This window comes from Corapipo altera, unplaced genomic scaffold (assembly GCF_003945725.1).
Source record: "Corapipo altera isolate COAL_440 unplaced genomic scaffold, ASM394572v1 0, whole genome shotgun sequence".
NCBI classification, from domain to species: Eukaryota; Metazoa; Chordata; class Aves; order Passeriformes; family Pipridae; genus Corapipo; species Corapipo altera.
In genome coordinates this window covers 23,942,291-24,014,379 of record NW_020884872.1, presented here as the reverse complement: position 1 = coordinate 24,014,379, position 72,089 = coordinate 23,942,291, and the positions used below count along the sequence as shown (strand labels likewise).

At 40.3% G+C, this 72,089-nt stretch overlaps 1 protein-coding gene across 3 annotated transcripts; it reads left to right on the top strand.

Moving 5' to 3' along the window:
* The first annotated feature begins 37,573 nt into the window (after positions 1-37,573).
* On the top strand, positions 37,574-65,028 carry IRS2 (insulin receptor substrate 2). 3 transcript variants are annotated; one of them, XM_027639752.1, is made up of 2 exons: positions 37,574-41,459; positions 43,486-45,432. In XM_027639752.1, exons 1-2 carry the CDS (start codon positions 37,958-37,960, stop codon positions 43,587-43,589), a joined length of 3,606 nt encoding a protein of 1,201 aa, XP_027495553.1. In that variant the 5' UTR covers positions 37,574-37,957; the 3' UTR covers positions 43,590-45,432. The 3 variants fall into 3 exon arrangements, with proteins under 3 accessions (XP_027495553.1, XP_027495572.1, XP_027495562.1); XM_027639771.1 differs by lacking the exon at positions 43,486-45,432 and adding an exon at positions 62,593-65,028 and having other exon boundaries at positions 37,575-41,459; XM_027639761.1 differs by lacking the exon at positions 43,486-45,432 and adding an exon at positions 42,754-43,187 and having other exon boundaries at positions 37,575-41,459.
* The last annotated feature ends 7,061 nt before the right edge of the window (positions 65,029-72,089 follow it).

Here is a 72,089-nt window from a genome sequence, read left to right as displayed (position 1 = left end):
GTAGATTCATTCCTCCCAAATGATACAGGCTATATCTGACTAGAATTTGGCAATTACTTCTGTGAAAAAAATTGCAGTGTGATTCTTGTATTGTAAAATCTGGTTATGTTATTTATCTGTCCTTTGCCTGTGGGTGCAATTGGAATGAGAAAAGTGAAGATTTTTCTTAACAGGATAAAGACATTCATGATCAGAAGCAGGAATTGCATGGTTACATTTCTCTGCCTCTGGTACAGGAGGCAAAGCATTACATACCATGGCATCCTGTACTAGAAGGAAACCTGTTGCCTCTGTAGGTCCCCTTGTAAAATAAAGTCTGATTAAATATTTCTAGAGGGTCATTCACTGTCAAATGGGAGACACAGTCCATAAGGAATTACATAGCACTTTTGGCAAAAGATAATACATGGGGCACTAATAGGCCTGCGACAGTGACAATCACAACCTTGTTTAAAAAAATAACCTTTGCTTAAGTAGGATTAAGTAACAGCATCTGAATGTCTCTGCCTATAAACACTATCCACTATCAGCAGTGTTCACAGGCACAACATTCAGAGAAATCATAAATCTTAACTTCTTTTTCTTCATCAATCATGACTTTGATATGTTAACTTAGATTGTACTTAGCTCTCTCCTAATACAGAACAGGCCAGATTGCAAAACAGAACTACTTGTGGGTCTATGGCTAGTAAAATAACAATTACTATAAAATTAGGAAATATTAATTTGCTGGTGCTGATTTTCTTTGTAAGAGGACATAAGATCTTATCTCTTTCTATTAAAGAGAGTCACTTTGTTTCTAGCCATAATCCCAAGGATGTTTTGATAACAAAAGTCTAACCGTATTCTCACTCTCACAAGTTAGCAAATTTCCTAGGCTTTTTATTTATGTGGATTGATAGGGTATCTGGGATATGATTGTTCTTTAGGAGAAAGCTGACACGACTACATGAAATAATACTTTAAGATATGTCAAAAGCATTATGCAAGATGATAATATATTAACAATTATTTTAGCAGCTCTTTGATCAACTTATGGGAAATAATCTAGTATGTTTAATTACAATTCTGTGTACTCTTGATGCTTGTGCTGTAAATAAGGGAATTACATCTGGGTCACCAGGCTGTTTGGTTATGAAACTGTTTACTTGATATATTGATGCCATTAAATTATTATTCCAGATCACTGGGTAATCATAGTGATTTTTACAAGAAGGAATGATCCTTTCATGAAGTCAGTTTCTAATTCAGCCCCTGAATTCTTTTAGTTCCAGATCTATTTTAAGTGAAATATACATAGGGGCTACAAGTGTATTTGTGTTGCTTAAATCCCTGTGTGAAATTCATAATATGATAGAATGGATTGGTTTGGAAGAGACTTAAAAGATCATCTAGTTCCAATCACCCTCCCATGGGTAGGGATGTCACCCACTAGACAAGGTTGCTCAAAGCCGCATCCAACCTGCACTTGAACACTTCCTGGGATATGGAGTCTGCAATTTCTCTGGGAAACCTGTCCCTGCCCTTACAGTACAGAAGTTATTCTTAATATCAGTAAGGTAAAACATACACAGGTATCCTTCCCAAGAATGTTAAGGCAGTGGAAGGATTAAGAAAAAGGTTTATTTCAGATGCAAGGACCACTTCTTAACGATGCTGCACACACCGGGCCCCAGGTAAAAAAGGCCATGCCCCATCTTCTCCAAGGTTTTTGTATCTTCTCTTTCTCCTACTCCACTCTCTCTGGCCCGGGGAGGCCTTGCACATGTCTGCAAGCATGTTAACTCTGTGCATACCAGGGAGAGAGATAGGTTACTCACAGCTTCTCCCTGCAACTTTCTCTGAAATTCAGAAAGAAGAAAAAAAATGTAACCTGTTTGAGAAGGCATTTTACAGTCTTCCAAGGCAAAATTGAGTTCCAGCTTTCCATCACAAATTCTTCCAAAATTGTACCTATCTCTACATATCTAATCTAAATCTATCCTCCATCAATTTAAAGCCATTGCCCTTTGTCCCATCACTACACGCCCTTGTAAAAAACCTCTCTCCAGTCTTCAGTCTTCAGTATTCATTCAAATATGAACACCTTGTTTTGGCAATCTAGTTTCTGGATTCTGACCTCTTGAAAGCAAAGCAAGGGAGGTCAGGGTCCACGTGTTTCCTCTGACCTGTAGCCACACTGCTTTAGGTTAGTCCTTCCTATATAAGAATTGCTGTGAATAAGCAAGATGTGACAAGCCAGTGCAGAGCAAGGGAGTAAACTTACAAAACACTGTGGCAATGATTAAGACCGGGCTAAAACTCACTCCCTGCTTATTTATCCAGGTGTATCTTCACTGAACTCCCTAAGGTTTGGGTTAGACATTTGCAGTAGTGTTGTTTGCTTCTGATTTCTTTGGTATACTATGACCAGTATATGGGATTAATGTAGTCTTGACTGATGGTTCATAAACTCGTCATGGAATTTGTCCCCTTGTTTGTATTAAAAGTAGTGGGAACATGAATTCAATGTGTCTAATTTGATTAATACTAGATGAAAAGCATGGCTGTGCTAGCTAAAAGGGGAGTATGAATTCAGTTTCACACAAGTCAGCTTCAGCAGTAAGACTAGTTTAATGAGTTCCCATCTTTTCTCCTCCCCTCCATCTCAGCCAGCCCTTTTCTGCCCTCAGTGCTCATTCCCATGCCCTGTCCCCTCCAAAGCAAATGTTATTTTTAATCCAAATCAGTTCAGTGATCCAGTTTAGATTGCAGTTCCACAAACAATTGTGTTGACACAACTGTGGAGGTGGTGCAATTTGGAGTGGCAGGAATGAGTGGTTAGGGATGGCATATTGTGAAATGACAGCTTGCAAGTGATACCTGGAAATGAAAGACTTTTTGCATTAGATCTATAGAACCATTATCATAATTATACATCAACAAATCAGAACATAAATCTCATTAGAGAAAGTCAACAAAATAAATCACCTTGTCTTCATACAAACCCTAAAGCTGAGGTATTCTGGTAATCTGCATTTTTCTGCCTTTAGCTCTGCCAAGCTGAAGCAATAGCTGAAGAATTCAAAACTGTCCTGAATTATAAAATTGCGTATGTTGCTGTTTTCCTCCCTGCCACTCCCAGGTCAGTTTATTTTTCATTTTGAATGTTTATGTCAAACTCTGTCATTCTACCCATCTAATTCCTCATTCAGTTTTGTAGTTAAGCAGTAATTAGAAACTATCATTGCAGAAAAAGTATATTTCAGCTATTCGATGTGATCCCACTTCACATAAAATATGAACTGTCCAAAAGTAGCAGGAAGAGAATTACAGAGGACCCATTCTTACCAAAATTCAGAAAGAAATGTTAAACCCTGTAGCTTAGAACAAGTGCTTCTTTTCATCACTGTCTCTAAACAACACACAGTGGGGTTTATAACGGAGAAAAGCAAGACTGTGTTTTCTCTGCTGAAAGAATTGGAATGAAGGAAACTCCGAAGAAAGCACAATAAAGCCAGCAGTTGTGTAACAGGTATGACAGGTGCTTCCCACATCTCAGTGCTTCTGCTGACCTAGTCCTCTGATTTAGAGGTTTGTAGATGGACACATTTGTTAGGGACAAGGTGACATAACTGTGCGAGTAAATGTCTCCCGTTCCTCAGTCTCAGCAATTGAGTGCCATAGTGACTGAGATGTGGGTGGGACAGGCAGGGAAGCGGCTGTGGGGGATTTGGGCATGCATGTCTGCTCAAATGCCCAGACACTGCCCTTCTGAATCTTGTTGCTCTTCCCTCTGCTGTGAAAGGTGCAGAGTGCTTTTACATCCTTCAGAAAATCTTCCAGTAAAAATATGGAACTATTTTTTCAAGGTAGAAAAAAACCCCAATCTGATTGTCTCTCTACTTACTTAATTTTTTTTTTAAACAGTTCTACCTATTAATCAAATAAGGCAGAAGAGGGCAAAATGTCTATCTTCTCCTTGGGTACTAACATCCCACAGAAACCCATGAGATGAAAGGGAGAGGTAAGCAATTAGAGAGCCACATATCAAACCATCTTTTTAAATCAGGAATTTAGTGGGAGCAGGAAGGAGGCAGGATCAGGCAGGTTTGAATGAAAATATATGTCCAATAACTTTTGTCTAAAATCTTTTTTGTGTTGTTTTTAAACAATAGAGTAGACTCCCCTCCTCTCACAGGAGGCAAGACAAGGCCCTAAAAATTTATTTTATGTTTCTGTTTCCATTGTGATATGCTTATTTTTTGTAGTAATTTTATGATTGCTTTTCAGTGGCTTTGAGGCGTAGAGTATGTTTTATTTCTATATCAATATTATAACAAATTGCATTCAGCAAGTTGTTAAATCTGCTACTGTTTTTTCATTGCAATTTCTCACCTAACCCAGGGCAAATGGATTCTGGCAGATCTAGATTTATCGTATGACATTATCCTCTCTCACCCTATCACTCCTTGACCTGACTCTTGACCTCGCATGGCCCCAAGGGCATGGACAATCTCCCTGCCCTGCCCATACCCAGGGCTCCCCCCACCCTGCCCAAGGTCCAGGAACCCATGTCAGCCCCCCTGGGACTGTCAGCTCCTGCCTTAGTGATGTCACAGTCGAGCTCCTCAGAGCCCTGCCCTGTGTGGCCACGGGCCCCACTGAGCTGGGGGAGGTATGCCCTACATACCTATTGCCCAAGTCTAAAAGTGAGGTGTCTCCAGGGTTTTCATAGCTTGCTGGGATCAAGCCATGGACCATTTCTTTTTGGCTGTTCCTAGGCACTGTGTGTAGAAATAATGTGTGTTTCACAAATGTCACAGGTTATGTGTTCAAGATTTTTTCTGTTCTGTGTCAGTTATCTCACACTCTTAGGCTAAAAAGGAGACAGGCAACAAAATGTTGTGAGTGATGGGGGAGCAATACCCCCTTTGGAATCAGAAAAAATAGCTTTTCAAATGGAAAGTGCAAAGTCAGCTCTTACAGATTTGCAAATTCCAGACCCAGGCAGAGAGCTGAATAGACAATAAAATTAGGGGACAAAGAACAATTTTCTATTCTGAATAAAAATTCCAAAGTGTTTGCTAGATTTTAAGAGCTCTTGGTATCTGTGAATTTCACAGTTATGACTACTTTTTTTTTTTTAAGATTTCTTTGCACTGCAGGGTTTCCATATCACAGAAAACAGGAGTTCTGGTTCTCCAGCATCTAAGGATGGAGGTCTGTGAGCAATTTTCCTTCTGACAATATTTTTCTCTCATACTGCTTGCTTCCATTCCCCTACTGATATTTATCTCCTCAGTTCTGCCAGTGGAGTCATTAATAAGATTTTACTAAAATTTTTTACACAAAAAATCCTCCAGAAAAGAAAATAGAAATGTCTTTTCAACAAAGATTATTTCACCAATCTAATTTAGGCCATGGTACTGAATACACATTTTCCTGCAACATGGGCACAACTAAGGAGGTGATAAATCGTGGTACAAGGGAAGGAATTAATAACTGGGGTGAGAAACAATGCAAATCTACTAAATTGGTTTTGTGACCAGACAAAAAGAAGTCTGGAACTACACTACAGCCCTTGTCTGAGTAAGGCTGGACAATATGAAGATAGCAGCCATGGCCTCATCTATATGAGCATCCCACGGACTATGCTGCATATGCTGTACAACAGCAGGGAATTTATATAAACAAAGTGCTGTTAAAACAAAGCTGCTAGAGTCAGTTTGGTTATAAAATTAAAATAAGTCTATCCTTCAACTGAAAATCATCCTTTTATTTTTCTAGTGGATAACTAGAACAAGTTTTTTTGAAGTGTGTCTTTGTGCACTTAGGTTGATTTTGCAAGAAATTTGTGAGAAAATCACAAAGGAATAAGAATTGAAACCAGTTGTGAGATTTTGAAGCTTTACAGGGGAAGTATTACCCTGGCTTGGAGAAGAAGAGGTTTTTTATATGTTTAGCTGTATGCTCTTAATGCATTAGTTGACTCCTTTAAGTCTATGGTGTTTTCAGTATAGGTGCTGATTAGGACCTTAGACTTTTTTCATTACTTTATAAACAGTCCTGGCAGTTTAAGATGTTTGCCATGTGGTTTGATGGTGCCATCCTTCAGCACAGGTGTTGTGAGGAATCTTGAAAGGGTTTCCTAGTCACACATCTGGGCGGGTTAGTGTCCATGTGGATGCCTGTGTCAGAGTAGGGGAAAATGCACTCCTGGTCTATCCATGATGTCAGGTGAGCTCTGGGGCAAAGACATTCTGCTAAAGATTACTAACACCTCTCAGAGTGCCTAATTATAAGCCCCAGTTAGATCCAGAAATTATCACCTCTAGCACCTTACAAACCAAATTAGCTGATATAGCCTCTGTGCTTACCCTGTTCTCCTTCTTGGATTGCACTGAAGTGAAAAATTACAGGATCTGACTCTCATCAGAATTAAGAAAATTAAGCTTATTTCCAAATGTATTTGCAATGATTCTATGTAAACCAGAAAGAAATTTCTTTGAAATAATAGTAATACTATTATTAGCTTTGCCAATGGTAAAGTACATTCATTTCTCAACATTTACTCTGAGCAACCACAGCTTCTAATAGACCGCAAAATTGTCAACTGCTAACTGAAAAGAAGATTAAAATGCATACTGATTTGCAGTAATTTATTATCCATCGTTCTAGGAAAAAGCAGAGAATTAGCTGAATACTTCTGTCATTAATAAAGTTATACTGAAATGGGATTCCTTGGGATTCTGCTATCGTTCAAATAATATTATACATGCTCTTAATAACCTTGCACTGTTAATAACCTTCTACTGTTAATCTCTATATAATGTGAAACAGCAAATTAAGAAGTCTTTTCATGTACAGGGGCAGAACTTCATTTAAAGACCTCGATGGTGTAAGAAGCAGACAGAAATAAATCCATATTGCAAACAGTCAGCTAATGGATACAGAGATAAAGAAGGACTTGTGAAGACAGAAGCAGTGCAATGTCAAATCTATTTTTTGCACAATTTCCTGGAGAAAATATACCCATTAAAAATAGGAATGTAGCAATACATGAGTGTTCTGTGCAAACTAAGAAATGTAAATGGTAAAAATGATCAATGGGGTTGATAAAATAAAATTTCTTTATATTTGGTCAGACAGAAAATTAAGATTAATGTACTCTAATTAATACCATATTCAACTATGGAAATCTACTAGCTAGGCAATACTGAGTATTCTATTCACTTTTTATTTTTACATCGTTACAAGCCAAGACTTATGCTGATTTTATAAACACTGTTTGTACTTATCTTAATTTACCATTTGTGCTTATCATAGTTTAACTTTAATTAAATTAAAATCAGACCATGGTATTGATGACTTTTATTCCAAATTTTCCTGTGACTTCTTTTGTTTCGCTCTTAAGAGGAACAGTCTGGTTTATTTTGATAGAATAATTGAAATTCACTGAAATAATAAAGCTTACTCAGTTAACATATCAAGTTGGTGTACCCCTGCCGCACAGCCTGGACAGATCGCAGCTCTGGCAAAAACATTTTTCTGGCAGCAATCCTTTCATAAACAAGAAAGGCTTTCTTTTTTTCTTTTTGTCATTTTTTCATTTTTTAGGTGTTGGGGCTGTTTAACACCAAAAAAAAAAAAAGCCTCTTTTTGAAACTCAAGCATTATTTAGTCATGGCTAGGTTTCGTGAATGAAGATTTGGGAAGGCACTATCCACATTTGCTACAGGCACGCTGGTGGCTTATGAGGCCAATACATGACAGACATATCCGATTGCAAAAGGCACAGCAGAAAGACTCCTTAGATGGTGTATTCTACAAGACACGGTTCTTTCTGCATTGCCTTTTTTCCTCGAGAGTGATCCTGCGTGTGTTCTCGAAGGAGGCAGCTGTGTTATAGATGGCGTGTCTCCAGGCCTCCCGATTTGAGGCCAGAGTAGACCAGTTCTGGTGATCAAGCATTATTTAGAGCCAGGTGATTAAAAATTTATTTGTCGTTATTCCATAATTGATAAAAAAATTAATTTCTTCCTGCAAACTCTTCTGCTTCTGTATCTTTAGCCCATCTCAGCTACAACACTACCACTAGCCTTTTCATAACAAGGTAGTGGAAAAGCAGGTACACTTCAATGCATGTATTCCAAGCCTGACACAATGCAGGCAGAGCTGTGGAAAGAAGAGAGTCGCACCCTTCACCAGTTCATTCTGTCTTACAGTGAGGCTGCTTTCACTGCATAGTCCTGGAGGAAACTTTGTACTAAATTAGAGAATCAAGGACCAGCTCCTACTGCTGAAACCAAGTGGCATTGAGAGGTTTATGCTAACCCTGCCCAGGCACAGCTCCTTCATCAGGATGGGTATTGGTGCCATGGTGTAAATTGTCCTGTGATCTCTACGATGACCTGGATGTCCAGGATATAACTACCCCTGTCCATCTGGGAATTTCTTTCAGAGAAAGAAGAGCCAGCAATGTCAATGATCAGGGGTCCAGTGCTTAACTTTGGTTTATGGGCCTCTTTATTTAAGTTTGATTTATGAGCCTTTCTGTACCTGGTACAGCATACACCCTCTGCTCTCTTTAGGAACAGTCTTACAGAGTCTGTTCACATCAGCAGAGGGCCTGAGACATGGCTTTCATTGTGACTGTTTATGTCTGACGGTATATGAAGCATAGAATTATAGAATCATTAAAGTTGGAAAAGACCCCTAACATTACCAAATCCAACCATTTGCAGCCCAAAAATCCATGGATTTCCCAGACAGGAGGGGAAATAAAGGAAGCATATTCAGACAGGGAATGAGTCAAAGCTGAACAGTGAACAGCGAACAGTGAAAAAGGCCTGAATTTGTTTGGTTGCAAATGTTGAAAAGTGTGTCATGAATATGGCAGAGAACTCAAAATTCAGGTCCCCGCTTTCCCTTCATTTTTCTCTGGGTATCCATCTTAAAACACCTAGAGATTACTCAGTTGAATGCTAAGGGCTAATAATTGCAGCAGAAGTAAACAGAACTGTACTTTGACCTTATGAAACCCTAAAATTGCCAAGTTTTCTGAAAAATCCAGCTGGAAAGCATGATACATGGGGGGAAACAATATCACAGGACTGTTTTTCCTTTTTCTCAGCACCTTCAGTAACAACATGCACAAGGAAGATAACAATACCACCAGGGTGTCGTGAAGATAAATTCATTAATATTTGCAGAGAAATAGAGTACTACAATGAGAGCACCATGGAAAAGCCTGTGAGAAAATGAGTGATTCTCTATTCAGTGTAGCATTTGGAAGGTGAGTGGTAAATAATGGATGGAGCATACGTTGAGAGATGAGTCTGAAAAGAAATATTGAACAACTACCTACTCGCTGAACTCTGTTCATCCTTTCCTGACCCTGCTATCTGCACCTCCCATGAAGTGTGTAAAAGGAAAATAAATGCTGTCTGGCTTTGGAGCAGTTGTGTAGCCTTAATCTCACCTAATTTAAGTTTATAGAATAAGATGTGTAGTCTGTGAGTTCCCTGCAGTCCATGAAAAGAGCTAGGTACCTTGGGAAGCAATTCATCACGCTACCTCTGACACCCGCGTTAGAATGGGGTGATCACTGTCTGGTGGTGTCTATCTCTTCTCCAGAACACACACTGACAGAGGGCAGAGAAACAATTCAGCTTAGTCCTCCACTGTTGAAATTACTTCAGTGTTTAGATTAATCCCGCCCTAAATCTCAGTCTGAACTGTACAGTGTGCCATCCCAAAACAGGTTAATAATTTTAACTGCCTTGTTTTTTTCATTCTAGTTTTCTAGAATCATGATCTGGTTTGCACTGTAAAGGTGCTGAAATTTGCATTAGACTGTCACTGACAAGATGTTTCAAAGATGCCATTTGAGGGGCAGCCGGAAAGTGGTGGAGTGATGCCTGATTACATGTAGAATAGTTGTTTTTGTTTTTGCTAGTATTGACTGGAGAAGAATCCCTCCCTTTCTCTATGTCACTGTATGTAAAAGGTTCCTTCATAGTACAAGCAACTGAGAAAATTATGTGATTTAGAAAAAAGTTGTTTTGCATTAGGAAACAAGTATCCTTTCTTATCCTGGGAAAATTATTTTATTCATTCATATCACAAATCTGACCTTTGTATTATGCCAGGATGAGGAATTAGACATATTGCATAAACCTGTTACCAAATAATGCAGAAGAAATTTTATTTTGTGATTGAATACGCATTTAATTTTAAATGCAAGACAAAAGGGAGAAATAAAAGCTCAAAGAAAACAAACTTGGTTGCATTTAAATGGGGGGGGCGGGAGATATTTTTCAGGTATATTTTTTTTAAATTAATTTATTGGTTTTTTATTATTAAAATGAATTTGTGACAGCTTACCTCTATATTACAAAGACCAGGCCCTTACAAGTGTCTGAGGACTGCACTTCTAGTTTTGAAATTATTAGTAACTAGCTTGGATTTAAATAATTTTTGATTTTCATTAAACTCTTTCTGAGCTCAAATCCAGCTGTATTTTATTTGCTATTACTTATTTTCTTTTTCCTGGATTGCTATTACAAGGTATAATTTTTAAATGAAGTCCAGTCCATATCTTTTGATGGTTAAATTTAAAAACATACTTTGAGAGAGCATTCCAGGAAAATACAGAATAAGAGGTTAATTAACAGAATACTCAACAATCAATCATCTTCAATTAAAATTTGGCTATAGTTAATGCAGTCACAAGTCTGTGTCAGCCTCTGCGCTCCAGGGACAAGTCAAATACATAATGCAAATCCACCCTACTTCCCTTCATAACATTAATATTCATTCTATAAAATTTTCATGGTAGATGAAGTTCTGCATTTTATTTTCTGACAGTAACTCAAGACAGCAGTTTTATGCTGGTCTTTTTGTTTGTTTACTTTATTCACTAAACACTCCTGTTACTTGTACCCCTGATCAGGCAAATACTTTGCCACATGCTGACACTAAAGTCTACTGCATCCTATAATCAGTGCTGAAAACAAATAAATAGATCAAACAGCTAACCAAAGGAGACACTATCAAAGATGGCTTCCAAATGCCATCTCAGGTGTCAGGTAAATTCCCTACTTTTAGCTATCTAAAACCATTGCTAGTTTTAGACTTCTGCAGTGACCTACAGGAAGTAATCATTTGTAGACTGGATAACCAGAACAGAATTGCAATGGACTGATTTTAAATCGTTGACACTTTCAGTTGTTAAAAAAATTTTACTGGAGGTTAGTGTTCATCGACGTTAGAACTGACTACATAAAGATACTTATTTGCTTCATTTAAAAAGAAGCTTAAATTGATTTAAGTAACTTTGCACTGCAGTGGATGAAGCATACTCACACAGTTTGCTCCGGAAATGATATCTGATGGAGAGGTGATGCTAAGCAGTTAGAAAGTAAAACATATTTAAGTACATGTGTTCTGCAGTGAACATGTCCCCATGTTCCAGGGGGCCCAACCACACCAGATAATGTGCTGAAGAAACACTTTCTAAACGATGAAATTTGTTTCACATTTTTCTGAAGGTCCATGAAGTGTGTCCTACGTGTTCAATGTCCAAGACATGCAGTGGCACTCTCTATATTCTCCTCTATTCACAAGTTTGCAGAAATGAAGACAAAGGCTTCTGTACACTCCTTCGCTCAGCCGTTATCTACATATATTTATATTACTTCACTAATTTATTAAATTGTTACTGTGATCCCAGATGCACAACTTCAGCCTGTAAACAGACAACTTCTTCTGGGTAGTCTGGACAATGCAAACCCCCAGAGCTACTTCCGTGGGTAGCCATGGGTAAAACTCGCAAAGAATGATCCAAGAAAGGACCAACTCTGGCTAGAACTGCTACTTGAAAAACTGTCTGTGGCTGCAGAGTAGTTTAATGTGGAATGGTTGCAAGAACCTAAAGAGGTCTCAGATGTTGGTGCCTGATGATACTAGTTAGGATTCAAGGCATTTTCAATGTCTCATAGCATCCAGGAAGGCTAATGGTCAGACATCTCACTTGCCATCCATAAATAAGTCACTGAATTGCGACTTGCAAGCATGAGGCAAAACTTAGAGCTATGTAATGTTTTGAATTTTTTCTATATTTGTCTTTTAAAACGTGTTTTGGTCCATTCATTTTTTGTTTCAGCTTTTGAAAGTGTAACAATTAACTCAGGGAGTACATTAGACTAGATTAATTTTAATAACACTTTAGATATTTATCAGTCATATGTTACTTAATACTCTTTTTCTGAAAGGTTGTTTGGAAATCAGATATTTTCATTTACTGTCAAGGTCTGGATTGAAGAGAAATGTGTCTTATGCAGTAACTGAAATTCACGATGCAGCAGCTATAAATCAAAACTACGTAAACAATTTTGTTTAGTGTGTAGACATTTTTCTCCATGCTTCAGGGTCTTAATACTCATTTCTTTATGCTGCCCTTTGCTCTTGTCCATTGACTATTCTGTCACTATCTGCCAGTTTTCCATAACCATTCATGCCACATATGCTGTCCTTTCTGCTATATTATTCAGCTATTCCACAGTGTGCTTCTTTTTCTCCCTCAATTCTCCTTCTCTGAAAGTCTTGAAGAAACATCTCTATAAAGCTCCAAGCAAAGAATAAGTTAATTGCATGAGGTTTTTTGACTCCTGAAAAGGCTTAAAATGTCTATAATGTATTCATTTGACTTGCTTCCTTTGTTTTTTTTTCCCTGTGTTTTTTTCCTATGTTTCAACCTAGCCCATGTTAAGCTGCATTACTTTTTGCTTAATGAGCTAAAATGTTAGGGCAGATATGTTGAAGACTTTAAGAAATCTGCACTGAATTCTGTACATAAATGAATTATGTTTTTGAGTCATAACCAGATAAAAGATAGCAACCTTATTTAATTTGATAAGGATGTCTCTTGAAAGTCAGAAAATGTTCCACTTTTCACCATCCTTCCAAAATGAACTACATTTTATTTTCCAGTTTTAAGCCACAGTATGTTCTGAGTTGCCAAACAGGAGAATCGACATATAACTAATATTATTCCAAAGTAGGTTGCTGAGTGACATTTTGAATTATGTATTCCCACTATTGTGCCTAACCCCCTTCCAGTCTCTAATTGTGGGTCCCTTTTTATGCATTTTAAGTAGTTTTTCATCTTGACTGAATTCTAATTTTATCTGAACCTTTGCAAGTATGTGTGCTAATTATACAAAAAATCATTTTGCATTCATTTGGAAACTAGAACATGTTTTCAACAAAATGTTTCCATTTCATAAATGTGAAATTACAACTACTACCTTTGTCACTCAAAAATATTTTTTTAATGTTATATTTTAGAATATATTTATGAGATACACAAGTAAATTTACACTTGTTTCCTGCAGTTTATTGTAGCATTTCTGTCAATAAGACAAAAATAACCTAAAAAATATATGTATAAATTTCTAATAAGATACAGAATAAAATACAAGGTAAAGTTAAGTTTTTTATTTCAAAGTAATTTTAGAATCCTTTTGCAAAAATTTACAGTGTTCCTTTTACTAATTTATTTTAGCTATGATATAATTTCATTTTAATTTTATATATTTAAAATGATCCCACTCTATTTCTGATTACACATGTAATAATAGGTATTATTTTAAAATGAAAGTACCCACAAAGGAGATAGCTTTCTAATTACTTCTTATCTAGTACTGAAAAGGAAGGACAATGAAACACAAATGATCACTTGAAGATTTAAGTGCTTATTTATTAAATGATTGAAAGTGTAAAGGAAATAACTAATTTTAAAGTCAATTTGAAATGTAATTCCCCATTATGCCATCAGTGATCCAGGTACACTGTGATTTACCAATGAAAAATTCAGCCTCATATTAGGCAAGAGAAGACCTATGTCAATAGCTGCTACACCACATGAGCACTGGTTTTCAACACAGGCAACTTGATGCAAAATGGATGCAGTGCATTGTTTTGACACAATTCAAAAGTTGTTTAGCTTTATTATAGAGTTATGATAATAAAAAAAGCTGTTGATGAACGTGTTATCTTTCAGCCTCAGTTAAAAAAATTAGGTCTTGCTAATGCTGCTGTTCTTTTGTAGCTAAACTTCACCTACAATTCTCTTTTAACTAGAATTCATTGTGTTCATCATAGAAAACATAAATCCTGCAATGTCTCCCCAGTGAAATAGAACAATGTGCTACAATTTGCCATTCAGTAAAATCAAACAGTTACCAGGACCATTGGAAAAATGAGGGTCTGGAACAATATTCTAATAGGGATAAATTGGATTAATAACTGAAACAGTTTTGAAGAAGAATGCCAGTGTAAAACGAGTGACAGATTTCTTTGAACACAAAGTCACTAATCAGTCATTCTGTCAGGGAAGTGATCTAAGACTACACTGTTCAAAAAAGTAGTGATTTTGTCCTGACAGTGCTTTCATATTTCCTTCTCTGATCCAGGTGAAACACAAACTTTTATTTTTGGTAAGATCAGTATTTTGTGATATCAGAAAACTGTTCAATGTAACTTTGTGTGCCAGCATGACTGGGACTGCAGGCAAATGTGGCCATAAGCAAAGGAGAAGAATCACCTCCATCAGTGGCTGTGACTTCTCAAACTGGTTTAAGCTGTTTCTGATACCGAATGCCTTTGGTGTGGTAACAGCACTTTCTCTAGTAGTGTCAGGAAATTCAGACTTGAGTTTTGATACATCACTGAGCCTTTGTCCTGAAGATATAAGGACAAGATATAAAAGACAAGAAGAGTCTTTTATTCATCTTCATAGACTAATGATTGAACTGAATTGAAATGAATTAATAGATTGAAACCTACCTGACAGGTTTGGAGGGTTTCTGATTTCTCTGAAGCAACATCTGGAAGGACCCCTGAGCTAAATAGTCCCCCATTTCCTATCCAGGGAACTGAGGGACAGCACTTGGTCTTCAAAATAAAGGGAGAAACAACCTGAAAGATGTTAAATGCACCAGCTCAGAGATCGCCACTATCTTGGCAAGTGAGTAACTACAGACGGTTTTCAAAAATCTATTTTTCATAGCAGTGGTCATTTTCCTAGTGTTTTCCTGTCGAAACATACTGTGTAATGGACACAGGGTTTGTATTTCTTATTGTGTCAACTGACTCCTTGGGAAGAAGATATTAACATACCTTCTGCTATGTTTCAGATGTGCAACTTCTCATTGCTGTGGTTACACTGAGATCAGAGTACCAGACCAACATTCTGGCTTGGGTATCGTGGCACCAACTGCAACAGCACTAACTATGTTTTCACAATATCACTTGGAAAAAGTATGTGATATCAGCTGAAAATGTAAAATATCAGCAAATAAAAGAAAAAGCAAGCAATGCTTTAAAAAGAGCACAGTTGGGGCAACTTAGAATAGTATATAGCTCCTGCTGGTTGCTCTGCTCTTCTGGAAGAAATTGTTAGCCCTTTGTAAACCTGAAAGAAGCAGCACTGGGTCTGCTCTTCAGCTGCCACCGCCTCAAGCTTGGCAGACTGGCTTAAATGGCCACCTATCCCAGTTAAACCTAATGTGCTGGACTGTGGACTGATGTGGCTGGGAAGCAAACACACTGGTTTTGCTGTGGGCATGGTAACCTCCACAGAGAGGCTGAGGGCAGTATCTGCTGAAGTTGTTCCAGCATGAATCAACACAGGTTTCCTTGTGTCACCCTTCTTTAAGGCACTCTTATGCAGTTGGTTTGCTGTTGTTCATGAGGAAAATAGCCTTTTGTTTAACTCTCTTCTGAGGATTCAGTTAGCATTAAAGAGCTTGAGGCTTGGTCTCCAGCATTTCATGTGGCAAATGGTATGTGTGGTGACCTGGACAGAGGTTACCTTCAGACAGCGATCGCATGTTTTCTTACCTTCTCTGTCTTTCTCCTTCAGGGCCTTACTAGCACAGTAGCTCTAATGAATCCTCTTCCTGTGAAGGTTGATATCTTGTCATAAGAAGACCAGTAGTGTAAAAGGTCTATTTCTTAGTAAATTGCTAAAACACAAGGCACTGAACAAAATTAAAATTGACGTTTTCCAGAGGCTTTCATCTAGTTCATCCTCCCTGGAATTTAACTCATCCTGTCTATATATTACCTTTCCCAATAAGAAGTGTTACCTGAGTTGCTAATTTACTCTTAATTCTAGACTGTACAAATCCATTCTGACTTTTCAAAGGTTACACTTAGAACCAAATTATACACTTACTAAATCTGGTAAAAAAACCTCTCAACTTTTCCATGGGTCTCAGCCCTTAGGCCAAGATAATTCAAACTGGTTTTTATCTTTATAGCATGAGTCTGTCCAACATACAAGCTCCACTATCCATTCAAAGCACAGGGGGGATCTTGCACACTAACCCTGCAGTGTGATTTAGGACCTCTACACAGTCACGTGATGTCCATTTGATCCTGTTCTTGACACTAAAAATTTAGAAAGATGACAAGTAAATCGTAGCATCTAAAAAGTTTGTCACCTGTGGCTATTTGGTCCTCCACTTCTCCTTTTTTTCCCTGACCAAGGTTACAACTGCCTCAGACAAATGGTAATACAGAATATGTGAATGATCCTCAGCCACTTTACAGCAGAGTCTATGAGTTCAGCATAAACTTTCCATACAGAACATAAACTGTTGTGGTTTGGACCAACACGGTAACCCATGGACTTGCATTTGATCCACCTAACTCCTAGCTGGGAGGTGGTTTTCTGGATGAGCACATGTTGCACAGGTCACAATACTGCTCATGAGGGATTTTGTTTTGCAAACAGCAGCATACTCTGATAACGTTTTAATCTCCTAGATTCACAGTATTGTCTCAGGAGAGGCACCCCTCTGCTTTCCCCCATTAGCTCCTTTACACTGGGCAAGACAGAGCATTTCACAGATGCACTTCTCCATCCCCACCTTTACTGAAGGGTGACTAAGTCATGAATGAAGCTGCCAATAGCCATGAATTTAAGAACCACATATCAGTGCTGGTTTATTTTGACAAGCCTAAAACCTTTGAGCTTATGGTTGCTTTCCAAAGAGCCTATCCCATCTTGCAGTGGAGAGAGTAAACTCAAAAAGAGAGGAGAAAGCTAAACCAAAATAGATGACTGTGAGCAGGAAACATTACAGCCATGGCAGCACAAGCCATTCTAGCTCCTGAGTCAGAGTCCTGTGTGAGCATGAGTCAAATCCCTTAATTGTGTCAGCACAACCACAGGAGATTTCTAGCTATGGTACCTTATTGGGTCTCCTAAGCAAAGATTAAAGTAGGGAAAAACCCTATGTTTAAAAATTAAATGGTGATCAGAACTAAACCTTTTAAACAGGAGTAAACCCAGGTTAATGTCTAGAAAAACTGTTACCTTAGAGGTATCCTTTAGTGAGGAAAACTATAAGAAGACATTTGCTTAAAAACAGTCACCTTCTTATATGCAACCTTTTCTACTTTGCCATACTTTGTGCTACTGGAAAATTCCTAAAGTTCCTTAAAGAAAAAGCATCAAAATATGCCTGGATACTGACTTGTCACTCAGTAATAGTAGCCATTTCAGACATACACACACACACACACAGTGAATTGCATATCTAAAATCTACTCAATACTCAAGCTAGTGTGATGAGAAGAAAACCAAAAAAAGAATGGTATGGAAAAAAAGGGAGGGGGAAAATGCAGTAATTTTAGTGGGCATGCATTGACTGTATATTTTCTGTAAAATATGAAGGATAAGGACCCAGGGGGTTTTTTTGTGGCTATGGGTCACCTATACTTGAATGAGTTTTTCATATTCTTGTGATTCTGTTTGCCATACGCAAACCTGACTGTTCTTAAAACATATGTAAATAAGTGTTGTTTACAAAGGCAGTCCGGTCATAGATGTAATGAATCCGAATAGATTTAGCCTTAGCTCAGTTCAGTGTTATTTTCTAAGCTCCTCTCTTCACATGCAAGAGTCTTGCACTTAGAACAGGCTGCCTGAGGTCATAGACAGGATTTAACGAGTGCAAACCTGCTTAAGGAGGCCGATTTGAACTGAGTGGATACAGAGCCTTATTTATGACACAAACATAATCTGAATGAATTGGTTTATGTCTTGTTCACGTTTAAGAGTACTGTGCTACACCTATGCAATATTTGCATTGGAAAATATGAGATTTCCATGGGAATGAATCACTAACATTATTCACAAGTCATTCACGAGGATTTTACAGTGGATGTTTCATAAGGAAATCAGATGGTTACTGTGGCATTGACTTCAAAATAAAATTTGGATGTTACGTGTCAAATTTTTTTCAATTTCTTGTAGTAAAAAAGACTGTCTCACCATCACTTTGAATTTAAAATACAAAATCTTTTACCTTTTAAATAATACCTTTCTCTCCAGAACATTTGCAACCTATCTATCTGCATCACAGTATTAGTGCAGGCATGTTGAACATGGAGAAGCAATTTAGGCAGAATGAGAAAGCACCGTTTGGAGCACATAAGGTCATCTCTTGAATAGGAGGATTTTCTGCTAGCAGCTGCCACTGCTGAATCTGACCAGTGACTGGAAGGCATCATGCCAGAAGCTAGGACATAAAAAGATCTTTGGACTGCAAAGCATAAAATTGAAAGAGAGAGGAATTGATCAGCTATTTTTTCTAGTTTTAAAGGTAGGTCAGTAAGGTGAGTGAGGTGATGATTGACACGGTTAGCACTTGGGGGTTTGTCTAGGGTGGAAAACTACACTAAGGTAAATTTAATTAGCTTTGGAGACAGTATAGTTACTGCAATGCCTGTCCATGTTATGTACCTTCTTGGTATAGGAGGGCACTTTTCATTTTCAACCTGTCATTAACGTATTCAAGACAAATGGAGAAAATCATGCTTACTTTATAATAGAAGTGTACACGTGAACGTTTGCTCTGGTACAAAGTTAGAGCTAAGTCCGTGTCAGGAAAGATTTGTCAGAATAGCCTTCCTGGAAAGCCCTCTTAAGACCAGGAGAGCCCGTATAGGCAACAAAAGTGCTTTATCTATGTAACATGCACCAGTGCAAAAGTGAAAAATAAGCTGTACCACTTTTGTGCAACAATAAGTGGGTTTCCCCTTGGGATTTTACCTGTATAAAAAGGATGCAAAGTAAAACACCTCACTGGCCATTTGTATGGTTATCAAGGTTAGTTGTTGTATCAACCTCTATGTCTGCCTAAATTCACCTCCACCTTATTTCATACTATGTCATTCTCAAGACTTGTCCTGCATAAAACCACCACCAGCCAAACTAATGCAATGTTGTATCTATACCATGGTTGCCAAACATGTTCTAATGCAATAATGAGCACATAGAAGAACATATGTAACACAGAGGTAATACACACACACATTTATTTTGCAGAGATACTCATTGAAGATGACTATTGACTTGGACTTTACTGCTGAAAAGGTTAACTAATTAATTTTTTTTAGCCTTAGAGAAACCAACATGTGTCAGCTCTCCTGTGCTAAAAACACAGTTGAGATAAGGTGCTTTGATTCTGGATTGGGTTGAATTTTCCAAGGTCAGTGACAGCCCAAGAGGACTGGACTGATCTTGCTGAAGTAACCTTGTGGTAAAGTTAAAGTATCCAACAATTGGCTGTGTTACCACTCTGGCATATCTGGCACATACAAGTAATTTTTGTGGGAAAATATAGGGGTTTTTTCATTTGGTTTGGTTTGGGTTGTTTTTTTTTTTAGCAGCAAAGATCCAGTCTTTGTAATCTGCTGTTGTGCTACCTTAGAAGCATTTTTGTAGTCCACTCTCCACACAGGACAAAGCTTATCAGACCTAAATTCTATATGTGGCTAAAACTTTCTGTGGACATCTGTATCTATAAGTCCTTTGAATCAGGGAGCAGTACGTCCAGGGCGTTTCGTTATCCTTGGTGTTGCAATTTGCATTTGGAATAATCATGTCTACACACAGTGCTCTGGAACCACTACGTCTACTCAGCTGTTACAACACTCCTGCTTTGTATTCCTGGAAGATTCCATGTTTTATTGCTTTGCCTCTCTGTTTTTTTCCATGTTGCAAGCTCATCATGTAAGATCCCACCAGAAGGTAGTGGGGTATTTTCCATGATTGCTCTCATTTCATCACAACATTCAAAGTGAGCTCTCTTTTCAAAGGACTACTGATCATCATGCAAGAAGCACTGAAGACCAGAGAGGTTCCTGGTGCTATTTGCATATCCTTAGGAACAAGGACACAGCTGAAGCTGAGCAGATACAACTAAGAATTAATGCATGAAATGGTGAGGCTCAGTAGTGATGCAGAACAGGGAGAGTCAGCCATTTCAACAGGGTTTGGGAATATTAAGTTTCAAGAGCCTTACATGGAGAAACTGCCCTTCAACTGTAAGAATGGAAAATGTCTTTAGAATTTATCTTGGCTTGGTGAAATATACTCATCCATTTTCATCTGAAGGCTCACTGTTCTCATTTGGTAACCATTTCTGAAGAGAGAAACCCACAGGAAAAATGGCCAGGTTTATCGTGAATGGGTTATGTGCAACAACTAATATAAACTGTTTGGCTTATATGAGTTGGCAACAGACGGGCACTTATTGATGAGTTTAAGTATTTGAAGTTAGTTAATTGCATTTAGGTCATTAGGTCATTCTATGATTTTATGAATAATGTGACAGATAAGGTTATTATCACTTCAGATTGTACCTAACAGAAAGCAGAATTTTTCCATGGTGTAGCAGATGATCACTATGGGAGACTTACTAATATTAGAATGACATGATGAGTAGGTCCAAGAAACCTACATTTTTAGAAACACTGGACTATTCACTGCTATTTTTTTTCTTTAAGAGCAAATATAGAAAACAATAGTGCTGTGAATATACTTGTCTTTTCAAAAAATCAAGTATACGCAAACATCCATGGTTCCCCTGTTTTTGAAGACTTTTGAAAGATGCTTTAGAAAAGAAAAGCTCATTTATACCCAGTCAAGTAGGGTAGCTTTAAACTGTGCATTAACAATACTCAAAACCTTGATGCTTGATTGGTGATATCTACCTAATGAAAATTATTTTCTCTGTGTCATGCAGATTCTTTCACAGCAAAGTAAACAGAGAAACACTGATACATATTGAGTCAGAAAAAAAGTGGTGAAGGTGCATTCCTCCATCTGATGAAGGAGACAACAGTCTGGGATGCCCTACATTTCACTTGTGAAGTGAGTGCAGATTTGTGAACAAAATGGATGCTCTCTTAGGACAGGAATAGGGAAGTGCATATACCTGAAGGTTTTTAATATATCATACACAGGGATTTTATTCAATTCTGCAAAGGTTTTAATATAATCAAGCAAGGTTAGGAAAATCACTTCAGAAGGTATAAGTTAGTTAGGGCAAGAGAGCAGAGGAAAATAGTCTGTGGAACTGTAGATATACCCTATCCTTTGGGCAGATGAATAAGCTCATGGGGTCTCACACCATGCCCATACTATTTGTTACTTCTCAATGTGAAATGTGGAAGGACAAAGCTGTACCTGCAAACTGCTGTGAAAAGGTGCTACCTCAGTAGACATGCTGTTAAAGAAAGGTTGACAGACACAAAAAGTAGGGGGTCATCTTTGAAAAAAAAGCATATTTAGAAATATCTGCTTTCTATCTGCTGCAAAAGCTATTTCTGAAGGGTCATGATCACTCTTCTCTACTCTCTCTCCTTAATCATGCTAAATTTCACTTTTTTTCATTTCTTCATCTTTTTATCACTCTGTTGTGTACAGAGAATCAGCAAATATGCTACCCCTTGATTTCCTTTCCTTTTTGCATGGATTGGATGGGTGTTCATCCAGTGTAGGCACCTGCAGCCATGGTTGCTGCAATGTGGTGTGGGTGGGAAAGATAAAAAGGAACAGGTAGTCATTACCCAAGAAATGACCTCTGTGCCAAGAATAATAAAATATTGCTCTTTCCTTAATTGCACAATACCCATTCCAAAATAGAGAACTATCTTGGCCTGAAGATTTCTTTTTTAATATTTGTGGGTCAATATGAAGCCATCTTTTAAATAAACTGGATTCTTCCAATTATATAAAATATATCACCAATTATATAAAATGCTGAGAATCTCTGCAGTTATTAAAATATTTCTGAAGTCAGAATTGGGTGATTTGTAACAACTCAGTTCAAATCTGAAGGTGTAATAAAAATAAGCCAGAAAATCCAGTACCTGCTGTAACAATAAACTTATCGTATACTCGCTAGGCCACGTGATGTTGCCCTGTTAGATATTAATGACTCTCAGGTAAATGGTAGAATGGGAGAGAAAGGTAACAATGATGAAGGGCTGTTCAGCAGACTTCATTTGAAAGTTGTTTTACATAAGTGGGGCTGAGGTCCTTCCTGTACATTGAGACACTCCAGTGTTCAACTCCAAAGTTGGTATAGAAAATGAATAGTTTTAAATAATTTTTGTATCTTGAAAATTCTGAGCCTCAGCTGCTTCTTTTCCTCATGATTATATAACAAACTATTTTTTCAGTGAAAGAAAAATGCAGTATGCATGGGCAGATGTAGAAGTCTGGTGTGCAAAAGAACTGGATCAGGACTAACCACCATGAGCTCCTTTTATTGTCTGTGGGGGGAAGATGGAAAAAGAAAGAGAGAAAAAACACTTAAGGCATGATTCATACCATCCTAATGTAGGCATCTAAAGTAGGTCAGGTTCATTGAGCTCTAAAATGTCTGATTTTCTCTGTGGACAGAGGCATGGTCACCCTAGGGAATCACTTGCTTAGATGTGGATATCTATGTTATCAAATAAGGTGAGATGATTTCCACCCCATGTAACTTTTGTGACCAAGAATAAATATCTATAAAGAAAGAAACACTGCCTCTCTAAAAAAAAGGGCTACTAATAGAATGATACGTGCTAAAACTCTTGTTCCACATTCCCTACAATGACCTAGATCCTATAAAACTTAAAGATCGAAATCTCTAGCACAAAGGAAAGCATGTTATAATATTGTGTTGCCCTTCATTCTGTCTTGTGAAAGTGATTGCTCACTAAACTTAAAACTAACACATGCCAAGAAGTACATAGTGATCCAATTTAAGATGTGCACAGGGAATTAATTGCTGATTAGTATGTGTATTATAATTAGTGCATATAGCAGTAAATCAGTATCTTAGCATATATATACATATATGTATATATATATGTGCTAATTGAATGATTAAAAGGCAATTATAGTTAACAGTTGTAGTTTCATACATTAACACATGCAGTATATTGGTATGCAAACTAAATATATTTATGAAAAAATGTAAATATAAAGACAATAAGAACATGTTCTTATTTTATTCTGATTTTCTGAAGGACTACTTAGCACAATAGAAATCTTAGTGCTGACATACTTCCATCACTAGCTGTGGAAAAGAAAAAACCTTCATTGAATACTTCTGATTTGCATTTAGAAAGAAAAATAGAGTCTGCATTGCCAAACTATCAAGTATTCTGACATTTTCCAAAGCAGATGGTAAAGAGCATCTATTAATTGTTTGAATTGGCAGGACTAGATAACTTGATTAAAAGCTTTTAAAAAGAATTTGTACTGCTGTGCATTGGCAAAAAGCTTTGGCATACTGGAGAAGTCCAAAAGGCCTGGAAAAATCTAATGCTGTGTTGATATTTCAACAATGTAAACAGGATGACCAGGGTAACTGTAGATGAGTTAACTTGACCTTGGTTCCATGTGAAAGAATGGAACAGCTGATATGGGACTCTGTTCATAAGGAAATACAAAACGGTAACATAATTACTGCCAGTCAACATGACTTTATGCAAAACAGGTTAAGTTAAACAAACCGCATAATACTTTTACGAGATAAGAATTTTGATTATTTTATTTGTTTAATAAAAGTGACTATGTTGACAAAACAATGTCTTTAAGACTTCCGTTAAGCATTGATACCACATGACACTCAGACTAAATGTTACACCAGAACAAAACCAGGACAACATATAATAAATGAGACCAAATCGTATAACTCAGAAATTCAATGCATAATTGTTAACTAAGACTTACCAAATATTGTCAGTGTGCTGCTGCAAAGATCCTTTCATGTCTTAGATGCTGTTATTCAAAACCTTTACCTATGGCATGAGAAAAAAAGATCCATAAACTAAACTATAGCAATAACTCTAAATTATGCAAATGACAAAAGGAGAGAAATTATGAGGACAGATTACAAACAGAAAAGGATTCAGACAACTCTGTAGCTAAGTAGAAATGATATGGGTATAAGTATTGATGATTAAAAACTCTTTTCAGAGGAGTACATAGAGATTACACTTGCAGGACTGAGTGTCATGGATCTAAAAAAACGGTTAGCCAATGTTTTTTGGTCAATTTTTTAGTGTAAAATAGCATAAAATTAGTTAATGTGATCCACAGTTTCACTCTGGAAGGGGTGAGAGCTGGTCTTCTTATGGGTACGGTGATCAGACCAAATTAAGCTCTCCATAGAGAACAGCAGAAGCAATGAAAGCTACCACCTTACAAACACATATTACTCTGTTTCAGACTATACAAACAGAGCAATTTCTCTAGGATATTGCAAACACAGCAGATGAAGAAATGTTTAGCAGGGGTTATGTCTATCTGCATAAATAAGGCACAGTAGAACAGCAGGGAGTTTTTCCTTGTTGTGTTTGGGGAAACAAGGCTTTGGCTATGTTATTTGTAAATAAGATTGCACATTTGTGGTCTTTTTGTTTTTTGTTTTGTTTGTTTGTTTTGGGGTTTTTTGTTTGTTTTTTTTCTTTATTTTAGTAAGCACAAAACAAGTCTCAGAGTGAATAAAAAAGCTTGAGGCAGTGGTGAAATTTTTTGAGATTTTTCATGGGAAACCTATACTGACAGTGTCCACTCCTTATTTTCCTGTCCCCTGGTCCCCAGGGATTTGCTGTGTAAGAGTTGGAATGCTCCCCTGGTCCCTCCCTGGGCAGTCATCATTGGCATGGAAGGACAGAGCTGTCTGTTGCACATATATACACACACCATCCCCAATTAACTCTCTTCCTTCAGTCTCCCTTCTCCAGGAGCACCAGAGAAAGACACTAATTTTCCACTCCTTTTTTTTCTTTCTGGTATAATTTAAAATGGAAAGATGATAAAGACTCTCTTTAGGTCTCACCTCACTCTTGTAGTTCAGAAAGGAGAAAGCATATATAAATGAAGTTTGATTCTGACCTGAGAAGCTATATGAGATTGCATGCAGCCAGCCACAGGACTCTGATCTCTTAGTCTTCTCCAAACCCCAGGGCCAGGGTTTCAGATGGAAATCATGGAGCAGGAAAAGGGGCCACTCAATGTTTAGGTTTCATTTCTGTATGGAGCCCAATCTGAAGTTTGAAGAAACTGCTTGGGGTTTGGCAACCTGGTAGAGCTAGGTAGGCCGCTGTAGGGAAGCAGAGGTGAAGCTGAAGAGAAAAAAGTGGGGAGATGCATATCTCTTGGTATTACTCAGTGTCTGTGGATAAGACAGAAGTAATGGCTGATGATGCGATGGGGAATCAAACTGGTGCATCAGGTCATGTTGTGAGGCTGCTGCCCTGCAACACAGGCATATACCCCACACACTTAAGGGTGCAAAGTATCTTTGGTGACTTACTACCTTATTGTCCTGCAGACTTTCCTCTCTGATCTGACACATGATCCTATATCTGACCAGTAAAATCAGGGGTTTGTTAATCAGCTGCATCTAATATATCAGTTCATGGAGCAGAAGAGCCTGCAGCAAAAATGGGTGCAATGTGGATCAAATGGAGAGAAGTGTTAGGCAGGAGCAAGAGTACAAATCTCATGGTTGATGCATGAGATTTGACAGACTGGGAACTGAGAGGCAATTCTGGGGCAGGACTGATATCAGTGCTGGGAGAATGCAGGAGTCAAAAAAATTACCTAATCTAATAGCTGCTGATACTCATATGGAATGTGAAGATCAATAAAGATCAAGAAAGAGAAAATGGATATGTTATAAATAAAGCACGGATGAACAACATCCCTGCCCCTCAACATCTTCACCATCAAGGATATTTTGGGCTTCTGATTTTAATCCTTCTTCTAAATAGTCTGGAATTCTACCCTTTCTAAATCAATGACCCAACAGCTGGTGTCTTCCTTCTTTCTCTACCATCATCAACAAACCATCTGTGAGGACGGAGAGGGAAAAAATGAAATGTCTATATTTTGCTCTCCCCTGGCTTCCCTTGCTGGTTAAGCATCTGTCCCACAGCTGTCACACAGCACTTGGAGACCAATGAGTTACCTTAAAGTCCAAATGTCTTCCAGTTTTCTGATTTTCAGAAAAATCATCAGTGTTGTGCCCCATAATGCCTAAAATGTTTCCTGAAGATTTCCAATAAATTCCAAAGTGGTCACATTGTATCCAGGCAGGCAAGTAATCAAATGCATATATTCATCTTGGCCATGTAAAAGAGAGGGGATAAGCGTAAGCTAGTTCTCTAGAGTCCCTCTATGGCAAATGGAGGACGGTTATTTTCTAATGGAAATATGTCATACCTTTTTTAAGCCATTGTGTTTTGATTGTTGATACCAAAACTGCATACAAATGAATTTAAGATATATTAAGCATATCTTGAACACTTCTTTCTAAATAATTTGAATGTTTTTGTTGAATGAGCAGAGCACACAATGTCGAGTCCATGCTGGCATCAGGGTTTTATGCTACAGGAGCTCTAAAGATGCCCTAATTGGAATGAAGGTGATGTGAAGTGTGGCGTGATGAGAGGGCATGGACATAAACTTCCTGGTACAAAGTTAATGTCTTAATTATTTGTAAAAAAAATTGAATTAGTAGTTGTAATTGTACAAATCAACACCTACATCATATGGCTACATATTATCTCTTCCATTATTAAGAGGCACATAAACCCAGATTCACCATACCGACTGATAGACTTCAGAACTTGCTGAAAAAAGGATTAATAACTCTCCCTTCATTACTTTGGAGGAATTCTAGAAGCTAAAATGCATTAGTATACATTAGTATATGACTTCTGGATACCTATGTTTAGCTGATATGACCACTACCTCACTAAATATGCAGGGACAATAGACTTGGCTGACTTTACAGCATTTCTTCACTTATTCCATCACTTATGGATATAACTTAATGGCCACTCAAGACTTGTATAGAAAGACTTAAATATCATAATTTAGTTTGATCACAAGTTGTTCATGCTGCAGAGGATGTCAAATCACTGAACTCTCTACAGTTGGCTTTAAAATCCATGCTACTGTAACAAACACAACTTAAATTGAGAATATCTATTCTTAAGTGACTCATTAAGCCTACAAAAAAGTATAAGATTTATCCAAGAAAAATAACAGAATGGGCTTGTTGAGAGAAAATAGGTCTTGTGGACTGTGATGGTTTTCTACAGATATACCATCTCTTCCAGAAATGCAGAGTACAACTGCTGCATTTCTGCAAAATACCCCTGGTCTATTCAGCACTACAATTTTATAATGAGGGACAGAAATTAATTTGAAACTAATGAACTTGAGACAAAATATTGCCAGTTCTGTGGAGTCATTCTCAAACAAAAGGGAGCCTTGCCAATTATGTGTTCTCCTGAGTCTTGCTGAAACAATTCAGAGGGAACTGAAACACAAGAAGTTCCACCTGAAAATGGGGAAGAACTTTACTGTGCAGGTGACCAAGTACTGGATCAGGTTGCCCAGAGAGGTTGTGGAGTCTCCTTCCCTGGAGATATTCATGAGGCATCTGGGCACAATCTTGAGCAACATTCTCAAAGGGACCTTGAGCAACATTCTCAAGGGGACCTTGCCTGAACCAGAAGGTTGGACTAGATGACCTCTAGTGGTCCCTTCCAACCTTATTCACCCTGTGATTCAGCAAATGCTTTGTAAGATTTTAAGATTTTTCAAAACATTAAAATCCAAGTGGAGGCAAGATATCTGTTTAAAGTAATACATTGATTTGATGTTTGTATGCGTGTGGTTACAAAGTTGAACCTGCACATGGAAAAAGCAAATAAAAATTAATTATAGACAGCCTTCAAAAGTGAGAAACAGGAAAACCTACTTTGTTTTTTTCCACTAAATCAACATATTACCAGCCTAAAGGATTGGTAATGTGAGGATGTCTGGTTGTGACTGTTTTGAAGACTGTGATTTTTATGTTGTAGGTATTTCTTTAAATATAGCCAACACAGTAGGGTGGTAGACAACTGTTGTTTTTAAACTTGATTATCCTGCAAGAATATCAAGATCACTTACCCATGGGCATTTTTCAGCAAATGTTCAATTAACAACTTGACAGCCAACCATTGACTTGAAAACTATCTGATCTTTCCACAGTCAATAAACTGTACCTGTGTAATTTATACTGCTGTGATACAGTTACATGTTTAACACATTTGTTGTGCTTGTCCCAGTCCTAAACAAAATAGAAAAGGTAATTTTGTTACAAAAAGGGACACCTTTTTAGGAAACAGTTGCAGAGGAAACTTCTGTAAATACATAGGTTGGCAAGGGTAAACCAAAGGCCAAACTACTGTAGTAGTGTAGCCCAGGAATCTCTCACCTGGTCTAAGTTTGTTGGGACAGAAGTTTTTGTTAGCAGACAAACTCAGAACACTCTGTACCAGAAACGAAAGGTCCTTTCAGCTCACCGGAGGGTGTAAGAAAAAGATATCCCTAGAAGGGTTCATTTCTGAGGCATCTTCCAGGCCCTTATAAAACTCCAGTTGAAGAAAGGGTTTGCTTTGGTTTGGTCACTTGCAAGGTAGTGGACTGAATCTTAGCTCACTGATCCACTTTCATACCAGCTGCACTCAAGAGATGACAGCAGCTCTTGTAAGATCTGAGTTTGGAGTTATTCACTTCTGTAACCTTGAAAATTTTTACAAGTGAGCAAAGAGTCTCTCGAAAGAGAATTGTGTAGGAATTAAGTGAGGTATCCAGAAACATTCCCTTATTGTATGATTAAATGCAACAGATGACATTAAAAACATGTTCATTTGCCATGATTACCTCTTTCTCTTCGTTATATATACTGTTTCTTTGCTTAATCAGCAGTTTAACTAAAAGCACACTCTTCAATTGTATTTGATTTTGTGATTTCACATTTTAGTAATAAACATATCATGTTCACACAAATATTTTAGAAATATTAAATAATCATTTTATTTTATTCATGAGCGCTTGGTAGAACAGGTGTGAATATTTTTTTTTTTGGTGGGACTTACTCAAAAGTAATTATTTTTAGCAAGTTATTATTATTAGACATGCAAATTGCCCCCTACCATGGTAGCAACTGATAAAACAAGGACCTTGGAGATGCCCACTCCTCTTTCTTCTGCCCCACAAACCATAACAGAGTCTGTACCACGGGTAGGGTGTTTCAACCACGATGCCCAAAACCTGGCAGAAAGTTTTATTCAACCTCTCTCATAGGTACATGAAACTGCATACATTTCTAGTGCCAATAGTTTTGTACTCATCTTGTTGTGATGCTTGATCATTCTGAAATTAATAGTTCACAGAATATGCTGAGTTGGAAGGGAGTCACGAGGATCATCGAGTCCAACCCTTAGCCCAGCACAGGACCAACCCCAAGAGTCACACCAAGTGCCTGAAAGTATTGTCCAAATGCTTCTTGAACTCTGCCAGACTAGCACCTAAGCTGCATGTCTGAAAAAATATGCTTCCAAAAATATATTTTAAAAGATCCTCCACCTCTTCTTTCAGCATACGTGTTGCCTTTTGTGCTTCGCTCTTGAGCCCACCAAAATACGGAAGGCTGGCATGTTTTAGTTCTTTACATGCTGAGCATTCCTGCAGCATCCTTCAGCTAGGTAATTGGCAAGGTGAAGCTGCTGCTTGTCAGCCACACCATTCTTGGGACTGCAGAATTGCCTGTCTTTCATTTGACTCCTCACTTCAGCAATCTTCCTCAACCCATTGCATATGTACAATATATACATTACAAAACGGAAGAAGGTCCACCATTAATTACCCATCTACACAGTGTCTAGCACAATGGAAGCCTGAGGCTGTAGTGAGTTTCCCAGATGCTGTCTAAATAATGTAGATAGATGATAATTCTCCTTGAAAGCAGTCAGCCCATTCTGAGGGCAAGCCTTCCTTACTTTATTCACATAAAACTTCCACTCAAGTGGTACACTGAGAAAAGCAGGCAAGATCTTCCTCTGTAGTGGCTCTATTTCCCCAAATGTCTCTTCATCTTCCCAGTGGTCTTATGTGTGCACAAATGAGATCAGCAAATGCTTTAAATGAGTAAGAATTGCACCAACAGCATATCCCAAACAGGAAGAGTAAGTGATGATTCATAATCACAGTTTTATACTCTTTATTTTGCACAATCAATTAAGTAGATAGAAAAAGAAAACGAAAAAAAAAGAAAGAGAGAGAAAGAGAAGATTGGATTTTTTCTCTTTCGGCGGTAATAATCCTGGGGCTATTTATAAGGTGTATATATCACAGAAATCCAATAAAACAGGACTGGAAGTAAACATGAGATCATCTAGGCTATCACACTGCCCTGAGTCAGGACAACTGTACTTGTGTCATTCCTGAGAAATATTCGCACAGCTTAAAATGCTCCAGTGATAGGGTCTAAAAAAAACTCTTGACAGTCTACTCTAGGACTGCATTACCCCTGCTGTTAGGAAAATTATCCTGATGTCAAGATAAATGATGAAGGAAGTCCATTCTGAAGTTTTTTTAAAGAAAAAAAAACCTAGAGGAAAAAGAGCTACTGCCTAAAGCAGGTGCAAAGGCCATCTGAAATAAAGGCAAATAGCCAAATGAATTGTAAGGCAGAGGGGAAAGCTGAATGCCTGGGATGGTTTTGCTAGAGAACAGCCTCCAAAAGTAGTAAGAAACAAACAGGAAAATGAGGCTGGAATAATGTGCCTATGGAAAAAAAGTAAACAAATAGGTTTTCAAAAAGAAAGCTACCTGGAAAGAAACTGAATTGAAAAAAGCAGGAAACAAATGAACAAAACAAACAAACCCTCTTCTGTTGGAGTGCTGGGGTGTTTGTGCAAATAAGCCTTCACAAATTTTCTGCAAATATTGCATCAAAGAAATATTGAATTCTATCATCCGTTCTCTTCTCGGAGAGAAATGCCCTAAAGGACTCTAGATCTTGGCTTTCTATATGGGTCAGAAAAGTACATTACAAAACTTCTTTATTTAAAAAACAAACAAATAAAAACAACAACAAAGGCTCTGTTTTCAATTACTTTAGATATTTATGTGTTCTTCTCTGATGCAAGAGCGGTATCGACTTCAACTATTGCTTGAAAATACTTGGCTCTGCTGCTTCGCGAAGACTTTTTTTTTTTTTTTTTCTTTTCCTAGGAGAGGGCTGGTTATATTCTGCCCGGCTTTTTTCTTCAAATAACTGTATTTTTTGAATTAGCGCTCACTCCAGAAGGAAGGAAAGAAAAGAAGAAAACGAGACAGAACTAAACCCAAACAGAAAACAAAACCCAACCCTCCCCCATTTTACAAGCCGCCGGTTGGTGCTGCAGAAGGGCCCCCGCGCTGCGCTGTCGCGGTGCCGCCATGGGGGGGCAGCACCGGCGCGGCGCCCGCCCCGCGGGGGGGGGGGGGCGAGGGGCGTCCCGGGGCTTCCTCCCCCTCGGGAGCGCTGCGGCTGCGCCATCGCCGCCGGCGCTTTTGGGAGGCGGGAATGCGGGGCGACCAACCCCAACAATACAAAAAAACGCTCGCACACAAAAGCCGAACCAAAATAAAACCCGCACCAACGAAAATAGATGTTCCAGGAAAAAAAGTCCTGATGATTGCGACGCGCTGACGCATCTCAGCCCCCAGCGCGTAATTTTTCGCAGCGGAGGGGCGGGAGCGGGGCAGGAGCTGGTCCACACCCCCCGCACGCCCCCCAGCCCTCCGCCCAGGCTTGCTCCTGGGAGCTTTACCAAAGGCGGCGATTTCCGCGGCAAACAGGCGGCAGCGAAGGCGCGGAGGCCCCGCGACGGACGGCGGGAGGGGCCGGGGAGCTGCCCCAGGGACCCCAAACCCGCAGCCCGGAGCATCGGCCGGCCTGGGGACACGCTGCTGCAGACCTGTTCCCAGACTGGCCTTTTTCTGCGTTCACCTGCCACAGGAAGAAGTCTCCCTGTTCAGACCACGGGAACTTTGCTCAGGGTTTTCTCCAAAATACTGCCAGTGTATCGGCCTGCCTGTGGGCTGCGGGTTCTGAACCTGCCGCTTGAGAGACGAATTCTGAGGAAGAAATGATCCAAATGCAGAAAAACATCTTAGTCAAAAACGCTTAGTCAAAAAATAATGAACTGGAAATAAGTCATGCTTCAGATTTTCCGGTATACCCTTTCCATATAAGAATGTACAAGCTAATGACATCAATATTATTTCAGAATATAGTTCAAAAAATTAATAAAAGTAGTAGTAGCTTCAAGAATTACTGAATATGCCCAAAGTTGCATAACCATAACTCCTATTTATTTAACCTGTAATTCTCTGGAAATCTTTGGGTGTGATACTCACTGAAGCAAGTAACCTTTACTTAAGAAAGAAGTATTTTTAGAATTTATGCTTTCTGAATATTTTTTCCACATGTACAAAGCCACCCATAATTGTTTACTCAGGACTTGGGGGGAGGGGGAAATTGGCAGCCCCAATTTAAGGGTAAGAGCAACTTAGTGTTACTCTTGCTATAGACGAATAAAGCCAGATGTTAGGAGTTACTAAATAAGCAGTATAAACAAAGTATTTTGTAAAACTATCTGGAAAGATGGTCTGTACTTCCTTCCAAATAACACAGACTTCTCTACTGGGCAGTCATGGTACATTACCACTCAAAGGAGTTGAGAAAGGGTAGTGAGAAAGAAGTTGATGGGAGTTTATGTCCTCTTACAGTAAGGTTATGAAATATCTAACCAGAATGACACTGTATCAGAAGTATGCAGATAAATGTACCAGGGAATAAACTGACTTCACCTGTTTATGTAGAAGTTCAAGGACATCAAAATATAAATTACTGTTTTGTTGGAACAGATAACTCTACTCTTGATAGTATAAGAAAGTGTTGCTGACGCACATAATCTTTCTCTGCACTTTTTTCCCATGGCTTCACTACCATCAGCTCTGTGATCCTGGCAACAGGTAGAAGGCAACAGCCAAGCCAAACATCAAACACATCCCTTTCAACTCTTACTTCTTATCCGGAAATTGAAAGATATTTAAAAATGAGATTTAGCCTAAGAACAAACAAAACCATATATTTAAAGGATGTCACAAATTTTGAAATTCAACCTACTCGTGCATCCAGTCTCTCAGAAAGTGTTTTTTGAGTAACTGGCTGTGTCTTTGGGCAGTATTTAAATATAGTTACATATTCACAGGGCCTCTTGCTTCAATCCCCCCCAGTGTAGGGGGCTGTGTGTGGAACAAACAACAAAAAAAACCCCAACTGGATCCTGTGTGTGTTAGGCTTGTAGAATCAAGCTTCCACATGTAACTAAAACCAGTTGCATGCCCCTAGAAGTAGTAAACTCAATCATTTAACAATTACTCAAACAGCTTTCCCAACCGAAATTCACTAAAGGCTTGAGAAGTTCATGGCTTGAAAAACAGTGTTGCAGGCCACTGTTTAGCATCCATCCACACAGTTCAGTAAGGAAAACAGGAAGTTTAAATATATTTATACATAAATGCATAAATGTCATTATCATACTTTTTTTTTTTTTTTAATATAGCCAAGAAACCCTGAGTGCTTTGGGAAATGTGCAATCAGTAGGGCTCTGTGCTGGCAAAACTGTATTTGCTATATCTAAACTTCATTATCAAAAGCAAGGTCAATAATTTTCTAGGCACCTCTCTGCCAGTTTAGGGTGGACAGAAGTAACATTTTATGACTGACATACATGATGCCCCTCACATAGATAGTATATTTTGATAAATCTGACCCTTGCCCAGCATAGTTTATTTTCCTTGGAGGAAAAAGTAGATGGCTGAAGCATGGTATGCTGGCAAAGGCACAGTTTAGGAGGCAGGAAAGTTGCTATTATTACCACTACTTGGTTGGTCTACTTTGTGTATTAGCAAAGTATTCCCAGCCGAGACCTCAAACTGGTAAATGTAGTGAAATAGAGATGGGGAAGGGTGGTATGACAAAAGAAAAGGAATGGGATGGTAAAACGAGATAATTTTTTCTTTCATCGTGATGGAATTATTCTACAGAGCAATTTAAGCAAACATCCTCTGGCAGAACTGTTGCAGTTACTGAAGATGCTCCTGCTTCTATCTGTCCACCCCTTTGTTCTGCCTGAAGTTCCTTGGTGGAACAAGGATGCATGTGTTACGCTCAACCATCCCAATTCACAGCCCTCTGTATATCTGAAAAACCACTTATTCCAGAAAAATAAAGCTAACATGCTACACAACAGATAGGAACAGCTGAATCATAAGACATGGCAGCTGTAGAACCTCTCACCTGTAGCTGAGAGTGGGGATGTACGAGTGGTGTTAGTGCATTTATTGTAATTAAATGCCCCTGTAATTACATTGAAATGACTGGGAAAATTTTTCAGAAGGGATATAGTGTTGAAGAGCATTTCAGAGGAGTTCTGAGAAAACTCTGAGTAAGATCACCCATGTAAACTGGGGTCATTCATTCCAGAGTGCTGGTCATGATAAAATAGGACTTTTTAACCTGAATTTCACATACACCTGAGTCGCACTTCTTGTGTTCTGGACCCCAGTTATGCATTAAAAACCAAACTCCAAACATAATTATGGAAGAAATAATACTTGTTATGAATTGGCCACTGCTAAAAATGAGCTACTAAAGATGCTCCTTATATCAATGCCAATACAGAAATAAAAAGTATAAACTGCAACCTTGGATTCTAGTCTATCCTAATGCCTTTGTCACAGAAATTGTTTGCAAACCTGGTTCTGCTGCTATAGCCAGTATATCAAATGTGTATTGCCCACATGGTCAAGAATAAATATATAAAAATATCACGTAGGTGAATTAATATTAGTCTTTTTTTTTTTTTTTTTTACATTTCAGACCTAAGGATGTGTACTCAAGGTCACCAATCATATTTCATAAACGTCTGGAAAAATCTTTCCAAATTCCCAAGGCGTTTACAGACAAAAGTTTGTGTTTATAGACCCAGATCGCTCAGAGTGGCAAGAAATTGTTCAGATACCTAATTTCCTTATATCTTCAGTAGTGTGAGTATGGGGGATAGTCTGGACCTCTACAGCCACAGCCAGAAAATAAACCATTCCCGAGTTTTCATATGAAACTGTCCTCATTGAGATGTTATGCAATCATTACATATAATCTAAATTTGCAATTAGTATTTCTATGCATTTGTCCACATACAGAAACCAAAGAACATTACCAGGACAGTAAAGATTGTCAGCATCATTTTCTGTGAAGAGTCATACAGGTACACAGAGGTCACAGGTACCTTGCCCAAGGTTACACTCTTTTCTTGCTCCTGCAGAGAGGTCAGTGCCTCAGATCTCAAATTACTTCTCTAACTCCGCCCCCCTCCTCTTTAAAAAAAAAAAATTAAAATAAACCCAGGTAACTACTATCTTGTATGTAAATGTTTTCCCGTACGACGAAGGGAGAGGTCTATCTTCAAAAGCTATCTTCAAAAGCTGCTTTATTGCGACGTACCGGTATTTACAGTGAGGTGGTCTTTTCCAATCACACTTCCTCTCCCCCCCCTTCCCCCCCCCCCCCAAAGTTACAGTTGTTGATTTCTAAATGGATTATTATGACCCAAACCGCGGAGAATTTCGGGCAGGAGGGAGCAGAGGGGCGGCCGCGGTGCGGGCTGCGGGCGGCCCCGCCGCCTGCTCCGCCGGGAATATGGAGAGCGCTCGGCCGCGGCCCCGCACAACGGCAGCGGCAGGCGCCGCATTGCTTTCGTGTTTTTAACCTTGTTTGCTTGTTTGTGTTGTTTGTTTTTCCCCCTCGGCTTTACACGCAAAACCGGTTGCTTCAGGTTCGTCGCAGGACGACAAATGAAAGCGTGTCCTGACGGCACTGAGGGGGTAGACGGGAAGGCGCGGATGGATGTTCGCCTGACCCCAACCTCGGTTTTCCTCCTGGGCATGTGCAAAGGGAGGTTTCCCCCGCCGTTCCCGAGGCGGGCGGGGATGCGGCTGCGTTAGGAACAGGGTGGAGGATTTCAGTACAGCCTCTTCTCTCCATCCCCCGACTTTTGCTATCGCTGTCCTCGCATCACGCTGCGTGCTTCGTGAGGCGCCGCGACCGCCCTCACCGTGGGGCGACAGGTCGGCATCCCCGCTCGCAGCCCCCTCCCGGGCCCCTGCGCTCCCCCTTCCTTCCCCCGCTCCCGCCGCACACGGGAAAATGCGGGCTAGGGAGACCCCTGCCCCTGCTCCCGCCCACCCCGGCCGGGGCCCCTCCGCCGTTCACCTCCCCCTGACAGCGGGGAGAGAAAGGCTTCCATTGATCCCTGGGCGCGGCCCGCCTGGTGACGAGCGTGCGGGTCCCCGGTAAACAAGCGAGACACCTCCGCCCCCTGCGGAGTCCCCGCACGCCTGGTGAAGGCGCGGGAGCGGCGGCAGCGGGGGAGGCAGGGGGAGCAAGGAGGAAGAGGGGGGAGCGGGGAAGAAGGGGAAGCAGGGAGGCGGGGGGACCAGGGGCCGCTTAGCAACCGCCACCGCTCGCGCCGTGATCGCCGCGCCGCGCTCCTCCAGCGGGGCCGGATTCGTTTCCAGAGGAAACGCGGACGTTGCCCTTATTCACCGCTACGGCGAAACGCCCGGATAAATTAATGTGTTTAATTGAAACCGACTGAACAGCGGCACACACTCCCCGCGCCCTCCCTGGGAGGCATTTCCCCGCTGCACGGGGCGGGAGCGGCGGGGCCCCGCGGGGAGCGGTGCGGGGAGCGGGGGGCGCGTGGGCGCGGGTGACACAGCGCGCGGGGGAGCGCGAGCACGGAGCGGCCGTGCGTGTGCGGGGCGGGTGACGCACACACGCGTGTATGCGGGGGTGGGGCTCGGTGGGTGTGCAGGGGGCGCCCGCCGCGCACACGCGCGCCCGGAAGCTCCGGCGGGCGGGTCCGCAGCACCTGACGGCTGCGGTGAGCCACGCCGGCGCCCCGCCGCGTACCGATGGGCGGCGATGGGCATCACCCGGGCTTTGCCGGGTGTACCGGGTCTACTCGCAGCGCCTGCATCCCCGGCACGTTCCCCGCTGTGTGCGCGGAGGGCACCGGCGGGAGGGGCGCAGGAGGCGGGACCCGCTGGCCCGGGGTGTGGGCGAGAGCGCGGGGGGGCGGGCAGGGAGTGGGAGGCGAGGCTGCCACCGGCCAATGGTGTAGCGCCGTCCCGCACCCGAGAGCCCGCCCTGCAGTCCCATTGGCGGGCGGAGCCGTCCATCTTGCGGCGCGGCGGCCAATGCGGGGCGGTGCCGGCTGCGGCGTTGCCCCGCCCCGTCTCGGTGTGTGAGCGCTCGGTGAGGCGGCGGTCACGTGTTGTTTTGCTCTTTAGTTGGGGCACTCGGAGCGCGATGTGTTACTTACGGCGAAACTCCCGCCGGCGCCGGCAGCACCAGCGGGAGCAGCGGCGGAGCGGGAGCGACAGCGGCGCCGCCGGTACCCGAGCCGGGGAGGACGCCGGGCGACCGCCGGCAGCACCCGCTGCCTAGAGGCGGCAGCGGAGGAACCCGCTGCGGCTCCGGGCAGCCGCGTTTTTCCACGGAGGAATAACTTTATTTTACCTGCTTCTCTTAATTCTTCCTTTATTTTTTCTTTTTTTTCGCCGCGGCACTCGGTTCTCGGTTCCGCTCCGCGTCGGCGGCAGCAGCGAGAGGAGCCGGGCGGTGCTCCCGCCGCAGGGCTGGGGATGGCGAGCCCCGCCGTGCTGGGGCTGCTGCCCCCCCTGAGCTCCCCGCCCGGCCCCAACCTGAACAACAACAACAACAACAACCAGGGCGTGAGGAAGTGCGGGTACCTGCGCAAGCAGAAGCACGGCCACAAGCGCTTCTTCGTGCTGCGCGGCCCCGGCGGCGGCGGGGAGGAGGCGGGGGGCGCCCGGCTGGAGTACTACGAGAGCGAGAAGAAATGGAGGAACAAGTCCGGGGCGCCCAAGCGGGTGATCGCCCTGGACTCCTGCCTCAACATCAACAAGCGGGCGGACGCCAAGCACAAGTATCTCATCGCCCTCTACACCAAGGACGAGTACTTCGCCGTGGCTGCCGAGAACGAGCAGGAGCAGGAGGGCTGGTACCGGGCTCTCACCGATCTGCTCAACGAGGGCAAGGCGGCCTGCCAGGGGTCCCCCCACCGCCACCTCGCCTCCCCCTTCTCCGCCTCCTGCGGCGCGGCCGCCGCCTCCCTGGCCGCCACCGGTGAAGACCTCAACTACGGGCTGATCGCGCCGGCCACTGCTGCCTACCGGGAGGTCTGGCAGGTGACGCTGAAGCCCAAGGGCTTGGGGCAGAGTAAAAACCTCACCGGTGTCCACCGGCTCTGCCTCTCGGCCCGCACCATTGGGTTCGTGCGTCTTAACTGCGAGCTGCCCTCGGTCACGCTGCAGCTGATGAACATCCGCCGCTGCGGCCACTCCGACAGCTTCTTCTTCATCGAGGTGGGGCGCTCGGCCGCCACCGGCCCCGGCGAGCTCTGGATGCAGGCGGACGACTCGGTGGTGGCCCAGAACATCCACGAGACCATCCTTGAGGCCATGAAGGCGCTGAAGGAGCTGTCCGAGTTCCGGCCTCGAAGCAAGAGCCAGTCGTCCTCCTCCTCTTCCTCCGGGGGGGCCGGCGGGCCCGGCGGCAGCGGCGCCTCTGCCACCCACCCCATCACCGTGCCCGGTCGCCGGCACCACCACCTGGTCAACCTGCCTCCCAGCCAGACCGGCCTCCTCCGCCGCTCTCGCACCGACAGCCTCGCCGCCGGCGCCGGCACCAAGTGCACGCCGTGCCGGGTGAGGACGGCCAGCGAGGGTGACGGCTGCCGGGTGGGCTCGGCGGCCGGCAGCCCCATGAGCCCGGGCCCCGTGCGGACTCCCCTGAGCCGCTCGCACACGCTCAGCAGCGGTGGAGGCCGGCAGGCGGGGAAGCTGCTGCCGGTGCTGGCCGGCGGCGGGCTGCAGAGCAGCCGCTCCATGTCCATGCCCGCCTCCCACTCGCCCCCCTCCGCCACCAGCCCCATCAGCCTCTCTTCCAGCAGCGGCCTCGGCTCCGAGACTGCCCATCCGCATCACCCGCAGCGCCCGTCCAGCGGCAGCGCCTCCGTCTCCGGCTCCCCCAGCGACGCCGGCTTCATGTCCTTCGACGAGTACGGCTCCAGCCCGGGCGGCGACCTGCGGCCCTTCTCCTCCTCCTCCACCGCCAGCAACCGCAGCAACACTCCCGAGTCGATGGCCGATACCCCCCCGGTGCGGGACCCGGGGGGCGGCACCGATCTCTACGGCTACATGGCGATGGAGCGGCCCCCGAGTGGCCGCCTCTGCTACCGGCCCTGCCCCGACGCCGCCGGCGACAGGTGCCATCGAAAGCGGACCTATTCCCTGACCACGCCGTGCCGGCAGCGACCCGCCCCGCCTCAGGTCTCCTCCGCCTCCCTCGACGAGTACACGCTGATGCGCGCCACTTTCGCCGGCAGCGCCGGCCGCCTCTTCCCCTCCTGCCAAGCCGGGGCTTCCCCCAAAGTGACCTACACCCCGTACCCCGAGGACTATGGGGACATCGAGATCGGCTCCCACCGCAGCTCCGGCAGCAGCAGCACTAATCTGGGGCCGCCGGCAACGGGTGGTAGTGGGGGAGATGATGACGGCTACATGCCCATGACCCCTGGTGTGGCCGCAGCCTTAGGGCAGGGAAGCCGGGGCAGCGATGATTACATGCCCATGAGCCCCACCAGTGTGTCTGCCCCCAAGCAGATTCTGCAGCCCCGGACAGGGGTGGGGAGTGGGTCCCCCGGGAATGGGAGCAGCTACAAGACCAGCTCACCTGGGGAAAGCTCCCCTGATGATAGTGGGTACATGCGGATGTGGTGTGGCTCCAAGCTATCTGTGGAGAGCTCAGATGGAAGACTGAGTAACGGAGACTATATCAATATGTCCCCTCGGGACCCCCACCATGGGCCCCAGGTTCCCTCCCTTACCCCCCCCGACTTCTTTTTTGCCCCATCAGGGCATGGGTCCAGTGAGCCCTCAAAGCCTGGCTGCTATTCATACAGTTCCTTACCCCGCTCCTATAAGAGCCAGGGATTGGCAAAGGACAGTGACCAGTATGTCTTCATGAACTCCCCGGGGAGGATGATCCCAGAGGAGGTGGTGTGTGGAGTGGGCCAGTCACCTGCCGGCACCTTCACCCCCTCCAGCCACATGGTGCCTTCACCCCTGCGGCACAGCCGGACTGAGAGCTTCCTGAGCCAGCGGTGCCAGCGGGCAGCCCGGCCCAGCCGCCTCTCTTTGGAGACCTTGCGGACGGTGCTGCCCAGCATGAACGAGCACCCTCTGCTGCCTGAGCCCAAGAGCCCTGGTGAATACATCAACATTGACTTTGGGGATGCTGCTGTCTATTCTCCCCCCTCGTTGCCTGCTGACAGTCCGGCCTCCTCCCTGGGCTCAGGCACGGGGCAGAGGCGCTCCCCGCTTTCTGACTACATGAACATGGACTTTGGGTCACAGTCACCCTCGCAGTCAGGCACGGTCTCAGTGGGCTCCTTGGAAGCTCTCTCACCGAGCTCTTCTTCCAGCACCAGCCAGCCCAATGGGCGCTACCTGAAGGCGGCTGTGGGGGTGGCTTGTTCATCCAGCCCGTCAGATGGTGGGGATTACACTGAAATGACCTTTGGCATGGCTACCACCCCACCCCAACCCATCGTTCAGAAGCCAGAAAGTGCCCGGGTCACGAGCCCCACAGCTGGGCTGAAGAGGCTCACCCTCTCTGGGGTGGAGGCTTTCATTCTCTCAAGCCCTCCCCCAGACCCAAACCGGGGGGCCAAAGTCATCCGGGCAGATCCTCAGGGGCGGAGGAGGCACAGCTCAGAAACTTTTTCCTCCACCACCACTGTGACCCCAGTGTCCCCTTCCTTCGCACACAACCCCAAACGACACAACTCGGCCTCAGTGGAGAATGTGTCCCTCAGGAAAAGCGAAGGCCTGGAGGAGGAGCAGGGTAGCAGTCCCATGTGCCGCGAGACCTCAGCTGGCTTCCAGAATGGCCTCAACTACATTGCCATTGACGTAGTGGATGGGTCCCTGGCAAACTGTGACAAATCCAGGTTGAAAGCCAGGCACCTCCTGAACGGGGGCATCAATGGAGTAGAGATGAGCGCCTATGCCAGCATAGACTTTCTGTCTCACAACCTGAAAGAAGCAAGTGCTGTGAAAGGTGAGTAGCTGCATCTGACAGTGCTTGCTATGTGTGTTTGTGCCTCCTGTTTGCCATCACAGTGGTGTGTTTGTCGTGTAGAGCACTATCCCTCCTTGCTTCCTTAAAAATCACTCCTATCCCACTTTTACACATCCTGTAATAAGCAGTTTTGGAGGAATTTGGTGGCTCTTTGTATGAGAAAAAAGGTTTAATTTTGTGATATTTCTTCATGTTTCAGTTCTACTGTGCTATTACTATTAGTGTGTACTTCTGGGTATCCCAATAGAAGCTGATGTTTACACAGTTACTATGTTTAGGCTGTCTTTCAGTTTTCTTACATAAAATTTTGGAAAGTGTTTGGAAAATGTGACCAAAATAGTTCATGTTAATGCAGGTTCTGAATACTATTTAAAAATGTAAAATGATTGACTTAAAAACAGGATTGTCTGACTGAGGACATCAGATTACAGAAACAATCCTTGGCTCTCTAGCTGAGAATGTCTGTAATATCAAAATGAGAAAGATAAATTTAATATCACGGTTTTGAAATACCTTCTCTCTTGCAGAAGTTTAACAGTACATCATAGTAAGCATGGAATGTGAATTTAAAAAAATGTAATAATTTTTTCCAGAAGTCACTGTATGCTTGAGCTGTTACATGTTGTATCACACATTTCACTTAAGGGCCCACCCCGACGGCTCAGTCCCAGCATGGATGACCAGTTGGTTGGCTTCCTTCTGTATGGATTGTAAATGTTTGGTATTCGGAGATAAAAGCAAATTGAAGAAATCTGAAACTTTGTGTGAGAGAGAATATAGGTTTTAAGTATGTAGCTGTTCCTTTATTGGGGTGCTGGTTATGCTGTTGAAAGAAAAAATAAAGCAAAGAAACAAATACCTTCCCTTCTCCCCAAAATAGGAACCCACTTCCCCTCAGTGAGTGAGGGTTTGTACACAACTGGGGGCTGGTTGAGGAGGGCACAAAATAGCCAATCTGTCAAGGAGAAAAAGTTAATGATAAGACACCATTAGGATTCCCTCGGCTCTTGAATTTATGGAAGACGTGGTAGCTTAAAGCTCTGTGCATATATAGCTGTAATACATGTTTATGGGTCTAGCTGGGTGAAATGACGTTACGAAAAAGTAGTTGCTTGGAGGGGGATAAGTATTGCTTCTGTATTCACCGTGCTATAGAGGCATCAATAACAAGTGAACAGCAACAGCTTGTAAAAGCCACATGCAGGTTTTTTTTCCTTGTGTTTTCTTAGTAGCTAGTTGATTTTGAAGAAGAAAATATTTTCTCTTTTGATAGGAAGTACAGGAAGATGGAAAAGATGAGAGATCCACCGTTTGCAGAGCAAGCTTTGAACCTAATTAAGACGAGAGGATTGTTGAATGCAATGTCAGAGTTTGAAAGGATGAAGGCTTATTCTGAATGACTTGAAGGGTTGAGGGCAGAGCCTTGTTTTGTGTCTTGCTTTTAGTTTTCCTGGGGTCGTTTTCAGGATCCCTGTGGCTTGCCCGAGCCCGGTGTGGATGCTGCAGCCCCCGCTCTCCTTGCCCGGCCTTGGGATGGCGTTGCCGGGCGCCAGCAGACGATCACGCCCCTTTGCTTTGCAGACGGATTTTTCACAAAAACGAGGAGCTTTTTTTGAGCCACCTACAGCCCCAACTGCAAACCAAGCCCAGTGTTGGGAAAGAGCTATTTCCACAGCATTCCCCAAACTGCTAACCCTAAGGCGGGAGGAGGGGGGTGGGACAGGGCGGACACCGGTTACCGGGAAAACCCGGCGCGGGAACGCGGCCGGCATCCCGGTGGCACGCGGGAATGGGAGAGGCCGTCGGGCAGATAAGGAGGGGGGGAACGACCGCTGTCCTTCCCATGCAGTAAACAAAAGGATAACGCAGCCGTGTTAATGGGGTACTCGGCGTACAGCGGAGAGGGCTCAGTGCTGCTGCATGTGTTTGTCCAAGGATGGTTATAGGCTTGCCTTATTTTAATATTTAATCTGCATGCGTGTTTGTTTTTCCTCTTTCCCGTAAGCTTCTAAACGCAGGTCACGTGGAGAAGTGGTGCGGGGAGGCTCGTTGGGATTGACCGGCTCTGTAGGAGGTGGGCGGAGATTCTCCAGCACCTCGCTTCCCTGAGAGGGGTGCCAGCCTGTGGGGTACACTCAGGGGTACGGGGATAAATGGATGTAACCAGAGTCAGGCCAAAGGTGATAAGGAAGAACCTCACACCACCAGCATCGTCAGCCAATGGTGTGCAGGGTTGGGTACCAAAATTGAGGCATCAGGTTAATTGCACTTTTGGCAGTCAAGCTGGGAAAGTCATACCATGGGGAAGGAGAAATACATCACAAAGGACTTAATCGGTGTAAGTTGAATCAAAACATAAACTTCTGCAAATTTCCTAGTTTCCCTTTTGGCTTTCGCTGGGATTTCACACCAAAGTTTGTTTACAGAAGGACTTCTGCTACCTTTTAGAAAGGTCAACCAGTATTGTACTAATGTATTTGAATTTCTAACATTTTGATTTGGGAGACTACTAAGAATTTCATGTTTTATAGAGAAACACATGCAGTTTAAAGAAAACAGTATTTTGCAGGTAAGCAAGATTATTTGAACATTAGTCATGCAGCAGGTTTGAGAAAATCTAATTCTGTAAAAATGGTTTGTACAGGAGAGAGCTTATATAATCAGTGTTGTTTGTTTAGTTGTTTGCACTGTTTTTGAATTTTGTTTTTAACTATATTAGAAAAGTGAGAAGCTTTACTTCTTCAAAAACCAAGTGTGGCTCCTAGTAATTTTAAAACAGTGGAGAATCCACATATATTTAATATTTAGAACAGGAAGCTGAGATACAGACTATACGGACAAGCCCGTTGTAATTGCCTTCTTAGTAAATTAACATTTGATTTGTGTAAAATACATGTAAAAAACCAGTTTGAATTCTTCTTTAAGGTTTGTAGCAGTACTTGTGTTTTCATGTGGATAAATGTTTTGAGGGAGACTATTTGTATCATTTGAAGGTGACTGGCTTCCACATGTAGCTTGTCTCTACTGTCTGTAACTTGCCTCTGCTGCAGGGAGTGCTGTGCTTTTGGAAATCTCTCTCCATATTATCCTGTCGTGGTAGAAGCAAGGAGTGCATCCACAGCTGATGTCAAAACAGAACAGTTAAAAGGTTGCTTAAAATGATAGTTTTATTTAGTTTTACTGTGTTCTGAAAATGTGAAAATATTTAGTAATTGGAGAAACAATTGCCTTCATCTGAAATGTAAATAAAATAATACTCTTACTGGTTGGTTAAAGCTTGTTACTTGCTAATGATTAGCCTTTGTTCTTAAATTATGACTGCTTTTTTGCTTAAAAACGTATGAACCATGTATGGATTTAATTATTTATGGAGATGTTTACACTGTTTTTTTTCATATAGTGCAAATTATTTATTCCAGTATATTTATGAGAGATTATACCCAATAATGATGTGACTTTTTATAGTGGATCTTAGTTCTTTTGAAGTCAAATGGTAGTTTTGTCTCTGTCTTAATGGAGATTTTACCGTTTGTGTGTATTCCTGAAATTCTTAAGATTCCCATTAAATTTAGTGAATATATAATAGGGAATTTTGCTTAATTGAAACCACCAGAATTGGGTGGTTAATCTTTTAATTTTGTTTTCTTTTCCATTCACAAAGTGCTCTGTACCTTTAACTTGTAAATGTTTCTAGTAGTTGGTCTAGTTTTCTAAAAATGGGCAGATACTATGTGTAATGGTGCAAAAAAAGCTGAAGGTTCTTTTCCTCCTGTGTTAGTTTCTTTTGTCTTGATTTGTTTAAAGAAGTCATCATCTGTAATGCATCTACTTAAGATGGTAATAAGGTGATTTTTGATAATCATGACCCCCACTCCTGCCTTGTCAATTAGCTTTCAGTTTTGTGAGGGTTTTATGGTTGCACCTGAACAATAAAAGCCTATCTTAAGAAATCTCTTCTTGTGTCTTTCTAATGCCATTTTAGATTGTTAAAGAAATAACCTTTGTTTCCTTTTTCTTTGGGATTACTTTGCATAATGAATTATATTACTAAGTTGTTTTTTTCCTTCCTCTTCATATGTGAGCTGCCATAAAGTTTTGGTTCTCAGAGCAACATGAGAATGTTTAATTGTCTCTTTAACAAAACTAATATTGATTGTAAAATTATTTCTTCAAAGTATTAAAATATATGCTGTGTTAGAAATCTAAACTTTTTTAAAGTCTTTTTTTTAATAAATCAGTTCTAGTAGTTTCTCTTACTGTAAAGTTCTGTGAAAACATCAAAACTAACAACAGAAAGAACTGAACTACTTTTAATAACTTACATAGTTTGATTATTTAACTTACAGTTAGAATTAAAAACTTGAGAGTTTTTTTTTTTTTACAACATCTCAAAATTCACTTATTGTCTTTCAGATAGCATTTTACAGCTGACCGTTTGGTCAGGTCTGAATGCTTAGGTCTGAACCTAGCAGTACCACTTGTGAAACATGAAATATAAACTGAAATTATCTAAGATTAAATTAAGCCTTTGATATTTTAAATTATGTTGATTATAGGGATGTCAGCTTTTTACAAGCAGATAGAATATTAAAATGCATGACATCTATTAGACTTTTATTCTTTATACTTTAAATTATGTTTAGCTATACTGCTCATAGAAAGAATGTCATGGTTACTTTGAGTCATTTAAGATAAAGTGTTATAGACCAAGTTGAATGGTAGGTTTGTTCTAAACTGAACCAGTACAGTCATTGCTTAAGGCAGAGGAAATGCTTTAGGTTGATGATTGCTTCTGATTACTTGATTTCTTTCAAGATAGCTACAGAGACTAATGTTGGTTTGTAAGTAATAAGAATAAAGGAGTGTTTGAACAGAAAAAGTATTAGGATGTGTTTTATATGGTGGCATTCTTTATGTTTGGGTTTTATTAATAAGGAGAGAATAACGTGTTTCTTCACACTTGATTTACTGTTATTTTTAAACAGCGTTAATTACACTGGAATGCTGAAGTGGTTTATAAGTTGAAACACAGCAAGCATCCACTGAAAAATTTAGCTAGTGTATGTAATCTGACTTCCCTCCCTATTCAATAGCTAAATGACAACATAGTTACATCCAGATATTTCCTGTCTATATCAGTTTTTATCTAAAAATGGACAGATACTATGTGTATTAATATATTTCTTTTTAAAGTAATAAACCTATGGCTTTTTTCTTCTGATTTTGTTGAAGTATAGTATGCTTTTTGTACTGTTTGTACATGTGTTGTTTTCTTTGTGTTCGTTGTGTTAGTCATGATATAGTCCAGCAGTTTTGTGGAAGTTTTAACATTAGGTTGGTGCAGTACATGTAATAGCAATTTAAAGTGAATATATTGACTGATTTGATAAATTAGGGCTTGTAAGTATGAGGGTTTCACAACTGTTTTTGTTGTAGTTTCGTAAAAAGTTTGCTTGAAGGGATCTGTGTAAGCACAGAAGTCAGTAGTATTCCTTGAGTTTTTAGAAGACTGTGTAGTGACCCCAAAGTTCAGATATGTTTTCTTTGTGTGTTTGTTGTCTGGCATATGGTTATTTTTAAAGTTTTTGTGCATATGCACATAGGGGGTCAAGAGTGGCAGCTTTGAAAAGCCAAGTTCAACTGCGTAGTCCCCTTGCTGCTGGTTGTTGAAAAGGCTGCCTTTCCTACTACAGACTTTTCAAGGGAAAACTTTTTTTGTGTTTTTTTTGTGTGTGTGTTGTTTTGCTGTTGTTTGGTTGTTTTTTTTTTTACGCTTGTGTTTGTGTCAACTGCCTTTAGCTATCCAGCATGTTGGCTTCTTGGATTAGTCAGTCTGCCAGGCACTCTTGAGAACATGCAGCAGTAAACAGAGCCAGCAAAGGTGACTGCTCCCGCTGTCTTTTAAATGCGAGTTATAAAGCAGCATGGATTTTTCCTCTGCATCTCTGTCACCTTTGGAGGAAACCAGGATTACTGGTTTAAGATTGTATTTGCAGGTTCCACACTAATATAGGCAAAATGAATCCCTCAGTTGCAGGACTGTAAGTGTTCATAGTTAAAACAAGCTTTTAAGACTTAAATATTATAAACCTCATCCAAACCGCAGAGAAATCAATGCAGAGATTTTTACAGAGGATCGCCTAAAAATACATTTCATGGAGTGTTAAAGTGCTAACATATATAGTAACATTTGAGGCTCACTCAAAGACAGCAGTAGTTTGTAATCTCTGGATTGCCAGTTAAATGGTAATGAGTAACTTTCCTGAAGAATAGGTAAGTGCCTGCATATTTCTATGGAGTTGTACTAGTGCTTTGTAGCTGAGGTGACAAATTGGCCACTAAACTAGGACTGTTTAGGAGAGTTGTTCAATCCGACCAAAAATGCCTTTAGAAATTGATTCAAAAGACCAAAGACAATACTTGGAGTTCTGTTACTATTTTTGCTTTAGCAAATAGTTTTCAAACAGAGGTTCTGAATTTTTTATCAATGATAATGACCCAAAATTGTGTGTAGGTGTATCAAAAATAGTAATTTAAAAAAATGCAGTTCTCAGTAAAGGGCTATACACTCTGGAAAGAGATATGTTACGAGCTAACAGTGGGGAGATACTTTCCGGAATAAACATCTTTGATACTAGGGTGTTGGTTTTTTTTTTCAAATCCAGAATTGCCTGTCTCAATTAAATAAAAGTTACTTTAGAGTGTGTTTTTTACCTCAGTAAATCAATCACAAAAATAGGAAAAAAAACAACCTTAGCCACAAACCTAACTCTCCACCTCTGATGATAACATCTACACTGCAGAAGAGTAATGCAATAGCTTTATTGCATAGATTAGGAGTGATTCAGTGTTTGGTTTACATTATTTGTCAATCTCTTCAGCATCCTGGAGGAGAACACTTCCTTCCTGGCAGATGGCAGCCCCAGGGCCATGCACCTGCCATTACAAGCACTATGCAGTGGTAATCTACCCCAGCATCACTGTTGACAAGAGGCTAATGATTGGAGACTGTCTGCCTGACAGCCTAAACAAAATAGGAACGTATTTGCCCTTCAACAAGAGGCTGAGAAATCTTAGGCAGGACAGTCAGGACAGTATGCTGAAAAATTATAATGGAATTTAGATTAGACCTCTTTGGTAGTGTTTTTAGTATGAGCCACTTTTAAGATAATGATGCTTCAAAAAGCAATGTCTCAAAGAAGGGATTTTCTGCTTCTCTGGCAGAGTGGTAGCTGGCTTTATATTAATAGCTCAGTGTTGATGGGAGGAAGGCTTGGGCTGGTGTGATTTAGCTGGCTCTGCCACTATCCTCTGCGGCATAGTCTGCCCTCACTGCTAGCAGGGAGTTAGATGTGCTTGCGCTGGCAAATGAGGCCATAAGCGGTGTTAGAATGACAGAATGTCTCTTTAATTGTTTGGATGGCACGTTTGGTGCTTGCATAATGCATTCCCATTTCAATAATTTGATTTGTAATTTGATATGTTTTTATTATGTCATTAGACCAGGATTTCTTACTTTATTTTTTGTTCATTTCTGTTATGCATATGCGTGTGTTTGCTTTTCCTCTTTGTAACTAGTGTGGGCGATGTTTCTAGGGGACACTACCCAAGGCAAGGGTATCTTTGAACTAGGCCAGGATGTTCTTTGCTAAATTTAAAAACTACCCAAATATTACCCAGAGTTTGTAGGGTATTAAGCAGGATTACATGACGCACGGATTAGACATTGTTGAGCAGCTTGTTTTTGTTGAAGGGGTCAGAAATGGAGGCACTGGGGCTTTAGTGTGATGCCAAAATAGCAAACTTGCTGATAATCAGAAACAGCAGAAGCTTCTTAGAAACAGTAGAGCACTGTGGAGAGTTTTCCAAGCTTTTCCAAGTGATGCTCTAGTAAAGTTTGTTTGATATGTGCCGTGATGATGAGTGTAAGGTATGAAACTTATTGTTCCATTGACTTTCAATTTACAGATCTGTTTTACAGATATCCTAAAGTACACTAAGAACATGACTATAAGTGGAACATGAGGCAGAGGACTTTGATTCTCTTCAGTCAAAGACAAATCAATAAATCATTCCAGTAACAGTGGGAAAATCATGTCAATGAAATAAGATCTAAGCAGTTTTAGATTTGCCTCTTGCATTGTTTCCTCTGAGGCAGTATATTATTTAAAAAACAGTGTTTAAGGCAGTCATAATGTCCAGTTTAACACTTCATTAAATTGATTAGCATTGTCAATGTATGGAATGAGAATTAGGAAGATTTTTTTGTTGTTGTTTGCTTTGGATCTAGGCCTTTGTTCAGTCAGTCTTGTGACTTCTGGTGATGAAGACATCTGACAGTCTTTTGGGGCAGTTAGACTTCACTCTTACATAGAAAGCAGTGATGTTGAGTAGTTACTCAAGAACAAGAAAATGATGACTTTGGCTTAGTCTTACTTCACTGATGAAGATAACTGAGGCTATAGAAACTTATTTGCAATAACTGGTAATGTTAGATTTCAGCATTATTTAAAAGAATTAGGGTAAAATTGACAAGCACACACAAACCTCATCAGTTTTCCAGTTAATACAAAACTCTTTTACATCACCGAGTTGACTGCTTCAACTACCATGGTCTCTCCCATGCTTGAATTACTGAGAAGTTCGGGTGTGAATTTCTTCTGTAGTCTTTTTACTAGCTTCTCTGATACTGATTTTTTCAAAAACTTCAGGAAGTGCTTTTTAGTTTACTTTAAAAGGCAGACCAAAAGTTAGGTGATGTGTCTAACCAAAATTTTCACTTACACCTAAAAAAGATTTCTGGTGACAGAATTATGAGATTTGGAACTGAAAGGTGGAGGTAAAGTTCTTCTGTAAGGCAGTTGCACTCAGTTGTGTTCTAACACCATTCATTTTTACATCAGAAAAGTTTGGAAAAATTTATATGAGGGTGGGCTGGCATCTTTTACAAGAGATTTCAGTCCCAAGCAATTAAATCTGTCAAAATTAATGAAATATAACTATAATAATACTGTCTCTAACATAACAAAAAGAAAAGTTGCGCTTTCATTGTAAGAATCCTGTGCAGAAACAATAAAGATTTGTGTTGATGATGACTATGAAAGTTGTTTGTGAACTACAATGAGGCACTTTATTATAAAATTATTTACAGCTAATTAGTTTTGATCTAGCAGAGAACTTCGAACATTATGTTTGGATTTGGAATCAATCTTGTATAACTTCATGCAAGGTTACATAATTCCCTGAATGGTGAAGTTACAGAATTAGTGCTCGTGAGTTTAATAATAGTTATAGAAAATGAACTATGTGGAGGACCATTAGGAATAAACATGTGTGTGTATATATATATATATGATCCTGAGGCACACAATACTTGAAAGAATTGGCCATAAACTTAAAACTGTTAGTACTTACTGTTTTATAATCCCAATAGGCTAGCAGTTACTCTCACAAATATCAGAGAGAGGCTTAACATACTCTAACGAGTGCTAGGATAGTATTGCTTTCTTTTCGATATCTACAGAAAGGAGACTTATTATACTATTCTGTTTTAATCTTTAAATACCAAATAAAAATTCTGTGAAGATAAGCTTTTAACTTTAATCAGTGTATTTTTAAATAAATGGTAGATTGTGTAAGTTTTAAATAAATAAATTGATGGTACTTGGTTGTTGAATGTTAGCCATTAGGATGATTTCCAGATACAAATGCACTGACGTATTTCAGCACTGTGATTTCTAGTTTGTGTCCTCTTTTCCCTCCCACCCCCCCCCCCAGTATGAATATTCAAGGGACAGTAAACTGAGAGGTTTGTAAGATATGGTAACATGAGATAGTACACCTGTTATTTTAAAAAAAAAAGTCACAACTTGATAGTAGTGAAATATAATTGATTTTTAGTAGAACTAGGATTCAGCCCTCAGGATATAAATTGATGAACTTCTATTTTAGTAAATGTACACTTGACTGTGCTAGGAAGTGTAAACAATACTTAGATCTTGCAGCTTGAGTGAACATGGTCAAAGTGTTGTACCTGAATGCAGAGAGAGCAGGACTCTGCTGTGAATGAGCTATGTAGGATGTTTGTATACCAGGCTGCTCTTTGATGGAGTCATTGTTAGAGGTCATTTAGAGAGTCCTCTGAGTCTGAAATTAAGGAATTCCTTAAGTGTTGAGTCTGCTTCATCTGTCATGAATGTGGCAAGCATTAACTTGCCATACTGGCCACGTGGATGCTATGTTGTTATATTAAGATTTCTATTTTCTATTCCTCTCACTCCTCAGTAAATGTTTTCAATTTTCTTTATTCTCATAGTTTGGCTGTTGCCAGTTTTACAAGGTGACAGCATTTCATCCATACTGTTCTAAAAAAACGTACTGGGAGTTATTTACATGATATTTTGTGTTATGTAGACTCAGGCTTGTATTCTGCTTACTTTGCTAAAGTATTCTACTCTACTTTGCTAAAGAATAGTATTAGTTTAATGCAGCTTGCACTGCTTCCTTAATAAGGCACAGGAGAAACAGAATGAAGGTTTTATAATAAAAAAGGTGCTGGGGCTTACAACATGTACATAGGAAATACTGAACTCTGTTGAGGAGTGATGAGTAGGAGATAACTTTAAACTCTCCACGCTGAGTGGAATGAAGTGTATACATCCTGTCTTTAGTCAGGTGCCTCTTTTATCAGGCACTCATTTTTTTTTTTTGCTTGTCTTCCTGAGGCATTTTCCTATGTTTTGTATTGGGCTGCCTGAGCAGCTGACTCTTCTTCATTTTTCTCTGGAGGCAAAGTTCTGTTAAGTTCTGCTGAAGATGGCAAAACAGTAGACAAATAAGTCTTTTATTGAAACTTTATATTAAATTTCTTCTTTGCAATATTTTTTTTTACCATGTAATCACATTGTTTTATTAGCCTGTGAAGTGGCTTTATCTTATTTGTTAGTATAGCTGTGTTTTTCTCTCTGTGTGTGTGTGTGCGCGTGCGCACCCAATTAAGATCTTAATTTTGATTCTGTAGTCAAAGAAACATTCCAGAATGTTTCAAAATATATTAACTTATTTGCATCAGATACACTTTATTTTATTTCGCTAGGTAAGAATTAGCCTTGTTTGTATTTGATACATAAAAACCTGTTGTCTCATTGGTTCAGAAAAGCACTTTGCTAAAAATAATTAGGTTTGGTAAATGTCAGTTAATTGAGTAGCGGGAGAAACTTGTCCAAATTCCATGATTTAGTTTAGGAAAAACATTGAAAATAAGTGCTACCCATTCTGTACAGGATATAGTATAATGTGGCTATGGCTGTTGGAATGAACAGCATTGCCATCTGTCTTTTAAATTTGAAATTGTTTCTTCGTTGGATCAGCTGGTACTGGAAGTTTTTTTCCTACCAGGTGTGTTTGTCTTGCTGTATATGGCGACACCATTCTCTAACTTCTCCTCTGGTTCTGTAATGTGTAACTTTTACTTTGACATGGGTTTCCAAGATTTTTCATAGCAGTAATGAGATATTAATAGGGAGGCTTGAAACCATTTCTTTCTCATTGATCATCTTAGGTTCTTTTTTGGGCCATTTGTAGCCGTATATTATCTTTCTGGAATAGTAATAATTATTACTTCAATTAATTTTTTCAGTGTACTTTAAAAATAGCTACTGGAAATAAGGACCTCTGATATGGTCCACAGACTACTTTATACTAAATTTGGAAATCTGTGATATGGAGGAACCAGTCATTTACAGCCTGTTCATGTTGGGTTTATTTTATATGTGTTTTATGGGTATGGTAAAGTGATTTTGCCCAAGTCTTATTCCTGCTGTATAGAAATGTGTATCTGTACATTGTTGTCTCAAACATAATTTGAATCTGCCTTTTTCTTTCGTTTTTGTTGATAGTTGGAGAGGCTGAGGCATCAAAGTGAAAGACGCTGTCAAAATTGTTTTGGCTTTTATTAGTGCCTCAGGTTGCTTGATTTTTTTTTTTTTTCCCTCCTTGTAAACAGGCATCTTGTGTTTGCAGAAATGTTTTTGTAGGATTGTTTAGCACAGACAGGATGGGATTATTTGCAAGCCGAGGGAGGATGTTCCAGAGGAGGCCATTTATCTTTGTTTTTCCTAACAGATTTTGTGGAATTCAGCTGTGCTGGGTTCCTGTTTTGATCTGATGGACATGACTATAATTAAAAGGCTGAGGCTAGAGGTTGACCAAATATTAAGGGACCTTTATGTAGGTGTCCTGAGTGAAGCTGCTTGATGTCTTTTATGTTGCAGATTCCAGCTCAGGTGTTTCCGATATGTCCTAAGGGTCCATGTTCCTGTTTTAGATTTCTACATAATGGTGGTTTTTTTTATCTAGCCAATGTTCTTGCACTTTTTGCAGAACTGAGAGATTTGACCCAATCTGTAGTCACTTAATTTGTACCTTATTAGGAGCCTACTGAAGCAGTTCTCCTAAAATAAGGATCTGGCTTCTGTAAGTAGTCACTAGAAGGATACAAGTGCCTTTTAAGTATTGAAGAGGCTGACTGAATTGGAGATTGGCACAAAGCTGTCTCCCCTGACCATAGAGAGAGCTTATATGCTTGGCATAAATGGAACACCGAACTTCCAGAGATCTGCAGCTTGTGAGATCAACCTTGCTGTGTGGAGTCTATTTCAAGCAGAAGGACTTGAAATGAGGCTGATATTTGTATGTGGATCAGCTGGCATAGCTAAGTATTCCTGCCTGACCCAGACTGTACTTTAGTTAGTTGATGATGTATACTGTACTTGTGCAGTAAATGTGAAATTAAAAGGGATTTGGGGTTTGTTTGCAGCTGCTGCACTGTTGGCTGAACACTTTCCAATATTTTTCCTGGTCAATTACAATATGGGAAATATGCAACAGTATTGGGGCCCTATTGCTTGCAAGCAAACTTGGGCTTTAAAGGCGCAGATGCCTTGGGGGAAATACTGGTATTTTGCGAAGTATTTCTTTGTGGCACTGTCTGCAGTCTTTCTGGTTTTGACAGAGCAAACTTCTAGAGCAGCATCATAGCTTTATAAAGTTTCGACCACTGCATGATATCCTACAGGAAGTCATAGTTCCTTGATGTGACATTGAGAGGTGTTCATCACACCTATTCGAGATGTCCTAAGCATCTTTAAAGAGCTGGGATGCTGGCAATGGGAGAAAATATATGCAGGTCTTGATGTACTGGAAAGCCTCCCTGAACTTAAGGGGAATTCTCTGCTCAGCATTGAGAGACTAGAGCCAAACTCTAAAGTATCGCATCTTGAGTGACATAGATGGGTTTTAATTTGTTTTATAGAAACAATCCTGGCAACATGATACAATCTCAAAAAGATGACAATGTCAGTTATATAGGCATGTGGTCAGATATATTGGTATAAGTAAAATGCATTTTTTTAAAATGCTGTATCAGTTACTGATGAGTAATGATAATTTCCTTTTTAAGGAAATTAAGTGTAATTGGTTGCTTATAAATATATTTAATGGCAAAAAATGTAGAGAGCCGTAAAACAAAACAAAGACACCTGTGTAAGAGCACTTGGGAGAGAAGGAAAAAAATGGTGAAACAGTAGAGTAGAGCTCTTTTTCTGTAAATATTTACTGAGAACTTGTGTAATTACAGAAGAAAGTGCATCTTGCTCTGGAGCGCGTAATGTATATAACCAACACTAATTTTTTGCTCTTTTTAAAAACAATCCCTTTGAAGTTTTGCGAAAAGTGCTGTGAAAGCACACTGACAGCATAGTATTTTTCATTCTTTAAGTTTGGGGGTTTTTTTCTTGAGGAAAGTAACATTTTGTACAGCAGGTCTCATAGCTGAAAAAACAAATAAGCACTGTTTTCTAAACTGAGATTCATTGCATGTCTCAGATATTCTTGTTTCTTAGGGTAGGTAAAACCTGGCGCTTTGCATTCACTTTTGGCATCTGTTTTGTCTTGCAGAGCAAATCAGTGTGGGCTTGCTTCACTTCTTTTTCTGCAATAAGCTCTTAGATGGGGAGGATTCAAGGTGCATCCAGTGGAGCTGGGAACAATCTCATTCATTCAGTATAATCTGTGTTTCTTGCTTGCAAAAGACAGTAAAATATGAGTAAAAAAGAGGAAGTAATTATATGCTTTCTGCTATCAAATTATTTTATGACCAGCTTCCAGTTTTGAAACTGGTGTTCTCAGAAGATAAATTTCAACCACCAAAATTATACAGCTTACTACGCTTTTTGCCTCTGCTTTCCAACAGAGTATCAGTTAGCCTCCAGGAGTGATAGGTGCATGATATTTATCATGACCATGTGACAAAAATACATCTTTTCCTTTCATGTCTTAATATAATACTAACTTCTGTATGCAATAAAATCCATACCAGCTTCAGAAAGAAATGCTAATTCATCTTGAGCTTAAAGTCAGAGTAGGAAGTTACAGATGCCTGTTTGTTTTAAAAATGTAACATAAAACTTTTTTTTATTTTTATAGCATTTCTCAGAAACATATTTAATGCAAGGGAGAATAGAATACAATCTGTAAATAATAGATCTACAAATATTGTTCTTTGAGACATCGTTTTGGCTTGATTTACCAGGGTATTTGACTGTTTGTTGAAGGAATAGTGGGAAATGTCTCCTGGGGGATTGTGTTAGAGAAAGAGTGGCTGTTTTCGAGAAGACTTAGTGGGATTCCATAGAGGGATAACTATTAAGGCTCAAGCAGGTGAAGGAGTTGAAACCAACAGGGTAAGGGCAACTCACTAAATTTGTGAATCTGGCTTTCAGACAGTATCCACTGTGCCAGCGGTTGCTGTTGGTCTACAATACAACTCTACAGTCTGCAATACTAAGGAAGTTAACGAGAGCTTAACTCATGATTGTTATCAAGCTGACTTGTCCTTGTAGGTAAATCAGTAGAAACTAGATGAGAACTTTGAGAAGTATCTCCACATGCATGTCTTCCTCTAGGAAGGAGGAATGCTCCAGTTTTCTCAAAGGCTTTGTAAATCTGAAGCTGCTTTTGATATGAGGTGCCTAAGCCCATTTGGCAGTGATAGAGGCAGGGATCAGTCTTTCAGAGTGCCTGGATGAAGTGTTTCTGTTCCCCTCCCCACAATATTTACATGGCTAGAGCACTTACCCAGGACTGACCAGTGTCCAGTACCTTTCTGGATGAAAAAAAAAATCTCAGTCCTCTTTCCCCCCTCCTCATCTTACAGCAGATCTCTGCCATATATTCTTTGGTAGAGTGCTCTTGCTCTTTCTTACTGAAAGCTGTTTTCATGATATTAGGTTTTCACTGTAATGGAAAGGGAGAGTGAACATGACTTCCCACAACTTACATGAGTCCTTGTCTCTGTTCCTATTAATATTTAAATTTTTAATATGAATAATTTTTCAGTTTAGTCAGTGGAAAAGATTGCTTTTTATCCCAAGTGAGAGAGAGAAAAAGCATGCTTTTAAGCTCTTTGAGAGTACTCTAGTGTTGTGTTTTCAGGCATGTGGGTGGAGGTAGCCTAGTGGTTCAGGAGCAGCTGTTGAACTTTGGTATTGTCCATTGATACTTAGGACGGCACTCAGATTTTCACTTATGGATCTAACCAGAAGTCTGATTGTGCTTTTTTTTTTCCTTCACTGTTAGCTGCCTGAAATAGGACAGCCAACACTGACAGCATTTCAGTCGGCAGTTGTGTGAGAATATCAGGCTCTACTTACAAGAGCTCTTCTTCCTTGTTGACCTTGTTAATGACTACTGATATAAATTAGAAGAGGGAAAAATATGCCTTTGACATGCCAGCTGAGCAAACTTCCCAGCAATTGTAAAGGTGTGTAAAAGGATATGATCTCTTTTTCCTAAAATAATACCAAGTCGTACACCTCACAGAGTTTGGGATCTTTCAGAACTCTTATTCATCACAGCCCAGTATGAAATAGGACAGAAGAATTGTTGCTTAGAAGTGGCTGTTTCTTCCCATTGACTCTAAGGAGTTAGAGTGACTAGCTCCTCATAGGGTGAGTAGATCAGAGTTGTGGAGGTACACACAGGGTTTGGTAGAATTTAACTGAGTCTTGCCTGGTCTCTGCTGTTGAGGCAGGTGTGCTAATTCAGTTGTTGTTTCTCCAAAGATGGGGTGGGTAGGTAGTTCAGTGTATTAGTCACCAATCCTTTCTACCCTCACCCTTTATCATTTGGAAGGTGAGCATGTTGTTTTGCAAAAATTCTGTCTCTTAAGAAACTTCCAGCCTTTCTTTGTATGCAGATATTGCTGTCAGGCTGCACCTGGGAAGAGCTGTTCTCTCTCCTTGGTGTAGTGAAAAGAGCTGTAGAAATTAAACCAGTCACCTCACTGAGGCCGCTTTTATGATGTTGGGTCTTGAATCTACACTAATATAGGAATCATGTGGTGGTTGTAAGGTGGGAGGCAATTCCACTTGCATGATAATGGTCATCAGCGAAGAATGTGACTTCTTGTTCCACGATGGTTAAATCCTGTGCATCCTGTGCATGTGAACTGTGGAGTGACTCTTGGCTCTTTGCCTGCCTGCCACAGACTGATCTTTTCAGTGGCAAATTTTCTATATAGCTTCTACATCTTCTTCTGTGTGTGTTTCTGTCCCTCTTACAAACTCCCAGTGGAAGGCCAGAAGGACTAAACATGTTTATTTTCTAGGATTTTGTTTGTACAGAGAAAGCAGATGGATTTTGTTTAATTTCATGTAATGCTTTTGAACGGTTGTATACCCACCTTGCAAGGGAGAGGATAATTGAACACATTTCAGATAATACTATGTTGAGAGGTTGTTGTCTAATTTATTGTATTCCTAATCATGAGATTAAATCACATCTATACAAACTTGTTTAATAGTACACAGTGGCTGTAGCTCTGAAATTAAGAGATATAATAGCAGCTGTATTAAATTAATCCTGGGAAAAATGAGCATGTCTACTTCTTAATTTTAAATTTGAAGTGCCTGTATTTATTATAATTGATATGGAAAATGTATTTCTGGACCAGCACTATAAATTTATTATAATGACATTTGTAAGCTTAATCCTTTATTTTCCACGTAATTACATTTTAATGTTTAGTTTTCGGTACTACAAAATGTATAAGAACCTTGACAAAATTATATGAAACACAAATTCTATCAAATTCTGAAGTCAACTAAGCATAGCCAACATTCTCGTCTGTACTTCTATAACAGACTCAATTGCTTAAACTCCAGTGTAAGATTGTAGGTAAAATAAGTGTTAGTCATGTAAATATATGGCATCAAAATATATCCAAATTATTTTGGGTTTTAGTACCTTTGGTTAAAAGTCAGCACTTATTGTAAGTTCTGGGTATTTGTCCATGACATCAGATGAACATATTAACCTCTTGTGTGTATGCTGGGCATAAAAAACCAAAAGGTACTTGCAGGTACTGACATGCGGCATAATTTCCTAGGTAATCTTGTGTTTTGTTTCTCACTTTAGAAGATAATCTTTCTCCATGGTTATCTTAATGCAATTCAAGATGATATGATTTTTAACCATTTGACACAAGAGTTAAAAGTATTGTAAAGCTCATTTTAGTATTGATAACTGTAGCTGGAAAATCCCTACTTTACTACTTTAAAGAAATATAGTGTATGGTTGGGGTTTTTATTTTGATTGATTGTTTTTGGTTTGTTTTTTTTTTTTTGTTATTTGTCACGAAGAATCTGTGTTGGTCAGATGCTCACTTTTCTAAATTCATAAAAAACCAGAGACATATCTAAATAACATTGCATACTGTTTCTTAGTAGAATAACATATCAAAAGAGCCTAGTTACTTTGGGCAGCATGTCTCCAATTATGATCAACCATGACTTGTTTAACAAATAAAAATAACACGGCTTTTTCGTTTCATAGTTTAGCTTGTTTTTCTCATCAATTTACTTTGGATGGGTATTATTCATGGGTTTTGTGTACTTTCAGAGAGTACTACTTCATGATTTCCTGCAAAGTGTTGATAAAGCTAATGTTCAAGCTCTGATTGAAACCTTTTCCTCTGACAGTGGCTGTACTCAGCTTTATTTCTTAAGAGGAGTCCCACTGAGCGGAGCTCAGATTCCCTGGAATTCCTTGTGAAGAGCCATAGCTCAGCACATGAGTTGTTCTGTTATCTTTAGCAGGGTTACCTATAACGTTAAGTACAGTATTCATTGCATTGCTTTATGAGAGTTGGAGCCACATCAGGATTTGACTTCTACTGTGGGCTTCCCCAATAGCACCCTGGGTAGCAGGCAGGCTGTATTTGCATTTGGATGCTTGGCCAAGTTTACACCTTATGATGTGTGTGCATCTTGTGATCCCTCCTACAAAGAAGCCCTTGAAGACTGTGGTTCAGACCATCTCTTGTTGCTGTCAGTGCCAGGTCAGCACGGGGTTGATTACTATTAGGACCAATGCTGTCCCTTCCCACTCTCAACTCCTACCTCTCTGCTCCACTGGCTTGCTGACAGACTGCTCTGGGCGTGAAAAAGTGCTTCTGTGCAGGCCCATCTCCTGTGAGGTGCCTGACCAGGTATGATGGATGGAGCTGGAGGAAGCAGGAGGGTCGGGAGGGTACACTAGCACTTTCTGGGTGGCCAATTACCTTGCCCAGTGCCATGCATCTCCTCCCAGGTGTCTGGGGTACCAAAGGCATCTCTGTGTGGGTGGGATTCAGTTCCTTGGGCTGTGCTGTCTAACAGCCTGGCCTGATGCCCATGAACTTACGTGCTGTTAAACTCCACGTTCAGTTTTATTAATTGGAGTGTTCTTCCAGGAAAAGTTAGTTAGCAGAACCACAACCTTAATTGATTTGGCAGACAGCAAGGGGAGGGGAAACAGAGATAAAGCCACTGAGTGATTTGTCTGGAGTCAGGGCAGAAGCCTGCAGCAGAGCGGGGGGTTCTGCGTCCGATGCCTGATCTGCTCTGGCAGTCACGCTGCCAGTGAATAAATTTACTGGTTATGAATAACCAGCAACATATTTTGCCATGAGCCACATGAATAACTGTTCTTGCCTGTGTGCTTCTTAGCAGATGAGAATTATTTTAGGAATTAAAAAAAAATTATTCATTGCTTACTGACTTTGAAAATTAATAAGCAGAGTAGATTTTCCTTAATTAGGTAACCATTGTGTTCTCTTCACAGTATATTTAACAAGTCTATGAGTATTTGGTAGTTTCCTAGCAGTTTGTGTTGTGTGTTTATTGCTTGATTTATTCCCCAAGAAGCACTAATGGAATCAGATGACAAAAGATGTTTTGGAAACTCAGCAATGGTCATGGATGCTTTTCTTAATAAAGCCCAAAACCAAGAGGAAACCTCAGTATTGACACAGTGCTAGACTTTATATTTTGATTTGTACATGTCCATGGAGAATGAAGTTACTAGAGAATATGTTTGTGTCCTGTAGGAATTTTTAGTTTCTGGATAAAGATGGTGCATACTGATGTGACTTGCTGTGTGAGTGGAATGTTGACCTTTGGCTTGAAATAAATAAAAGATACTAATCACTGCGGTAAAAATTAACAGTGGTATTTATTGATTGGGGTTTTTTTTGTTGTTTGGTTGGGTTCTGTTTTTAGTTTAGCATGGAACTTCCAAATTCATTTCTTACAAGTAGGCTTCCTCTGAAGCTGACATTGCTATTACGTGGGTAAAGTGGTAGCAGTAGTTATTTTTCCTTTCTCGATTCAAAGCTTGTTCAAAACCTGATTCAAAACTTATTGAAGTCAGGGAAAGTTGTTTCATTATTGAAGACTGTTTGGGGTAGATTTTGAGTTATAGGTCAGCATTATAGAGTCATTGAATGATGTGTTTATTGCATCATAGGCTCTTAGGCTTGTGCCCACAGTCCTATAATTCCACCTACAAAACCCCTTGAACTAAGTTTGAAAGCACTTTGAAGCATCAGCCACTTCACCTACTCCAGCTTAATTCTGACTGGACAGTACCTGGTGTGCTGCAAGCACAACATCAGGTTTACTCAGTTGCTAATAATCTTCCCTCGTGTCTGCCTTAGGCTGACATTCTTCTGGAAAGATACTTGTTTGCTCTCTGTGCATTTTCCACTGATTTTCCTATCTGAAGATGAGATTTTTTTTTTTTTTTAAACTTTATTTGGCTTTCACTATCATTCATCCACTTTTGGGAATGTAATTTTAGTTGTCATGTTGGTTTCTATTTGAAGGAGGAAAGCAGTAATGCAGAGTCAGCACTGACCTTTAAACATTCACTTGTTTGCCTACATGATGCATTTATGCTGCTTCCCTGAACAAAAATGGGAACGAAGTGGTTTGTTAGGCGTCTCTTCCTCAAATGAGGGATCTCTGCTGCTGTGTGAGAGCTGTCCATCCTGCCACATATTCACCCATACAACCATTCGGGATGATGGTGGCAGATTTGGGCTGCTCTGTTTTCATCATAAGCCAGTTCACATTCTTAATTTGAAACATCCTTCCGAACCAAACAACAAAAGCTAGTTCACTGAAGATTCAGTGGGTAGATTTGACTTAGTTTCTGATGAGAAAAGTGGGGGCAACGAGATGCTTTCCTTTTGGTCTTGGCAGGCTAGTAATTAATCTCAGGCTGTGACATGAAGTAAAATACCAAGTAATATTCTAAGTATCTGATCATATAGTGGCTCCAATTGACTCCAGCAGGACTAATTTCTTAAGTAAACCATAGCTCTGAGAGATTCAGTAACAATTTAGCAATTCTCACATATATGTCAAGATGTATCAGCCTTTGTTTTTGTGTAAACTTGAGGGAAAAACCTTTTTATTGGTTTATCAGAGGCTTATATGGATTGAAACTTGCACAGATAAGCACTGTGCTTACTTTGACATCCAGGTTTTGTATATAATCTATTTTGGTTTTATTGTCTCAAAGGAATTAAAAATACTGAGGAGTACTCCCTATATTGCTTCTGCAATACTTTATGATTTATACAAATATGAAAGCAATTATTGCATAGCTTTTTTTTTCATGTGAAAACCTATTCTGAATAATCTCTCTGTGGTATTTTTTGTGTTGTTTAAATCATATATATGAAAATTTTTTGCCTCTTTTATTGACTTTCTTTCATTTTTCTTTTCAGAGTGAAGGAGTTAGTTTTCTGACCATGACCTCAAACAACAGAGTACAACATTCAAAGAAGCTGCTCAGCGTATACCTTTCTGTTTATTTGTTTTTGGGTTTTTGTTTTTAATTTTTTTTTTGTTAACTGAAGCTGCTTAAGGTTTACTTTTTATTGTTGTTATTCTTGGTCCTAACAGTTACTTACCTGTTGTGGGCCAAACTGTGCAACGAATCTTGGAGGAAGGGAAAGCAACTTGCCTAACTCATTACCTGTCCATGGCATCTATGGTATCATTTTGCTGCTGTTTCGACAGAAGTTGGAGATGCTCTTTAAATTGTAGGAACTTTTCTGCTGGCCTCTTTTACTAATGGCCAATGCCTTCATTTTCTTTTCCTTCAAAGACAACTATATTTATTCTTTGGCATATTAGGGGATTCTGTAACACCTGCTGAAGCAGCAAGATCTGGTATTTACTGGCATAATTTCAAGCCTACGACAGTACTACCTCAGTTCAAAGTAAAGCCGGATTTGCGGTGTTGGTGTACAACAGGAACTCCTTTATCTCTATGCTGAGTCTCTCAAGAACGGTTGCCAGCCTTACTGAACTTGCAATGCGTGCAGTTGCTGCTGCTGCTGGGTTTTGAATCGCTAGCCGCAGGGTTTACTTCTCAGACAAAGCTGAAGTAGGGCACTGAAAATTCTAAAATGGGATGAAACTCTGTGAATTAGACTTGGACAAAGGATTCAGAGTAGTTAAAAAATATAAAATGTGTAACTGAAGAAACATAAGTTAAAAACATCCAACTGTATTAGAGGTATCTCTGTACCTTTGACACACTTGTTTAATCCTCTCTATGTAGGTGTTTATGTAGGTACTTCAGATTGCAAAAGCCTTTTCGTCTATTTACAAGCTCACTTTTGTCAGCTAACCCTGTTCTTAGCTGCGTTTCTTGTAACCAAAAATCCACGTAGGCATGCTAGGAATGCAGGGATGATAGTGGGTATCGGGCAGATTCAAGCGCTAATATTAACACAGTATTATCTTGCCATCTAGAAAGTCCTGATATTTGCCTTTTACCAGGAAAGCACCATTGTAGCTGCAGGCACTACTACAGGGAAGAAGAACCATTGCAGTCACTTATCCTGAGTTCTTTTCAAGGCTACCTGTGCATCACATTTCCAGTGGCCTGAAAATCCGAGTGATGTGGCAGCTACTGTCACAGAAGTCACATACAACTCTTGCACCAGACTAGCAGAATGTCATGCCACCTTGCTTCTCCTTTGCTAAATTTGTTGAAGAGTTTGTATACATTTAAAGGGTACCTCCCCAGTGCCTGCTCTGATAGACATGATAGACATGTAAGTATTACTAAGTTATGAGTTATGTGAGACTTTTTTTTTAATCATTGTGCTAGGTGGAACCTGTACTTCACTATCAGCAATGCATTATCTTTGGGATTTTTTTTTTTTTTCTGAGGAAGACAAGAGTCAATGTCTTACAAATACAATGAATGGCAACGCGGTCTTCCTGCTTACATGCTGAGTTTTTAGAACTGAGGATTGTATTACAAGACAAAGATGAATGTAAACTAATTTTTTCCCTACCTTATGACACACTTTATTTTTCACTGTAATTTCTGGGGTCTTAAATCACAGCAATGCATAGGCTAATACAACATTACATCTAAAATAAATTTAAATATCTGATCTGTTTGAGGTTTTTTTTCTAACAATAATGCTATAAATGGTTCTCAGAATTTCTAAAATGCTGCTTGTTCAAGTCTGGAATGAAAAATAACTACATACATTTGACATTTTCTGTCTGAACCATTCCCCTGACCCCTGCCCCCACCATCACTGAGTGTGGTACCTGCTGAATTCAATGTTTTGAACATCTCTAATTTGAAGTATCCCTCTGTATCAATTAAGAAATTGTGCCACTGAAACAAATGGCTAAAATGCATACAGCAACTTCGAAACAACTTGACAATATAGTCCATTATTCTCTATCCTGTATATTTCACAAAGGCATATGCAATACTTACATTCTTAATTTAGTTTACAGAACGGAACCAAAATGTATAAATGTTATGTTTGCTATAACTTCACAATGTATATTGGGTCTTTGTACATTTTGCCTGACTTACCTTAAATTTAAAATATTTTTTGCTATATAACCTTAACAGTTATTAAGCAGTGCTTTCTTTTTGGGTACGTATTGTTTCTGGATATCAAGATGTTAAATATATTTCTTGCTATTGTGATATGACAAGAGACTTAACTTATCTTGCTGTGTCTTCCAATGTACACGCTGTATATAAGGATAAATGTGATGCTGCTGGAGACCAGAGTAAATGGAACTAGAGTAGTGTATTGTATTTAGTCTGTATTGATCATGGATGCTCTCCTTAATAGCCATATGCAATAAAATACGTTATTTATGAAAGGAGTAAAGTATTTGTGTGCCTGTTTTCTCTAGTGGTGAAATGGATTTTTCTAGTGGTTTACACGAAATCAGCTTATTCTCTCTTTTAAATGGAAACACACTTTCTATGGTTAAATCTTAACTACTCTGCACATACTTGCTTTCCTCTTAACATGTATAGCACTCCTGAAAAATCTCAAAATAATTTTGAATATTTTTTAATGCTAAAAAGATTGGTATTATAAAGGTGAAGTTTGTGATTTGAGGAGATAACTAGGAACAGAAATTGGTCTTAATTTTTAATTCCAGTTTTAAAAGTGAGTGGAAGACTATGTGAGTCTTTCTGGCAGCCTGTTCAGTGGGAACAGATAGTCACACTGGTACAAGGTGAGTGGGAACCTAATGCTGTCTGTGGGTATCTTCAGCTGCTAGTTTGCATGTGGGGCATCCGAGCTGCAGTCACAGACACCATGGGGTCACTGTAGCCTGATTTGGGCGGTAGGAATGTCTCCTATACCTGACATTAGACCCCTTTTGCAATGTCCCTTGCACCCAGGCAAATGATGTGAGATGGTCATGGACTCATGACAGGAAATATGGTGATGAGGGGCAGGGGATGGCAACAATAGCTTCATAAAAAGCTTGATGTCTGTTTTGCAGCAGTTCTTGCTGAGAACTCCTTTGTTTAAGCTCAAGGGTGTCTGAGTGACTTACCTTTAATCATGTGCAAGGCCCGCTGGTGCAAGGAGTCACGATCTCTCTGTCTGCCACATTTAAAGTCATTTGAAATGAAGTCGTGCATTGTGATATGTATGTTATATTCTTCTGGCCACATCTGCAGTTAGGTGGGCTGGTACTTTCAAGATTGCCTTATGTTTTGGGGGTGGTTGAAGGACCATACTTGTATAATTTGACCTTTAAAGGACAAAATCTGGCTTACTGTGGTAAGATTTTTTTCTCTGAAAGTGGCTGGAATGGAAAAAAGCAATTCTGTTTCCTGCTGCAATAGGATCATCCTGTGGTTGCTAGAGTGTCTATATAAGCCACAGAGTGCAGAAGTAAATCACAGACAATGTATATGAGATTGTGTAAAAGAGAACATTCTTTTCCTTCTCTTGTCTGTCCTGACCTTCTTAGCTGTAGGCTTTGTTAGAGGAGAAAAAATGGGACATTTGGATCTCATGGTGCCTACATCTTTGAAAAGAAAGAGCAATTGCTTTAGTCTTTGAAATGCTCTGGAGAAATATGACTATCCAGGAGAATGTCCTCCTTTTTTACTGTCAACAGGTGAGTAGTACCTTATGACACCTTAGAAGAAGAATGTGTTTGATAAGACCAGATGTTACCCCAACGTACTTTCTATTCTCAAAGACCATGGGAAGAGGAAAGCGTTCAGGTCTTTGCTTTGCAAATTCTGAAGTAATTTGTGAGTATTCTGGAGTTTGCTCTTGGGAGAACCGTTGTTGAATAGTGTAAAGGGAAGAGATTTGGCTGGAGATCACCTGCCAGATTTTTCAGTATATTACTACACTTCAGTCTTTTTCAGATGGCTTTTCTGCCTTGAGGAACTTCAGCCAGCTCTTGCAGAGATATAAAGATGCAGTGCAAGACTCACCTGACTTGCACCTGGCTTTTCCTGAGGGGCAAGAGTTTCTGATACATTCTACAAACAGATATTATACTTAATAAATGGGATTTTTTTCTTTTTAGGAGCTGTAATTATTTAATTTACAACTGATAATAGATATTTCTTGATTTGTGACATTTAGTGGGAATCTGAGTTCTGAAAACACGACTTCTCTGAAGCATCTTAATGGCCTACCAAAGTATTAGGGACAGAAAATGTCACCATTCACTTTTGTGGGGGTTTTTTAATGACTTTTTTTAAACTTTTTTTATTTATCATTGTGATGTGTCCAGTCTATATATCAGATTAAACATATATGTTACAATGTTCAATCTAGGGATGAGAAAACTGTGGCCTGAGGGGTGGATATGGTGCATAACGTTGCTTCATATGAGCTATGGCCTCATATTTTTTTCATTTTATTAGGCAACATAGTGTCATGTGTTGAATGCGTGGCTGCCAAAGGGTTTTGGAAAGTCCACTTGACCCTCAGTATTTCTTTGCAGGACCTCTTTGTCTCTTCTCATTTTCTCTTTTCCCCTTTGCTTAAAGTGAGTAATAAACACAATCATAAAAATGCATCAGTAAGTGCTAAACTGAATGTACAAAGTATATCTAGAAGGTGAGAAACACTACTACAAAAATATTAACTCTTACATAAGAAAGAGGATATAAACATTGGGCTATGTTTACATATTGTAAATGGAGTAGGCAGAAGATGGAATTATACACACCTTGAAACATCCATTATTATGAATATGAGGAGGGACTAGATAAAGGAACAGGATTTCCTTAGTTGGAAAAGTGCTTGCTGCAGATTAACCAGTTAAATTGAACTCCCACATTTGACAGGAGTTAAACATAAGTATTTTAATCTGTCTCAACCTTTGAAATTTCTACTGCTGCTCCCAAAAATAGTTTTCCTTCTCATTAAGTAATGATCCTGTCTGAAAATGTGGATGTTTGCAACAATGCAGTTATTACTTCCCCGTTCATTCTTTGGTCTGAGAAAAATGCTGTATTGCAGAGATGAGCATCCAGGACTACCATTCTACCTCAGAAAAACTCCAGCACGGAAACTTTGCTCAAGCAAAAGGGTCCATACTTAGAGCTTGTAATATGACTTAGATTTCTCTCCAAAAAAAAGTGAACTGAAGTGTTCCCATAATTCAAAATGTCAGATCAACTGATTAAACTTGTGTATAAGGGATGAATTTACTACATCTCCACTAGAATATTTTTGTGTGAAAGTCTCCTTAAAATGGTAGATATAATATATGCTCTTATGCTCTTAATTACTTTAAAATGTTTCCTTTCACTCAGGCATAATGGCTTTTTGAATGAATTTGTACACTAAATGACTGTGGAAAGGTCTCCCTGTATCTTTTATGATACACATTTTTGTGTATTATAAATTTGTGGTGCTACAATACATTACAACCATATCTGACAGAGCAGCTACTCTTGGGAAAAAAAAGTTATGGTTTCTGTAACATTGGCCCTTTACTGGCAATTGGCCTGATTTGGATGTAGATGTTGAAGAAAATAGACCATCCTGCAAAAGGACCAGAAAGCGCATGGGGCAAGGGTGTGTGTTATGCCATGACTTCAGCTGTGTCATAAACATAGGTGAGGGTGTCATGGTTCATGTAAATGTGTATATACTTAAGCAATGTAGATAAAGAAGAAATAAGGGATAAAGCAACACCAATGCCCTCATTTTACAATCCAACCCAGAGGTAACTGTGAGGTGTTTACACCTTCCCTATGGAGCAGTGATTACATCAAATTATCTCACACTTGGGATCAGGGTATTGTGATGACACAGACACTGGGAGGTAAGTTCACACCGGTCACCCAGATCACCTACAACATGACCGCCAGTTGCCCTTTTACTGCTGCCAATTTGTAGTCTAAATATCACAGGCTGTTGCACAAAGATAAACTCTGGAGCCCCGGTCCCAGTGGCCACAGATTAGGAATATGCCACCATTGCATTCATGGTGATTTACTGCAGCTGAAACTCTGACTCAGAGTCATTTGTGATGTTGTTTATGTATTTCTGATGTTTTGTTTTTTAAACCTTATGTCTTCTGAAGGCTCTTCTGTGTTGTGGTATAAGATTGCCTTTGAGCAGAACTTCAAGAAATGTAATCATAATCAGTTATTTATCATGTCTATCAAGCTGTTCCATATAAACATCTTGGTTCCTAAGTGGGATACATGAAGAATTTTTTTTTTCTTCTAAGATGCCAGACCTTACAGTGACTGCCCATTTTCTCGAAGCTAACCTACCTTTAAATTACTTTTTTTTTTTTTATTCATGTTCAATATGTCAATGAAAGCAGAGAGGAATTTTCACTGCTATTCTGTGCCTTTAGCCAATGATTCAATAAAGCAATTCATTTTTAATTTCAGCTGCAGATAAATGTTTCTTTAAAGGTTTCAGAACAGTAAAGGTTAAAATTTCATCTTATTTATGTAAAGAACAATTATTAAAGTATTTCTACATTGAGTAGAGTCTTTTCTTAGTAACAGGCTTGACCAAAGAGGAATAATGTTTTCCTTCAGGAAATATGTGGGCAATATAAACATTTCATTTTTTTCATAAGGTAACAAACACCAGGATTTTTCTGTTCCGAGGGAATAAAAAGAAATGAGATTCCTAACTGAGCAGCTCTAGTCCAATGCCTTCAAAGCCAGAGAAGCAGCCCTGCAAAGAAATTCAGGACATCATAATTTTCATTTTGAAAACTTGATCTTTTGTTGTTGAACAGTAAGACTTATTATGTGAGGTACCCAGAGTACACCATTGCCAGATTATATCTGTGATTTGTGCGCTTCATTTACAGACGTGCAGATTAGAAGAAACGTACAGGGGCCGTGGGCAGAAGAACCTCATTTATGTTTGGTCTTGCCTTTACACTTTCCAACCATTGAACTCCCTGTCTTATGAAAAATTATGAGCTCAAGAAATTCTGTTGTTGGACACTGTGATTGTCCTCCATTTGATGGGTAAAGCAGTGATATACCGTCTCAGTGCCAGGTGCATCATCGCTCTCATGCTGTTCAGGGAAATACTTGGGTTCTCCTCTTAGGCAGAAGCAGCACAAGGATATAAATGGATACTCTGATAAAGGCCTCATTATACTTGTTATTACACAAGAAATCTCATGCTTTGTGTGCATTCAGATAAAGTTTGTCAGATGTCAGTGTACCCATTGACATGCATTTGGAGGGTGTTTGTCCTGTTTTGCTGATGAGTGGGTGACTATTTTACTTGTCCTCTAGCACAGAAGATCCACAAGGTGCAACCTCTGAATGTCCCCTGAATAATAATTCAAATGGCCCTCCAACGTTTGTCCTCCAACTTTTGTCAGCCACCACACTTCATCTTTGTGCCTCAGAGCCTGAAACACTAGCTGTACCCCTCTCTTAGTCTATTTAAATCACCACATTGATCTGTGTGACTGAGATGTAGTGAGGACAAGGGCTTTGCAAAGCTCTTTTGGAATTGCTGTCTCACTGCATTATTCTGCAAGGAGGCTTTGGAAGATGTCTGACTTGAGCAAAAGACTTTTTTTTATTTCCTTTTCCATTTCAGGTTTTTCCGGAGCCTGACAAGGAAAGAAATAAACCCCTCCAGCTAAGCAGAGAGCCATGTGCATCATTTTACAGGAAACCTTTATGGTGGTGGGTAAGGCAGTAGTGTAATACTTTATGCACTAGCCACTAGTGCATAATACCTCCCTAGCCACTGGGACGGAGAGAACTAATGGGATGGATGTATGATCTGCCGAGGTCCACTCAAGCTGCTCCCACTCCAACCAGCCACACCAGTGGGGACATGTCACAAAACATCAAACTCAGCCTCGGCTAATTCTGCCACCATGCTCTCCCCACTGAGAGGACAAGAGTACAGCCCTCAAAGTATTTTAGTACCTTCCTCTAAGGCAGCTGCTGGAGGAAAGTGTCCCCTGGCAGCTTCCCCGGTGGCTGCGCTCACAGCTTCCCCCCTCGCCCCTCCACAGCGTGCGTGTGGTGCAACCATCTCTCAGATTTTGTCTGCCTCATTGACAGCACTAAAGAGGCTTTGTCAGCTGCTTTGCTGTGCTTTCTGGGATCCCCTGCTTGATTTCTATGCATGGCTCCTTGGCGAGGAGCCAGCATTTTGTTTACCTCTTTAAAGAAGATTCATTAATATGTTTTTCCTGTTCAAGTTTATTTGCATAGGCAGTTTTACTTTCCTAGTCCTTTTTTTTTTCTATTGGCTGGACAATAAGGTAAGTTTGTTTTTATCACTGATATGTTGGTGAGTTAAGTAATTGTTTGCTAAATGAACCACATACTGTTTGTTGTTTAAGGATTTTTTAAAATTTTTTAATTTTCTGAGCCAAGTTTGGCTAGTAGTTATTTTTGTGCAGCCCCACTGAAGTCAATAGAATTGCTTAGTTATAACTGAGCATCATAGCCTGCTGTAATTTTCTCTCAAGCCTTGTATAAAGGGCGTATTTATGTGATATATCCACTATTGCTAGCACCAATGGCCCTGCAAAAGGACTAGATGTAGTGTGAATGTTAGCAAATAAAGCCCCGTATTTCTAAACTGCCAGGATAAGATAACCTGAGAAATTTAAAAGAAACAATGCTGAAGATCTTGACTTGCATTAATATTACACTGCTGCCAAAAGTGGTGGTACTATTTTAGTAAAGAAGTCATATTCAGGTTTTTTCATGGTGTAGACAGGCTAATCAAAAAAAGTGATGAGAAAGTAATGATTTCACAACTTTCACTGCACTATTCTACAGTGTATAACTATTCTTTTTGTATTTTTAAATGATGAGATAACAATGAAGTTAGCAGAGTCTTTTTCCTTCTTGTTACATGCACTAAATGTTTTTTTTTAAGCTCTCTGTGGCCAGTTTGTGTATTCTTGATGGACTGTGAAATGAGAAGATGATAAAGAGTGTCTCTGCTCACAGTGCAGGTAGTTGGTGCTTTCAGGGAAGGGAGTGGTGCTTGGGTCAGTGAGACAGGCAGGGAGCAGTAACCTGTGGCTGCCTGGGCTCAGAGGTCCCGTCATGTGGAGAGGAATCAGGGAAGCCAGATGCCCAACCTATTGCAGGGGTTTATAATGGCCCTCATGATTATTAAGTATAGGAGTTCATACAAAGCAAGAAGCGTAGCACAAGCTTTTCCATTCTTCTATCCTGGAGCTTAATTAAGTTTGTCCTACAGACTGTCATTTTGGGATGAAATTGTTTTAATCATTTAATCAAATGCATTCAAGGTCAGATTGAGAGAAGGAACTAATGAACACATTCTGGAAGAAAGACACTTTCTGTTCAGTGCCACTCTGTCAGGGTATGACTGAGACCAATTTCCTCTTCCTATAAAGCCATAGCATTGGGGCTTAAAAGACCTATGTTAAAAAAAAAAAAAAAATCTTGTCCCTTCAGGAT

Bases quoted from the DNA above. Each gene is read 5' to 3' on its own strand.
- IRS2 (XM_027639752.1), top strand. From the start codon at position 37,958: ATGGCGAGCCCCGCCGTGCTGGGGCTGCTGCCCCCCCTGAGCTCCCCG. The intron at 41,460-43,485 runs GTGAGTAGCTGC...CTTTCCCGTAAG, and splicing joins AGAAGCAAGTGCTGTGAAAG to CTTCTAAACGCAGGTCACGT.